The 72089-nt window shown below is 42.2% G+C and overlaps 1 protein-coding gene and 2 long non-coding RNA genes across 4 annotated transcripts; all 3 read left to right on the forward strand.

Moving 5' to 3' along the window:
- Positions 1-14749: 14749 nt before the first annotated feature.
- SNX12 (sorting nexin 12) lies at positions 14750-22088 on the forward strand. Of its 2 annotated transcripts, none has more exons than XM_036271585.1 (4): positions 14750-14998; positions 20637-20732; positions 21261-21385; positions 21770-22088. In XM_036271585.1, exons 1-4 carry the CDS (start codon positions 14834-14836, stop codon positions 21870-21872), a joined length of 489 nt encoding a protein of 162 aa, XP_036127478.1. In that variant the 5' UTR covers positions 14750-14833; the 3' UTR covers positions 21873-22088. The 2 variants fall into 2 exon arrangements, with proteins under 2 accessions (XP_036127478.1, XP_036127480.1); XM_036271587.1 differs by having other exon boundaries at positions 14808-14986.
- A 15197-nt stretch (positions 22089-37285) lies between these two features.
- On the forward strand, positions 37286-61513 carry LOC118636597. Its single transcript, XR_004960670.1, has 5 exons — positions 37286-37305; positions 50466-50591; positions 51226-51455; positions 52579-52693; positions 61470-61513. It is a non-coding gene; the product is annotated as an uncharacterized LOC118636597 (long non-coding RNA).
- Positions 61514-61541: 28 nt separating this feature from the next.
- LOC118636599 lies at positions 61542-64833 on the forward strand. The gene is made up of 3 exons (XR_004960671.1): positions 61542-61570; positions 63739-63811; positions 64812-64833. It is a non-coding gene; the product is annotated as an uncharacterized LOC118636599 (long non-coding RNA).
- The last annotated feature ends 7256 nt before the right edge of the window (positions 64834-72089 follow it).

A 72089-nucleotide genomic window follows, 5' to 3' on the forward strand; every position in this document is an offset into this window, starting at 1 on the left:
CTGTTGTTGACTGAGGCAGGATCCATATGTTTTGGAAGCCAGATGAACAGGTGGTTGGGTGACAGGGTTTGCATTCTGTCTTGAAAGTTGAGAAGGCTGTCCAGTGTGGTCGCCTGCATGGAAGTCTACCCACATTCCCATGAAGGTAGCTGCAGGTGAGGCCAGGTTTTCCTAGGCAGCCGCTCCCTAGGATGTTTGATCGGAACAGTTTTCAAAACCCATCACCAGTCAGGTGGCCTGAGCATCAGGAGGGAAGTCTCATACATATTCCGACGGAACCTCTGGTTTTAGGAACTGGAGGGTCCCAGTGTGCCTGCCAGTATGAATTAGCTGCAGAATGGGGTTTTATACTGAAAAACTGCATTTTGGAGACTGTCACCAAGGATAATTAAACATTTTTACAGAAATGAAGCTGAGCTGTTATTCCAGCACTCATTATATACCAGAACCAATTGCCCCGTAATAGGTACACCTCATATGCAGAAAGGCACATTCGGTTTTGTATTTAAACACTTATTATATTAACATTCTAGCCACAAAACAAAATCCTTTTAAAAACAGAACTAATTTTCCACAATCCAATGATCTTAACACAACTATCTTCAGGGTTTTGTGTACTTCCCTTATTTTTTGTTCACCACCATATATTTACATATTTATAGTCAGATTGTGTATATAAATTTGAGTCCTGTTTTAAAATCGTAATTACACAAGTAATATGTGAATATATTTTCCTTTAAAAATTTAGACTATGACAGAAAAAGCTGTAAGTCCTATTGGTCCCTCATTCCACTTACCTTTCCCCCCTCCCTGAGGTTACCATGGTCATGAGTTTGGTATGTATTCTTCTAGACCTTTTTAAAAACTAGTCTTGTGCCCTGGCCGGTTTGGCTCAGCGGTTAGAGCGTCGGCCTGCGGTCCGGAGAGACCCGGGTTCGGTTCCCGCTAAGGGCATGTACCTCGGTTGCAGTTTGTCCCCGGCCCTGGTTGGGTCATGTGGGTGGCAGCCACTCGATGTGTAGCTTTCGCGTCGATGTTTCTCTCTCTCTCTCTCCCTCTCACTCTATCTGAGCAAAATATCGAAAAATGTCCTCAGGTGAGGATAAAAAAAAAAAAAAATCAATAAAAAACTAGTCTTGCATAGGACAAATGTAGTATTGTTTTCTGTGCAATCAGTTATTGCATTCAGCAATTTTTTTCACGCAAAAATATTTTTGAGATCTATCCTTACGGATACATCTAGTTCATCCCTTTTGCTGCCGTACCGTATTCCATTGAATGAATGTACCACATTTGGCCATTCCTTAAAGGACAATTCTGGTGCGTGCGTGTGTGCGTGCGTGTGGCAAGAGGGCTAATAAGTCTGTTAAACTGCTCCAGCCTCCCGGGTGTCACTCTGAGCACATTAATGCAAAGAGACAACCTGAAGTAAGAAACAAAATAAGTCGCTTTAGATGCAGGTGCAGAAATGCCTGGTCCCAAAGAACCATTCTGTGAATCCTGATTTCCAGGGCTAGCCGACAGAACTTTCTGTGATGGTGGACTTGTTCTACATCGGCACTGTCATATATGGTAGCCACTAGCTACACGTGTCTATTGAGTATCTGACATGTGGCCAGGCAACTGAGGAGCTGAAGTTTTCGTTTTCTTTAATTTAAAGTTGGTCTGCGTGGCTAGTGGCTGCTGTATTGGGTGGTGCAAGACTCTAGCACAGGGTCGTGGAAGCCACAATCTTTTATGCTACAAATTACTTCATCAGGAGCTCTAAGACCATTGTGGACACCCTATAAAGGTCAATGGATGATGCCACGATCTTGTATCGGTCCCTTTACATGCCCTTCTTTTAGGGTTGTCTCCTTGTTCCTGGTTTCCAGGTGGGTAAAAAAATGGGTTAGCATACAGAAAAAAAAAACAAAAACAACCCTCACTTGACATTTAATAAACTAAAATCCCCTATCAGTCATCCCACTGGCCCAGCAAAAGCTGCAAGGATGACACCGAGTCAACCGAATTGTATAAACATCTTAGGAAAATGATGTTGGCTATTAGCCAGCATTGTTCAGTTAGTCAAGTCGTGTGTCATAAATGGGGTTTAGACCCAAAGAGAACTTATCTACTTTCTTGTTTACCAGAAATGCCTGTGGGGCTCCCTGAATCCCCATCCAGATCCCCTTTATCACTCAGAAGGTTCCTGACTGTCCCACATGGCCTGCTCAATCTATAACTCACACAGATAGGCACGTGGTTATGCAATTTGCTTCAAGAGCAGGCTCCAGAGTGTCCAGATCTAGCATTCAGTTGATCTTCCCTGGCAGCATCAGGCAGATATGACAGTACATGTGAGCTGAAGAAATAACAGCCGGCCCCTGGGAGAAATAGTGAGACATGAGGCGCAAATACACACTTAATACAGACAATAATAAAGTAACGTGAAAAATATGCTAGCTATGCCCGTTATAAAAATCCATGACTAGTCTTCTTTTTCATATGGGCGCCAATGTATGAAAGTATACATACCTATCCTCTCGTCTCTCCCTCCCCCTCCCATTTCCTGTTCTTTTATGTTTACTTTCTCTGATCTCTGCTTAGTCTCTCCTTCTGCCTCTGGCAGTCTCCACTGCTGATCCCTTCTTTCTCTGAGGTCATTCTTATAGCATCCTTCTACAAAGTCATGCGTTCAGTTAATCCACAGTGGTATCAGGCCATTAAGATATAAGTTAAAGAGAAAGGAGGCTCAAACACAGCCCTGTTTTACTTGTAACTGTGGTCTGGTATACCAGGTGACTTTTACCCACCCTGAGACTTTCTATTTTAAAACTTAACAAAAAGAAAGGACCCCTGCCCCAACTTATAGGAGTAGTGCGTATTTATTAAAGAAAATTGTAAAATACAGAAAAAATTGAAGTACCTATAGTTCCATCATCCAATGGAAACTACAGCTAATATTTCACTATATTTCTTTCCAGTATTAATTTTCCTTCTACATAGATTTAAAAAAAATACATTGTTGTAATCACACTATATTTATAATTTTGTATTTTTGTTTTTTTCCCTACTTAACATAGAAGGGTGTTTTCAAATGATTACACAGGTTCGTAAATATAATTTTAGTGTCTGCATAATATTCTATCAGTTGGATGTACCATAGTTTAATCATTTTCCAAAAAAAGCTAGCCATTTATCTTGAAGTAGTGTCAAAATGAGGATTTTTCACTAGCATTAATTGCTAAGGGTCTATGTTAATCACATATAGATTGTCCTAAAACAGTCATTGCCCATGTAATCACAGGAAAATGATAGTTCAATAAAAACTGTGTTTTTTTTCAGAGACAATAGATTTCTCCATAAAGTTTAAGAGAGTATAATAGCAGTGTCAGGAAGTCCCTCTCCGTGGTGACAGCCTGGTGTAGTAGAAAGAAAAAAAATACTTTGGAACAATAAACAACTCTTTCCTCTATTCAATAAATATTAATTGAATGCCTGTTATATGTCAAAGACCGCAAATACTTCGATCAGAAAAACAGAGTGTTTGCTCTCATACAGCATATTGTCTAGTGGAGTTCACAGACAATCAAATAAGCAATCACATATACCATGATAAATACTAAGGTCGGGGAAAAATGGAGGGCTATAGGTGAATAAAAGAGGAGCATTTCACTTAGACTTATGGGATCAGGAAGGCTTTCTGGAAGAAAAAAAAGTAGTATCTAAACTTAGATGTGAAGGATGAAGAGAAGTTAGCAAGCTGAAAACTGTGTGCTCCAGAGATTGTGTGTTCCAGACAGAGGGAACATCAAAAATAAAGTCTTATAGGCATGAGGCAGACTCTCTTTTATCTGAAGATGCCTGTATTTTGCCTTCATTATTAAAGAATATTGTTATTGAATATAGACTTCTGGGTTGACAGTGATTGTTTCCCCAGCAATTTAAAGATGTTTTTCAACTGTCTTCTAGCATTCATAGTTTCTGAGGAAAAATGTATTGCTATTTGAATCATTATCTGTAATGTGTTGTTTTGCTTTTGCTGCTTTCAAGATTTTCTCTTGATCTCTGGTTCTTAGCAGTTTGACTATGACAATATAAGTGCAGTTTTCTCCCATATTTATCCTGTTTGGGCTTTGCTGAGCTTGAAACTATAAAGGTATGCCTTTCACCAATTTGGGGAAGTGTTCAACCATTGTTTCCTCCAGTGATGTTTCTGACCCCATTCTCTCTTTCCTCTCCTCCAGGGACTCTAATTACACATATTGTATACCTGAATATTGTTGCACAGGTCTGTGAGACTCGATTCACTTTTTAAAATCCTTTCTCTTTTTTGGATTGCATACTTTTTTAAATCCTTACCCAAGGATATTTTTGCATTTATCTTCAGATAGAGTGAGAGGGAGAGAGAGAGGAAGAGAGAGAAACATCGATGTGAGAGAGACACGTTGAGTGGTCGCCACCCACACGACCCCAACCAGGGCCAGGGACAAACTGCAACCAAGGTACGTGCCCTTAGCGGTAACCGAACTCGGGACTCTCTGGTCTGTGGGCCGAAGCTGTAACTGCTGAGCCAAACCAGCCAGGGCTGGATTGGATACTTTTTATTGCTATATTTTAAAGTTCACTGACTCTTTCCCCTGTTATTTTGTTCCGCTGTTAAGTCCATCTAGTTAATTTAAAATTTTCTGAGATTGTGTTTTTCAGGTCTAGAATTTCCATTTAGTTCTTTTTTTATATTTTCTATTTCTCCGCTGAGGTTTCCTATCTTTTCATTCATTACTGGGGTATTTTTTTTTCCTCATTGAGTATTATCATCTCAGGGTTGGCCTCTATTAATTGTCTTTTCCCTTGAGAATGGGTTGAATTTTCCTAGTTCTTCATATACTGAGTAATTTTAGACGGTTTCCTGGTCATTGTGAATGCTATGTTATAGAAACTCTGGATTCTGTTATATTCCTCAAGAGGGTGGATATATTTGTTTCAGCAGGCAATTCACTTGGTTAGATTAAAACTGAAAAATCTGCCTTTCCTGTGATGGGTGACAGCTCAAATCTCACTTCCATTCTTTTTTGTTGTTGTTGTTCAGATAGAGTGGGAGGGAGAGAGAGGAAGAGAGAGAGAGAAACATTGACGTGAAAGGGACACATTGAGTGGCTGCCACCTGCACGACCCAACCAGGGCTGGGGACAAATTACAACTGAGGTACATGCCCTTAGCGGGAACCGAATCCGGGTCTCTCTGGACCACAGGCCGACACTCTAACCGCTGAGCCAAACCGGCCAGGGCTCACATCCATTCTTTTAGTCTTAGATGGAAGCTGCTTTGAGTCTGCCTTATGCATGTGTGATTCAGGAGAAGTCTTGGGGAGAGTCTATGCAAATAATTTAGAGCTCCTTTTCTCAGGGTCCTTTCCTGAGCTATCCCCTCACTTTCTAGAAACCTGGTTGCCCCAGGCACTGTCCTCTGGTTCTTCAGGCTAAAAAGATGACTGTCTCATAATAGAGTTTTAGTGACTGCAGCCTGTCCTAGGGCTAAAGCCATAAACATGAGAAACTTGCTCCAAGCTGTTCCCTTATTCCAGGTTCCAACCTCCCTCCAATATCTGCCTGCTTTTGATCACTCTCTGGAGCTTCCAGGGGTGTGTGTGTGTGTGTGTGTGTGTGTGTATTTTGTCCAGGGTTTATAGTTATTATCTATTGAGAGTTTACTCAGTAAAACTGAGAATAGAACCTGTGATAGATTCTCAGATGAGCTTACTTCATATTTTTTTGGGGGAAATCATAACCCTTAACATTTCTCTTTTTCACTTTAACATTTCTCTATATTATCACTGATATTTCCCTCTTGCCTCAGAGGGGGGAAAGGCTAATTTGTTTACTCTTTCCCCCTTTTCCCATCATCCCTTTTTGGGGACAGGAACTATTATTCATTCATCCATTCATTCAGTTATCCAACAAATATGTATGAGTGAGGAATTGTGCTAGTCATTAGGGGTAAGTAAAAATGAGACCCCACTTCACTGAGACTGCTCTCTCCAAGGTCATCACAGATCTGGCTTCTTATCCACCGGATCAAATAACTTTTTCTCATTGTCATGCTCTCTAACTTTATTGCTCCATCCTCCACTGACTCTGACCACCACTCCTTAAAAACTCTCTTCTTTGTCTTCCAGTTTTCTGACCTCATTGATTTCTCCTCTCATTTTCCAAGTGGAGGAATTTTAAGACGTTGTCCTTGGCTTCTGTCTTCTCTTGTCCTTGGCAGTATTACTCAATCTAAGTGTTTCAACTACCACTTCTATACCCAAGACTCCCAAATCTTTATCTTTGGCCCTGACCTCTCTACTGAGATCGAGACTTGAATTTCAGTTGTTTACACCTGATTGGCTAACAATCATGTTAAACTGCACGTAGTCAAAATTCAACTCACTATCTAGTCCCTGAACCTACTCTTCCCCCTGTGTTTCCTATTTTGGTTAATTCCTGATATTGGAAGCATAGAATTGAATAAGAGCTGAATCATGGGCTGTTGTAAAAGGGGTTTTTGCTTTGGGTGGGAAGTCTGACAATAGGGAAAGCTCAACAGTCCCTTCCAATTCTGTGATTCGATTATGTTCCCAGCACAGTGTTAGCCATTTCTTTCAAGGAGATCACAACCAGGGAGAAAACAATGGAGTGATAACTAGTCCTGACTTCAAATGCAGCAGGAACTCAGAGAAAAGAGTGTACATTGAATTATTAAGAGACTAAGCTAAGTTCTTCGAAGGTAAAAGCAGTGTCTTCTATTGCATGTCTATCCCCGCAGCACCATTCTCCACACACTGTAGAAACTCCATAGATTTTTAAAATGATTTTGTAATCATTATTAATGTTTATTGAGTACACATCGAGTGCATAGTTCTTCACGGATGTGGGGGTTAACCAAAATTTGATGCAGTTTCTGACCTTTTTCAATCAATCAGTCAACCAACAAATATTTACTGAGTGCCTGTTATTTGCAATACACCCTGCTAGGCATTATGGGGGATGCAAGATGCAAGAGCAATAGAAGTCTTATTCTCTTCCCATAGGGAATTTACAGTGTGGTTGGTAAGATGAGACATAAATGCACACAAAACTAATTAAGAATGTGCATCAGAGCCAAATGAACATTACAGACAATATATCTGTAAAAAAAAAAAAAAAGTGTTTAAGTACAGATACTGCAGGCTGGATAGATATGGAAGCATTGTGGTGGAGGTAGGACCTGTGCTGGGCTTTGAAGGATGGGCAGACATTAAATAGGCTTGAAGTTCTCATAGTTATTAAGAAAATAGAATTCACCCTGGCCAGTTTGGTTCAGTGGTTGGAGCGTCGGCCTGCGGTCCAGAGAGACCCAGGTTCGGTTCCCGCTAAGGGTGCATACCTTGGTTGCAGTTCATCCCCGGCCCTGGTTGGTCGTGAGGGTGGCAGCCACTCGATGTGTCCCTTTCACATCGATGTTTCTCTCTCTCTCTCTCTTTCTCTCTCTCTCTCTCTCTCTCCCACTCTATCTGAACAAAAAATGGAAAAATGTCCTTGGGTGAGGAAAAAATAAAGAAAGAAAGAAGATAGAATTCAACACAAACATTTGAGGCTAAAGATCAAACAGATGAAGAACATCTAAGGAGGAGTAGGAATCTTACACTAGCATGTTACTGAGTAGTTGTTAGTGACATTCTACCCATTCCCACCATATGCAATTTCCCCCTTTCTTTCCTTTCTTAATACTGTTTTTTTGTTTTTGTTTTTGTTTTTTAAAACACATCTTACTTCCTTTATGGTGGTATACAGGGCTAAAAGAATCTTCTGTGAGAGGCAGAGGAAAAACCTGAGCTCCAAAACCAGACTGTCTGGGTTCAAACCCTGACTTTACCACTTATTAGCTGTGTGACTTGGGGCAAGTTGCTTAATGTGCCTGTGCCTGAGCAATAAAATGCAGACATAAAAATAGCACCAATGGCCTAGGATTGTCTGAGGGTTAACTGAGTTAAAATATAGGATGTCGCAAAAAACGGATACACAACTTTGAATAATTATAAAGCCAATGTTTATTAGAATACATTTTATTTTCAAAATGTGATAGAATCTACAGACACCCTGTATACATCTTGGGGGGACACCCTGTATAGAGCGCTTAAAAGAGTGCCTGGCACAGCCCTGGCTTGTGTGGCTCGGTCGTTTGGGCGCCACACTGAAAGGTTGCCAGTTTGATTCCTGGTCAGGGCACATGCCCAGGTTTCAGGCTCAATCTCTGGTGGCGCATGCAGGAGGCAGCCTATCAATGTTTCTCTCTCAACCCTGTTTCTATCTCTCGCTTCCTCTTCCCTCCTCTCTCTCTAAAACATCAATAAACTATTTTTTTAAAAAACAATGCCTGGAACATACTAAGTATTCAATAAATGTTAGCCTTTATTAAGGGAGGAAGACTGCTAATTGCAGCATTATTATCTTTCCAGGTCTTATTGTTGCCAGATAATTCAGTGTATAATTAACCTGCATGGAAGCTGGAGGCCAGTCTCTTGTCAGCTAAAGACTTAGGTCGTTAGCTGCCCCTGATAAACAGGCACAGACACTGACACACTTAGAGCACCACTTTCTTCCCAGACTGCCCTCACCCCTGGGCAATCCGGAGACACTTTAGTAAAATAAATACAGTCACTCACTTAAGCAGGTAGACCCGTTGTTGAGTATGTAAAAGACGCTTCATCGACAGAGGGAGGGAACTGACAACTTTTAGAAGGGATTTAGTTTCCAGTAAAGACTATCCCGAGGGAGGTGCCAGGTGAATTTCGGGTTGAAATGAGCTTTAAGAAGGGAGCAGTCGCTGATGGAGAGAGCGTGTGCTCCACAGAGAGGCTGTGCTGCTCAGAGTCCACATTCCCTGGAGGACAGACTGTACATCATGAGTGCTGCTCTCTGGTTTTTCTCACTGCATTACCTCTTGTACACTCAGACCCTCCCCCTCCTTCCAGGCCTCTGCTCCCAGGAACACAAAACACCCTAGATTATAGGGGCTTTTGACTTGCTGTTTCCTCAGGACAGTCTGAATAGAGACTAAAAGTTCTTGTCAGTATGGTTGCATAACATTAAGTCGGAGGTTGTGAAATGCCCTTTGGAAAAAAATGTAACGGCAGGAAGATGGATAGGTGTCTGTTTGACTAAGGTATCGTTTTGCCTGTGGGCAGGAGGATAGACTAATGAGATTTCTTCCATTTTAAAGATCCTGAATCTCCATCTCATTTTTTTTTTTTCTTCAGTCTGGGCTCCTTTAGGCAAAGAATGAACCTGGTCAGGGAAACCCGAGAGAGGAAAATGGGCATTGCTCACATCAAGTTCTGAGGTTACCTGTTTGCCAAGAGATTTGACTCAGCTAATTTTTTTTGGTGTGATAATTGAGGTACAGAGGATAACTGTGCCTTGTCCAACATCACTTGGCAACTCTGAAGCCCTGTGCCTCTCTGTGAAAAGCAAAAGGTGGCGTCTGTGTGCGTGTGTGCAAGCCAGCTGGTAACAGCTGTTATTTTGTTATTACTGCGAAGGATTTAATTAGCCCAGTACCCTCTACTCTCCTCTCTCCACCCTATGAAATCTTTCTCTTAAAAAAAAAAAAAGCCATATATTTACACCTCACTGTGAATTTAACTTGCACAATTCTCCCAGGGCTGTTTGATTTTAAGGCCTTTACTTACCTGTATATTCAACTTCTCACTTTCTGTGCAATCCCCTCCCCCCTGCTATGAAACACAGTAAAGTCTCTTCCCTCACTAACAAACAAACCCTTTGACAATGCTTTGTCCTCCAGCATTCCTTCCTGAGGCAAGTTTCTTAAAGGAGTGGTCTCTACTGGATGTTTCCACTTTCTCCCCCCTGATTTAGTACTTTTTTTTTTTTTTTTTTTATCCTCACCCAAGGACATTTTTTCATTTTTTGTTCAGATAGAGTGGGAGGGACAGAGAGGAAGAGAGAGAGAGAGAGAGAGAAACATCGACGTGAAAGGGACACATCGAATGGTTGCCACCCACACGACCAACCAGGGCCGGGGACAAACTGCAACTGAGGTACGTGCTCTTAGCGGGAACCGAACCCGGGTCTCTCTGGACCGCAGGCCGACGCTGTAACCACTGAGCCAAACAGGCCAGGGCTGATTTAGTTCTTAATTCACTACCATCTGGGTTCTACCTCCAGCACTCTGCTGAGATGACTCTCATTTAGGTACAGTCAAACCTCAGTGCTCCAACGCCTCCCATCTCCAATAATTTGGTTCTTGATCAAGCTGTTCACGGAAACATTGTCTGGTTGTTGAACCAAACTTCAGTTCTCCACCTCACAACCCTTTCGCGCTGATACATCAGCAAGACAAAATCCATCTCTGGGGCCACACACAAAAGAGAGAATGCCAGTCAGTTTACTGTTAAGCCTCGCTTGTTAAAATCTCAAGAAACTGTGCTGTGAATTTCTTTCTTTCTTTCTTTCTGCTTTTGTTGCTGGCAAAATGGACGATTAGGACAATTTTAAAACCGAAAGAGGCCATCGAGAGCGCTAATGTTGCTAAGGGTGTGGAAGAAACAATGGTCACAGGCAACCGAAGAGGTAGAAAAACTGTTGCTGATGTGGATTAAGGAAAAGCAGTTAGCAGGTGACAGCAATTTGGAGGCAGTGACATGTGAAAAAGCGAAGGTGCCGCTTGCTGACCTGAAAGACGCCCCTGGACGCAGTGCTGACGGATTCGGTGAAGGCTCGTGGGGGGGGGGTCCCTAAATTAAGAAGCGTTGGTTTATATATTAAATAGTATATTAGACGTGTTGTATGTAAGAAATGTGAAAACGAACTCATTTGGGGGCCTGGAACAGATTAGTTCAATTTACGTGATTTCTAATGGGAAAAAATGATTTGTTTTTTTACTATATCGCTTCTCCAACAGGCTTCCGGAAGGAATTACGTTCAAGAACCGAGGTTCTACTGTAATTATTCAATCTATGGAGTCGCTCAGGCCTTCTCTTATGTGACTGTTCTACTGTATTAAACGCTGTTAATCACCAACTTGCTCCTCTTGGAAACACTTAAAAATTGATTTATTGATTGGAGAGACAGACAGACAGACAGACAGACAGACACTGATTTGTTGTTCAACCCATTCATGCATTTATTGGTTGAGTCTTGTATGTGCCTTGACCAAGGATCGAACCTGCAACCTTGGTGCATGGGGGCAACACTTTAACCATCTGAACTCCCAGCCAGAAACATTTCCCATACCTCCCCTTCAGCTCATTCACTCGACTCCTTGCCTTCTCTTTCTACCTCTCTGACCACTCCTTCCTGGCCTCCTTCACAAGTTTGTCTTCCTGGGCCTGCCTGCCCTTCAATTTTTTTCTCAAAGGGAAATAGTTTCATTTTTTCTGATTAAAAAATAATATATGTTCATTGTTTAAAAAATTATAAATAGAATCCAACAGAAACACCACCACACAGAGATGGCGACTGCTAACATTTTGACTTTTACCTTTCTAGTCTTGAAAAATTATATGTATTATATTCAGTAATATAAATGCTATCGTATTACAATGTTTTTACCAGCTTTTTTCACGCACATCATTTCATTTCATTGAGCACAGAATATTATTTGAAATAGATACATAGGAGAACACCAAATTTGGCCCTTTACAAAAGAGACTGTTTTATGCTAGAAGTGACTGAGATACACAGTCAGTAAAACGTAGAACTCCCTACTCCTCTGCAAGGCTTGTCCTATAAACAAATTCACAGATCAGAAAAAAGAAATGGCTACAAAAATATTACATTGTATAAAATGAACAATCATCTACTTGTGAAGACAAGATCCGTAGTCTGGTGTCTTTATGTGATTCTCTGATTATTTTGTCAGGATAAATTCTTGAAAGTGAAATGTTTGACTCAAAAGTTTTCATAAATATCCTGGTCAGTGTGGCTCAGTGGACTGAGCATGGTCCCATCCACCAAGAAGTCAGTGGTAGGATTCCTGGTCAGGCCACATGCCCAGGTTTAAGGCTCATCCATTGATGTTTCTCTCTCATCGATGTTTTTATCTCTCTCTCCCCCCTCTCTCTAAAATCAATAATCATATTATTTTAAAAAGATTATCTTTAATTTTCCATAAATAAAATTAAAATATTTTTAAAATACAAAAGTACTTCAATATAAATGAGGAAAAAAATGATAAACAAGTCTCCCTGTTGTCTCTGACTCCAGTTTTGCTCTCCAGAGACAACCAGTATTACAAGTTTCTTGAGGTCAAAGGATTTGAAAAGTACATCCTGCCAATTTGCCCCCCAGAAAGATTGTACAGATGTACACTCTTATCAACTCTGCATGCCTTCACCAATTTTTAAATCTCTTTTGCTTGCCTCTTCACATTTTTCTTGCAATACCTTATGCTGACTCCAAAATCTCTATCTAACCCTAATCACCCTCTTGAGCTCCAGGCCAGTATTTCCAGCTGCCTGCTGGACAATCTCCACCTGGATGTCCTACAGACACCCCAGATTATCTAAACTGAGCTGTCTCCCCTCCCAAACTTACTTTTCTTTCTGGAATTAACAATGTTCGTTGATGGTGCCAGCATCCACATAGTTATAAATCAGAAACCGAGGAGTCATTTTCAATTTCCTCCCTCTCCCCTCAAATAGTAGTAATAGCTAACAGTTCTCGAACCCTTACTGTTTGCAAATATTTTATTTTATTGAATTCTCATAAAAGCTTCAGAGGTTGCTTTTATTCTTATCACTTCCACTTTTACAGAGGAGGAAAACTGCTTGGATTAAGTTGCTCAATGCTACACAGCTGAGCTTTAAACCCACGCACGTAGCCTAAGTCCACAGCTCACATGCTTAAGCCCTATAGTATATCTAATCAGATACAAGTCCTATCTATTTAATTTCTCCCATCTCAGTGCTATCTCTTCCTTTTTCTCCATCCCCACCGTCACCACCTAATCCAAGTGTTAGTGGTGATACTCTCATAATTAGTCATATTTGATTCAAATATATCTCCCATGTTGCCTGCGAAATAACCCTTGTGAAACACAAATCTGATCGTGTCTTTCCTGTGAAGACACTTCCGTGGATCCCCATTGCGTACATCATAAAGCCAGAGATACTTTGCTTAATGCAGAAGGCTTACCCTCATCTGCCATCTCAGCCAGCCTACCTGTCTGAGAATTTCCATTACACCCTCTAAATTGACCATAATTGCTTAAAAATATCATTCTGCAGCGTATCGGATGATTTTACATGTCACTCCCTCTGCAGAAAATTACCTTTCCCCATTCCCACTCCTATTTGTCCTTTATGTGTTTTCATGTGTGTCAAACTCACATGTTTCCTCCTCCTGGAAGCCTTCCCTAATTCCTCCAATTATTCGTGTCCTATGTGCTGCTGTGAGCATTCACTTATTTTATATCTGTCATATTATGTTAGATTAGATTTATTTAGTGTCTCCCTTTCTAGAATGTTAACCCTTTGAGGGCAGTGATGCTCTTATTCAGCTGTTAGTGTTTAGCGCGGTGACTCACGCATAGTAGCTGCTTAGATTATCGATTAAATCAAATTAACTACCTTAATTGTGAAATCATAGGGCCTTGTGCTCTGTTGAAAAAATTTCAGCCATCAGTGCAGGGAGGGAAAAAGGATGACCTGAAATCACCACCCTGAATGTGGGGCACTACTCCTTCCTGTGGGCCCTGTGTAAATTAGTCATAGAAATATTCATGTTTCGCCCGGCCAGTGTGGCTCAGTGTTTGACCCATGCACCAAGAGGTCGCCAGTTCCATTCCCAGTCAGGGCACATGCCCAGGTTGTGGGCCAAATCCCCAGTGGGGGCATGCAGGAGGTGACCAATCGATGTTCTCTCTCATCGAAGTTTTTATCTTTCTCTCCCTTCCTCTCTCTTTAAAGATCAATAAAGAAAATATAAATAAATAAAACATAAAAAAAGAAATATTCATGTTTCTATAGACATTCTATGCACACATATCTTCCGTCTCCATTACGGGCTGCACGTGACCTCAGAGTAGTGCCGAGTAAGGGAGTCCTGAAGAACAGAGATAGAGCATGAACCGAAGGCCCTCCATTTGCTCAGTAACGTATCTGAACACACCCTGGATTCGCTTTTATGTGGCCCCAGGGGAGGATGAAGCTATGCCCACATTTTCCTGAAAAGTGAGAATGAGAGATCGTTGCTGTCGACCCCATCCTCGCTGCTGCCCTGGTCCCATAGACAGTGCTCACTGCGTGCTTAGCGCGCGGCAGGAAGCGAAACCGTCCACGGCACGAGTGGCGGGCTGCGTTCTGGGCTGCCACTACTGGGGTTGGGACCCCACCCTCTGGAGACCACCCTTCTATTTTCGCGCAGAAGCCGGACTTAATCAGGTCACGGGGCTTCGCCGACTGAGGCAGGATCCCAGCACGCGGGGCAGTGCCCGCCGCTGCCGGCTGCCCGCCAGGTCTCAGACCGTCTTTCAGGTCGAGGAGCAGCGATCGGCGGGTCCCAGGCCACAGAGTGGCGCGTTCTGGGGCTGCAGGCGCAGGGCGGCCACCACCGCCGCCCCGAAGCCTGCATGAGGCCTGTGGGCTCGGGCCTCCTAGCTGCCCACGAAGCCTGCATTCAGAGCGCCGGGCCCGGGCCGGCCGACGTGCGCGCGCCTACGTGCGGACGTCGTGCGTGGGCGCGCGTGCGCGGCGCCGCAGCCTGTGGGTTGGCTGGTTATTTTGCGAGCGGGAGGGGCCGCGCGCGCTCCTGCCTCCGGTCTGTGTCCCCCGCCCCCCCTTCCCTGGCCCGGCCTCTCCTTCGGAAAGATGTCGGACACTGCCGTCGCCGACACTCGGCGCCTCAACTCGAAGCCCCAGGACCTGACCGACGCGTACGGGCCGCCGAGTAACTTCCTGGAGATCGACATCTTTAACCCGCAGACGGTGGGCGTGGGCCGCGCGCGCTTCACCACCTATGAGGTTCGCATGCGGGTGAGTCACGGGGTGAGGGCGACAGCTGAGGGGAGGACCGGGCAGCTGGGCGGGGAGGGCGGGGGCGGCTGCGCCAGCGCCTAACGGCGGGGAAGACGCTCGCAGGGGTCATCTGGGGGCTCGGGGCTGCATAGGTTTGGAGAGACGTCTGCACACTCGGTGGGGGTCCGAGGTTACAGGAAACTCCTGAGGGGCCATCAGATCGGGGTGACGGATAACCGAGTACCCAGGAGCCAGCAGTGGAGGCTGGTCAGCCAGGGTGGGGAGGATGGAGAAGCTGGACTGAGCAGTTCAAGGAACCAGGAATCGTGACTGTGGCAACGGAGGAAAGGAAGTGTTGAAGGGCTGGGGGATGGCAAGCCAAGGCAAGGTGTCACTGGGACCCCTCACTACACTAGGTTGTGGGAAGTTAGTCTGAAGTGGGGGCAGGAAGGCCCGTCTTCTCCCTCACGAGGTCTTCCTGGGGCGATGAAGTTAAAGCCTGGGTTAAAGGGGAGATGTGATCCCAGGAAAGGGAGACAGTGGGCTTGGTGGAGCAGGAATAATAAAGAGAGTCTACCTGGAGGAGGAGTGCTTCCCAGACTTGTGCAGAATTAGGATCTGAAAGAGAGAAGTCTTTGGGGCTGAAGTTTGCTCAGGTACCACATGCTGTGTTTCAGTGTGAACCGGGCCTTGCACTGGGATTGGTGGATTGTCAGTCGCTGCTCTCCTGCTGTGCTGATCCTTTACATTTGAAGTACACAGAAGGTTCATTTCAACACGTATTGACTTTGAGATGGGTGTTTGGTGTATAAATGGCCATCTGCCCTTTCTGTCCTAGATTAACCTTTGGATTCAGACCCTGGTCTGTAGTTCCTTTAATTTATGACATTTCAGAACTGCCCCAGGATTGGGTTCTTCCAGTGTACTTTATTCTCTAGCTCTTAGTCCACAATGCAAGGATGGAATGTGCAGGTAGAGCACGTGGTTCGCAGGCTCTTTGCCCGCAAAGTGGTTACAGGCAAAAAAGTTTGAGAACCGTCTTCTAATTCTCCTTATGTTTTCTTCTCAGACTAGAGGGCCAGAATATTCTCTGTGGACAGCATGCTGCCCAAACAGCATTTGAAGACCTAAAAGAGTGTATGTGCTTTCATTTTTGAATGAGTGAATTGAATGAGAGTACGCGCTCTCCTGCCTGGGCATTGAAATCTCGTTGAAAAATGATGATCTCCAAATTCCAAGTTTGGCCAAGTCCAAACTGAAGAAAGAAAAGCGAATAGCAAAAAATGAGAACACTCGTCCATATGAGAACTCTTTGAAATCACCTTTTTGGGGAAGAATGGAAGTTAGAGCCCTCAAAGTATGATAAAAGCTAGGAAGCCTGCGAATAACTTGTTTACTATAAGGACTCCCGGCTGTGCAGTTTTGGAGACATTGTCTTGATACGTTACCCAAGAAGCTTAGGGAGTATGAATGAAACAGCTCTCTACTTCAGGCATTCTAGTGCCTACTGTGTGCCAGGCACTGAATTAGGTTTTAGCTTCCAAACCTTTGCAAAAACATCATTTTACACATAAGAAACCGAGGAGGAATGCAGCTTAAGTGACTTACCCAAGTACACGTAGCTAATAAGTCGCAGGGCTGGGATAGAACCCAGGTCTGTCTCACTCCAAAGCCCATCATACTCTTTCCACTACATTGTAGTCTCTTTGGCAGTGCTTAGTTGCAAAACTTTAATGTGCAGAGTTTTTCTTCCCACTAGGCTCTTCATCAGCCCTTTCTACAATTTCTAATTGTATGGCGATAATAGGGTTGGTGGCAATTCATAGCTCTGTGGGTTTGAGTTAATTTGCATTGTTTATGTTAACATGTATAGCTATAAAGGCTTTTAATACTTTTGTTGAATTCTGTTTTGGGGAAAAATTGGTAAAAATCATTTGGTTTTAAATTGCTATTTTAAATGATTGATTGTGGCAGGCGTTATAGGGAGCATGAGATTCAGAGAGTGGGCTTTGGGAGTTAGGCATGGTGAGTGGTAGAAGCAGATACCACTGACTTCTTTTCTTTGTATAATAGCTGAATCTTTCTGAAGCTGTTCTCTTTCATTTTGCTCAGGAAAGAATTCTCTCCCTCCCTCCCATCCCCCAAAGAAATTAGGAGTCTGGAGAGATGACCTGGTGACTTGACATGATGTGTATGGAAATTTGTCCTGTGGACCTGAACTTTGCTTCTTCTCTCCTTTCCGTTGACTTTGTGTTGATCAGAGTCAAAGGACACTCCCTACCCTGTACTACACTACCCTGTACTACACAGTCCTGTCTTCCTCATATGATTTGTAGGTTAGAGCTGGGAGACAATCCTAGAACCTAGTAGCCCCTTCCTTAAATGGCTAGGTACTAAGATGAAAGGCCATTATTGTCACCACCCTGTGGGGTAGGGAAAGAAGAGCATTTTTGTGAGTCAAAGGAGGAAGTTTACAAAATGGCAATGGGTGGATTCGTTATCTGGGAAGAATCTACTCGGCCTTTTTTCCTTTTCTTTGGTCCTTCTGTTGACTTCTGTAAAAGCCTACTAGTAAAGGTTGCCCTGTTGAGGGAGCACAGTATTTGTAATGAACTGTGGCACAAACCTAGAATCACATGATACTGAAGGGCTTTTTTCTTGCAGGATTATCCCCCTCTCCAGTTTCATTGAGATATAATTGACATATAACATTGTATAAGTGTAAGGTTTATAATGTGATGATTCAATACACATAGATATTTCTTGCAGGATTCTGAGAATGTGCTCTTTAATGCTTTATCTTGAATAGTTAATACATGCACATGGTACAAAAATCAAAAGATATAAAAAAGATGTCCTGTAAAAACTAAGCCTCCCTCCCTCTGCCCTCCAGAGGTTCCTCTTTCTGAAGAAACCACTGTTTTCAGTTTCTTATTTATTCTTCTAAAGAACAGTTTAGATAATAAAATATTACTTTACATGTATCTCACTTCATTTCAACTCATTGACATTCACGCCTTAGACCTCAATCCTGGGTAGACTGGTAACTTATGTAAACCAGCTAGTTATTTGGCTTTTGATGACTTATCCCTAATCCTGGATTCTGCGAAGATAATTTCCAGACCTGAGGATTACAACACGTGATGTTGTGAGGACTGTGAAGCTCTAGCATAGCTCCAGGATGCTCTACTTCTGACCTTGGGAAGTTGTGCAGAAAGAGAAACTAGTTCCTTTTATTTCCATCTGCTGATGTGAATTGACTGGTAGGAAATACAGTCAGCATTAATGCATATGGTCAGCCATTTCTATTTGGAACTTGTAGACAAGAGTGAGGATCAAGACTTTTTGTTTGTTGGGGATTCATGTTGCCATTAGAGTCTTAGGAAAATTCTCAATGATTACAATGTGAAAATACACTGATTTCTATCAGGGAGCAAGCTTCACTTAGCCAACTTAATGTGGTTGCTATTTCTGTTGCACTTCCTAGATGAGGAGAAGGTAAATAGATAAATAGGGCCTCTAGTAATTGAATATTTATCGAGTAACTTGCATAGTGTGCATTTAAGAGGATGCAGAAATAGTCATGGCTCATGATTTCAGTGAAATAGGTGGCAAGACAAACACAATACATGAAACAGTAGTGTGTCAGGCAACACTAAAGTATAATTGTCATAGGGGTTCAGAGGAAAAGGGAGACCAATAAATTAGGCTGGTATTGACAGGGAAGATTTCCCAAATGAAGTGGGACTTGAGCTGGGATTTGTAGAATGGAGAGGATTTGGACAGGAAAAGCAGAGGAAGGCATACCTTGGAGGTGTTTATCTCATGATCCTTACAGGGAATTTAAGTTCACTTTTCAATTGAAAATGTATTACCTGTACTTAATAAATTCAAAATGTACAATGAAAAATGTGAGCCACCCATTCCAGTTGTCTAATCTTGTTCTCCAAAGTCACTCACTATTAGCAGTATCTATTCATAAATATTTTATTCATAAAGATGAATATATACACAAATATATTCACTTTTTCTTATTTTTTAATTAAATTTATTGAGGTGACATTGGTTAATAAGATCATATGGATTTCTTTGATATAGGATCTGTATATTGCATTCTGTACCCACCACCCAAAAAGTGAAATCATCTTCCGTCACCATATATTTGGCTTCCCTAACCCCTTACTCTGCCCCTGACCCCCTTCCCTCTGGTGATCACCATACTGTTATCTGTCTGTGTCTCTGAGTTTCAGTTTTATATCCCACATATGAGTGAAATTATATGGTTCTTAGCTTTTTCTGCCCGACTTACTTTGCTTAGTGTAATGTTCTCAAGGTTCATCCATGTTGTTGCAAATGGCAGTATTTCATCTTTTCTTATGGCTGAGTAGTATTCCATTGTGTACATGTACCACGTCCTCTTCATCCAGTCCTCTGTTGCAGGGCACTTTGGTTGTCTCCATGTCTGGGCCACTGTGAATAATGCTGCAGTGAACATAGGCATGTGTATATCTTGTCAAGTTTTTTTGGGTAGATACCCAGAAGACGGATTGCTGGGTGATATGGTAACTCTATTCTTAATTTTATGAGGAACCTCCATACTGTTTTCCATAGTGGCTGTACCAGTCTACATTCCCACCAGCAGGGAATGAAGATTCCTATTTCTCCACAACCTCTGCAACACTGTAATTACTAGTCATGTTGATAACAGGTGTGAGGGGCTATCTCATTGTAGTTTTGATTTGCATTTCCATAATAGCTAGTGAAGTTGAACATCTTTTCATATATCTGATGGCTACTTGTATGTTTTCTTGGGAGAAGTGTCTGTTCAGGTCCTCTGCCCGTTTTTAATTGGATTATTTGTTTGGTGTTGAGTTGTATGAGTTCTTTATATATTTTGGATATTAGCCCTTTGTCAGATCTGTTGTTTTCAAATATCTTCTCTCATTTTGTTGGTTGTCTTTTTGTTTTGTTGGCAGTTTCTTTTGCTGTGCAGAAGCTTTTTAGTTTGATATAGTCCCATTCATTTAGTTTTACCTTTACTTCCCTTGCCTTTGGGGTCAAATTCATAAAATCTTTTCTACGACTAAGGTCCATAAGATTAGTACCTATGTTTCCATCTATGTAATTTATTGTTTCAGATCTTATATTTTAGGTCTTTGATTCATTTTGAATTAATTTTTATACAAATCCCTTCTAAAACATAGATAGAAGTAAGTTCTTATTACTGTTCTGTACCTTGGTTTTAATGTTTAAGATCTTTCCATACTGGGACAGTCTTTCACATTCTTTTCATAGTTATATAGTACTTCACTGTATAGGCACAGTATTTTATTTAACCAGTGACCTATTGATGAACATTTATTATTATCACAAATAATAAAATGCAGTGCAACCCTTGTACATGCATATTTACATGTTACTTCAAGTCTATTGTAGGAAAAATTCTAAGCACCAAGGGACTTCTAATCACAAAACGTGACAAGGCTGGATGTGGTAAGGATTGGTATTTGTCAGGTGGTGTTTTGCAAGGGTTATAGGAGCATGGTCCATAGGAGCTATTTCCTCATTGGGACCTGTCCATGTGGTTCTGACAGGTGGACACCACAGGCTGAACATTACTTACCATCTCTCTTGTCTCATTCTTCCTTCCCTTTAGACAAACCTCCCTATCTTCAAGCTGAAGGAGTCCTGTGTACGGCGGCGCTACAGTGACTTTGAGTGGCTAAAAAATGAGCTGGAGCGAGATAGTAAGGTATGGCTCCATTCCCCGTGTGGCACCCTTGGAGAACAAGATCTACGTAGGCTGCTAGGGCGTAAGATCAGAGTCCATACAATCTTGAAGGCAATGGAGAGGGTGAGCATGCTCTGTCTACCAATCCCAATATATTGGATCTGGGTGATAACCTTTGAAACTTGGAAGTGGCGAAGTTCAGGACTAATCTTAAAGAGAAAGTATGACTTCACTTAGTGACTAGTAAAGTCATACACCTTAACTCCTATGGGTGCTAAAAATGGAAAGTCTATGGGCAGGAAGGGCCTTGCTCGGTTCTTAGATGACAGTGGATTGTTATCTGGAGTTTATTCCCTTTCTTTTGAGACGGTAACCCTGTCCTCCCACCAAAACAGTTGGATTAATTTTGGACCTGAGCCATCGGTCAGCTCTTGCAAGTTGCTGGCTGTGGGATAGGGCGGACCTAGGCTTTAGGAAGTGAGGTACAAGTGCCTTAGCACCCCGCTCCTGTGTGAGTTCTCCCTGAGGCGCTGTCTTGTATCCCTGCAGATCGTAGTACCACCACTGCCGGGGAAAGCCCTGAAGCGGCAGCTCCCCTTTCGAGGAGATGAAGGCATCTTCGAGGAGTCCTTCATCGAAGAAAGGAGGCAGGGCCTCGAACAGTTTATTAACAAGTAAGTCCCGTTCCTGGGGGCTCCTCTTGCTACTTTCCCGTCTTGGTCTTTCTGTGTGGTTAGTCTGTCTCCTCTTTTGTAATGGTCATGTGATGTGGTGCCCGTTGTGCGGTGGGGTGACTGGGCAGTAAAACTCCATTCCCTTGAGCAGATTTCTGATCCCGTACCTCAAGGCCTGAGAAAGCACTGCGTGTTGGCTGTGTCCAGGGATTCCCCCACCGTCCCCCTCTCCCCCTCCCCATATTAGGGTGGAAGTGGCGCCCCACCGCTTGCTGGAACCTCAGGGCTAGCTGACCTTGTCCTTCCTCCCCTGTCCACCCCCCTTCCTCTGCAAATCCTCTCGGATCGCAAACACCGCTGATAACTCTGTTCATCTCTTTGTAGAATCGCAGGGCACCCGCTGGCTCAGAATGAACGCTGCCTCCACATGTTCCTGCAGGAGGAGGCCATCGACAGGAACTACGTCCCCGGGAAGGTGCGCCAGTAGGCACCCTCTCGCCACTTCCCTCTCCTTTCCTGCTGAGATGACATTGATTTTACACTAAAGCCTCTCTCTCTTTCTTTGATCTGAAGTTGGCTGCCCATCCCCTGGCCTGGTAGACTGTCTGGCATTGTGTCCCTTGGTACCTGACTACACCGTGGGCACTCTGCTAGGGACCTCTTCTCTGAGGAGAGGTGGGAAATCACAGGCGGATGCCCTTTGCTTGGGGGTGGGGGGTGGGGGTTGGACTAGAAGGCAGTTTCTCGGGCATTTACCCAGAAGGCTATCTGGGGGGCGGGGGTCTCCTGCTGGTGAGGCACTTGGCGACATCCCGATGCTGCAAGTCCAGGGGATATTTCTTACTCGTAGGTTTAACCAGAAATGCTGAGCAGGGAAAGCCTGCCTTCCTACCTGCATGAATCTTTTCCTTTTCGGGAAGGCGGGAGAGACCCGAAAGCTGTCCTTGTTTCCTGCAGGCCTGCTCCCAGTTCCCCCGTTTCTTCTGTTCCCTTCTCCCCCCTTGTTGCTTTCCATGGCCGTCATCCTCCTAGAATCCAAGCAGTTTGCTGTGTGGAGCAAGGTGTGGGTTTTCTGGGCCCATCATCCTGGCTGCTTCAGAGGCCGAAGAAAGCCATAGAGCAGTAGGGGAGCTCCTGTCGCCTAGCCCCTCTCTTTCGTGGCTCCCCACTCTGGCTGCCTGCTCTTGCCCACCAGCAGGCGAGTCAGTATGGGCCAGCAGCTCTCCCTTCCCGGCTCTGCTCCTTTCTGGGTCAGCTTTGCAGGCTTGGTGGCGGGGGGTGGGGGCGACTCACCACTGTCAGGTAACTCCCTGAAGTGGGGGTGATCATTTTCTAGGTGACTCCCGGTGGTAAGGAGGAGTATCACCACTCTCTTCCTTCTGTTCTCTTCCCCATCCCATTTCGTGCTGCCACAGGGCAGAAGCACATGAACAAACCACACCCTCTCTGACGTCTCCTAGGCACTTTGAGCTGCTGAACAGGGCTCAGGGGAAGAGTTGTTGCTGCCCTTCGCAGCTTGGTCACAGGGTTGTTGAACTGCCTGCACTCCCCAGAAGCTGAGCTAGGGACAGCAGCTGGGTAGGGATTTCCCAAATCTTAAAGGCCAAAACACCTTCTCCAGACCAGCAACTTTCTGGGCGTCTGTCCAGGACGTAGCGGTTTGTTGGCTGGGGCCCGATATCTATCCCAAGCGATGGGATGAGAGCAGGTTAACTCAGGTGTCAGGTCGAAACTGGAGGCTCTCTGCTGAGACTCCCTATCGTGGAAGGATTGCAGTTCTCTGTCCAGAATCTTGGGGAAAAGGAGTACTGATTCTGACATGACAAGATTCGGATCAGAGAGAGTAGGATTGGATGTTGACATAGGAGTTGGAATTCATCTAAATGTCGAAATTGCCTGTGACGGATCAGCTCTCAGCTGCCGAGCCTGTGCCAGGGGCTGTGCAGCCCCTACAGAGAGGCTCTGCTCCTTCCCCACCCTCCACTGTTGGTGTTGTTGCTGCCTTTTGATTTGTACGCTCCGATATTGATTTTTTAAAAGATTCCTTCTTTCATTGTGCACAAGTGCTGAGAGCCTGGGGCCTCATTTCTGCTGTGTATATATCCTGACTCGGGGCTTTTATTCAGCAGACTGTTCATTCTTCTGGCAGACAGTGTCATATTCAACTCTGTTCATATTAAACCACTGTGAAGCAAGCCTCTGTTGTCCAGTTGTTGTTTTTAATTGTCTAGGCTATTCTGGGTATTGGGCAGAAATCATACAACATGATTAATTTCCTGAGGCAAGAAGTTTTGCATTTACATAAAAAAACAGAATTCTAGCTGCCTATAGTGATATTTACCTATCCTTGCAGTTGACTGTCACAGAGGTAATGAGGGCATCTGTAGGGAGTAGCCATAGGGCTCAGCACCTATGGTTTGTGTCAGATTTAGCAGATTTGCTTCTTAAGCTTGTGGGCTTGTGTTAATTTGGACAGAATATATTTAGTGTTTGTGTATGTATATATATGCATACATGTTCATGTGCTATATGTGATATAAACACACGTGCATTTGTTTTATCCTCCAAGACACCCACAAACACCACCTACAAATCGTTTTTCTTTAATAGGCCTTTTACCTCAATCTGACTTTTTTCTTTGAAACAGATTTGATGCAGGCAGAAAGGTGTGAACTGTTGATGGGTAGATATTTTCATCTGACCAGTGTGTTCTGAAATGGCTTTCTACACAAAGTGGGTTTGGGGGAAAGGTTTCGCAGTGCTAGGAGGTGGGAGTCTTGTCATTTGGGAAGTCAAAGATAGTTTTAATCCTAGTTGAAAATGGAAAGAAGGTATAGAAAGTGGTGTGGTGGCCCTGGCCAGTTTGGCTCAGCAGTTAGAGCATCGGCCTGCAGACCAAAGAGTCATAGGTTCAATTCCAGTCAAGGGCACATACCTTGGTTGCAGTTCAGTCCCCAATCTTGGGCCCATGCGAGAGGCAACCAGTCTATGTGTCCCTCTCACATCGATCTCTCTGTCTCCCCCCTTCCCACTCTGAAGATAAATGGAAAAATATCCTTGGATGAGGATTTAAAAAACAAAACAAAAGAAAGTGGTGTGGTCAAAACATTATGAATGGAGGTGACAGTGGTACTTAGGTGAAGTTGAGGAGTGGGGTCGATGGAGGGAGGGGTTTTGGTAGTCCAGGAATTAGGTAACTAAAGAGGTGTGAGGGGATAGGAAGAACAGATGTTTCTGTGACAAGAGAAAGGAGCGATGGAGAGAGGCACCCTTCATAGTTGGCAGAGAATGAATTAGAATAACTAGAAAAGGCAGGTATAAATGAAATATTAACAAAATGTTGAGCAGGTGGGATTCATTTAACAGGTACCAATTAATAGTCCCTCCGTGTCCAGCTTTATGCTAAAAGCTGGGCTGGAGGTGGAGTAAGTTGGTCACAGTACAACTAAAACATGACTACATTCTCTTTCTTCACAGACCTTATTACTTATACTTTAGTTCAGGAGATGTCTATACAAGACCAGAAAATGCTAGAGACAAAATAAGAGGTCCAGACTGGATGGATAGGTCATTTGGTTAGAGCTTTGTCCCGACACACCAAGGTTGCGGGTTCCATCACTGGTTGGGGCATGTACAAGAATCAACCAATGAATGCATAAATAAGTGGAACAACAAATTGATGTTTCTTTCTCTCTCTCAAATCAATGAATTTAAAAAAAAAAAGAGGTCTAGGCACATCTAGTTAGTTCTCCAGTCTTTTTTTTTTTTTAATATCAAGTCAGATAAATTCCCTTTCTTTAGAGTCAAATTGGCCATTTTAGCACTAATGGGATTCTGAAACAATCCCACATCAAAGTCTTATTACCCAGCAACACTGAAAAGCATACTTTTTTTGTTTGTTTTGTTTTGTGTTTTTGTTCTTAACCCTTGCCTGAGGACATTTTCCACTGATTTTTAGATAGAGTGGAAGGGAGGGAGGGAGAGAGGGAGAAACATCAATGTGAGAGAGACACACTGATTGGTTGCCTCCTGCACAACCCCGACCCGGACCAGGAATTGAACCCGTGACGCTTCAGTCGGTGGGCCCATGCTCTAACCCCTGAGCCAAACTGGCTAGAGCAAAAGCATACTTTTATAAGGAATTCAAGTTTATGCAGGCATCTAGGTGTCTATACTAATTAATTCCCTTTACCCATAGCACAGAAGCACCCAACCTTACAATGGGACCTGGGAGACAGGCTAACAAAGTTGCCTTCTCTACACTTTGACCCATTCTTTTTAAATTTTTATCAATATGTTTTTTATTTCAGAGGGAGGAAGGGAGAGGGAAAGATAGAAACATTGGTTGCCTCCTGCACACACCCCCACCAGGGATTGAGCCCATAGCCTGGGCATGTGCCCTGACCGGGAACCGAACCGGTGATCTCCTGGTGCATGGGATGATGCTCATCCGACTGAGCCACATTGGCCAGACTTGACCCTTTCTTTGAGATGAGGACTTGGGCTAGTAAAGGGTGGGACAGGTGGACACCATTTGGGCTTCTGTGGAGTTTTTGTTTGGTGAGATCTCCTGGGTGAAACACTTCTACAAAGTTGTATGGTAATTACGTAAAATGACTTTCTGCTGTGGAAATGTAGCCTTCTCACCGAAATGGAGAGTGCTTTGTACCCTTTGGGACTGTTGAGCCACCTCTGGTCTCTTCTCAGACACAGTAACGGTCCTCATTTATCCTCACTTGGCTCATTTTTAACCCATTAATCTTTATTCTGACGTCTCTCCAAGGACCTCATACTTCATGTTTATACACCTTTTTATGAAATGTATTGGGGTGACACTGGTTAATAAGATTATAGAGGTTTCAAGTGTACATTTCTATGATACATGCTGTGTATATTGCATTGTGTGCCCATCACCCACAAAGTCAAGTCATCTTCCGTCACCATATATTTGGCCTCCATAACTCTTAACTACTCCCCTGACCCCTTCCCTCTGGTCACCACTATATGGTTGTCTGTGTGTGAGTTTCAGTTTCATATCCAACATATGAATGAAATCATATGGTTCTCAGCTTTTTATGCCTGACTTATGTCACTTAGCACACTATTCTCGATGCCTATCCATGTTGTCGCAAATGGCAGTATTTCATCTTTTCTTATTCCATTGTATATGTGCACCACATCTTCCTTATCCAATCATCTGTTGAAGGACACTTCAGTTGTCTCCATGTCTTGGCCACCGTGAATAATGCTGCAATGAACATAGGGGAGCATATATCTTTGCAAAGAAATGTTTTCAAATTTTTTGGTTGGAAACCCAGAGGAGGGATTATAGGATCATATGGTGACTCTATTCTTAATTTTCTAAGTCATAGAGTCTAAAACTGGACCCCACTATAATTATAGCCTGAAGATTAGGTGGTTTTTAGTCAATTTACACATTGCAGTATTCAGGTTTACTTTTAAAATGTAAACACTTGGTGACTAATTTAGCTTGTGGTTCTCTGCCACTCCCTTTCCCAACACCTACCACCCCTCATTCTTATCTCTATTTTTGCCTTGTTTGTACAAAAAAAATTATTCCCTATTTTAATTTTATTTTTTCTCCCTGTTCTATCTATTATCTATCTATCTATCTATCTATCTATCTATCTATCTATCTATCTATGCTTTTGAGAGCAGAAAATTCATTCCTTACAAAACAGACCAAAGCAGGATCGTTATTAACAATACAAAAGGATTCTTTAAATCACAGCAGGCTTCCTTTATTTATTTATTTTAAATATGTTTTTATTGTTTTGGTTTTTTTTTTGGTATGTGCCCCTAGCGGGAACCGAACCAGGGACTCTCTGGTCCACAGGCCAATGCTCCAACTGCTGAGCCAAACCGGCCAGGGCGTTTTTATTGATTTTTAATTTTTTTTTAAAAAAGAGGTCTTTGGCCCTGGCCGGTTTGGCTCAGCGGTTAGAGCGTCGGCCTGCGGTCCGGAGAGACCCGGGTTCAGTTCCCACTAAGGGCATGTACTTCGGTTGCAGTTTGTCCCCGGCTCTGGTCGGTTGTGCGGGTGGCAGCCACTCGATGTGTCCCTTCACGTCGATGTTTCTCTCTCTCTCTCCCTCCCACTCTATCTGTACAAAAAATGGAAAAATATCCTCGGGTGAGGATTTAAAAAAAAAAAAAAAAGAAGTCTTTGGCCCTGGTCAGTTTGGCTCAGCAGTTGAGTGTCGGCTTGTGGACCAGAGAGTCCTTGGTTCGGTTCCCGCTAGGGGCACGTACCAAAAAAAAAAAAAGAGGTCTTTGCAGCTGTATACCATAGAGATTTTGTTCAAATTCCAGCTTTACTACTTTTTTTAAAAAAATTATTTTTCTTTATTGATTTTAGAGAGAGAGGAAGGGAGAGGGAGAGAGAGATAGAAACATCGATGAGAGAGAACATCGACTGGCCACCTCCTGCATGCCCCCCACTGAGAATCGGGCCCACAACCTGGGCATGTGCACTGACCAGGAATCGAAGTGGCGACCTCTTGATGCATGGGAGGACACTCAATCCACTGAGCCACACTGGCTGGGCGCAGCAAGCTTCCTTTAAATGGGTACTTCCTATGGTGATTTTAAGTGTTTGTATATAGATCATCAACTACTTGATACAGAGAAACTGAAGGTAGCCCTGGCCGGTTTGGCTCAGCGGTTAGAGCGTCGACCTGCGGTCCTGAGAGATCCGGGTTCAGTTCCCGCTAAGGGCACGTACCTCGGTTGCAGTTTGTCACCGGCCCTGGTCGGTCGTGCGGGTGGCAGCCACTCGATTTGTTCCTTTCACATCGATGTTTCTCTCTCTCTGTTCCTCTCTCTCCCTCCCACTCTACCTGAACAAAAAAATGGGAAAATGTCCTCCAGTGAGGATTAAAAAAAAAAGAGAGAAACTGAAGGTAAAGGATTAAGAGAGGCATTAGTGGGGTTGGCGGGATGAGATTAACCAAAGAATTTACATGCATGTGTGCATTGCCCACGGACACAGACAATAGGGTGGTGAAGGTATGAGTCTGGGTGGGAAGTGGGTGGAGGGGGCAATAGGGGAAAATAGGGGGGACATCTATAATATTCTCAACAATAAAGATAAAAAAGAGAGGCATTGCCAATGGAAGATCCATCAGAAATTGAATAAAACAGTTGTTCTTAAGTGAAAAATCAAATACAGTTAGATTCATAGAAATTTATGTATTACTTTTCAAGAAAATAGTATATTATTATACTAGTATTTTTTTTTGTCCGACTACAGTCAACTTTTGATAATCTGTGCTAATGGGTTGATATACATTTTTATTTTATTAGGCATTTTTCTACAATTTAAATATAGGGGTGTCTAATTCTCATAAGACATATCCTAATATGTCATCAGAATGAAGACTCGGGAAGATCTGAAAAGAAATAGAGAGTAATAGGCCTGGAACAGTCCCCTGAGTTCTGGAGCTGGCTGTGCTATTAGCTGGCCAGAGCACCTTAGGCAAATTGCTTCACCACTCTGGGCCTGTTCTCGTAACTATAAAATGAGGGGATTTCGCTAAATGATATGTGCAGTATCTTACATCTCTCTGATCCTTGCCCAGGGATAAACTCTGGAGGTGATGCCACCAAAAAGGTGAAAGTGCAATTTTTCCCATATGATGGAGTTTGCTACAGAGTAGTTTTCTCTCCCAGAAATGAATGACTCTTCACTTGCCCTGATTAGATTTTGTTTGCCCACATCCTGTTTGTCAAGTCATGAGTAACCCATTGAAAGTCTGTGTCGATTTGATTTACAGTTGTCCTAATTTTATTCTAGATCTTTTAGTTGAATTTTTAAAATAAAATAGTCACCTCATGCAGATAAGGAATTATTCTTATTTATAATATATGAAATATAACTTTGTTGATTATTCTGGTTACAAAAGTGCCTATTTAGTTAAAATATTTTTTGTGATTAAAATTCAAACAATTAATGCCAATTGGCAAAATTCAAACAAAACATGAATGTGTAAATGGTGAAAGATGTCTCCTTATTCCCATTCTCCAAGAATAACTTAATTTGGTATGTGTCTTCCCAGACCTCTTTCTATGCACAAAATATATATATATGGCTATGTATATATGAATATACATATATTCACACAGTGTCCATGTTTGCATATGCACACACTTGTACATCGTTTTTTAAAAAACAAAGTAAGCCATTATATGTACTATTTTGCAACTTATTTTTTTTCACTTTGCAGTGTATTGTGGACTTCCTCTCACATTAGTGTATGGAAACTTACCTCATTTTTTAAAATGGCAGCATAATATTTCATAGTATGGTTGTACCACAGTTTTTTTTATTAATATTTTTTAAAGAGAGGGGAGAGAGAGAGACCGATGTGAGAGAGATATATAGATTGGTTGCCTCCCTGATGCACCCCAAGAAGGATGAACCTGCAACCTAAGTTTGTGCTCTGACTAGGAATGGAACCCGCGACTTTCTGGTGCACAGGAAGACATTCCAACCAACTGAGGTACACCAGCCAGGGCTCACAATTTTTTTTTTCTTTTTCTTTTGTGTTTTGGTTGTATCACAATTTAATGATTCATTTATTGATGGAAATTTGTCTCAAATCATTCACTATTACAAGTAATACTACTATATATATCCTTGCTCATGTTTTTAGTATTATGTATGATAGATTTTTAAAAGAAGGAATTACTGGCTCAATTACATTTTGATAAGTTGCCTTCCTAAAGAGTACAGTTGAGGCTCCCACTTGACTGCAAATGAGAATTTCTGTTTTCTTATCCAAAGAGGAGAGATTCCTGTTTCCTCACAAAGTTTCTTTGTCAAAAATGGCAAAATATTAAACAATTGATATTATCCGAACTATTTGGTGAAAATGGTATTTCTTAGTTTTAATTTGCATTTTTCTGGTACATTTAGTGGTAATAATACCACTATCGGGTTTTTAAAAAATTCCCCGCACATTTTGGTTGTTCTAGAAGCAGTGTTTATTGCTGCTAATCGAGAATCCCTACCACTCCTCACTGTAGATAAACCAACACTCTTAATTAAAGGCCCTGAATGTTCCTAGACTTCTTCCCACCTGACTTTGGGAGGAAAGGAAGCAATTAGCCTGGAGGCAAAGCAACATGGTCTGAAGCCCTCTCAGGACCAGTACTTTGCTCAGGTTGGCACTACTTGAGGCCAAGCCCAAATCAGCGCTAACAGCTTAACTCTAGATGCATTTGACTCCAAGGCCAACCTCCTTGGAAACTCGGGGAAATATTACTTTGCCTCTTGGGCCACCATCCCTCCAGCTTGGACCTCTTTTTGGGGTTATTTCTCCCAGATCCCAACCTTACATTAGCACCGATGGGAAAAGTCCAAGATACCTAGATCGAGATGGTAACTGAAAGAGGCGGCTGAATCAGCAGGCCTCAGCTCTTCTGGTTGGCTGTCCACACGTCAATCAGAAATGAGCAAGCCTTTAATTGGTTCTACGCAATGGGAAGCACATAGCCTCTTCTGATTGGCCTCTTAGTCGAGGGGTGGGCCACAGGGAGACCTGCTGATTGGCTGGAATGAAAGACCAATGGGAATGCTGTGGCGCTGCTTTTGAAAGTGCAGCCTGCGCGGCGGCGCCTGGCAGTCTGCGGGTTGCCTCGGAGTTCTCGGGGCTTAGTGGGTAACGGCGCCCCCTCCCCCGCACTCTAGCAGCCCTCTACCCGCCCCCACCCGGTCTCAGCGTGTCTTCGTGTGCCGCAGTCACTCAGTCTGTCCCAGCCTGGCGCTTGGTGAGGCCCCGCCTTAGCCTGCAGGGCTTCCACCGCCGCCAGCCCAGCGCTCTGCCTCTGATGTGGCGGCTGAGGTCCCGGGTCGGGCGTGGGGGTGGGGACCGGGGACCAGGAATGCGGAAGGCAGGCGTCACGAGTTTCCGGACGGTGGACGTGGGAGAGTCAGCTCTGTGGCACTGAGGCCTTCCTGATATTAAGTCCCCGGAAGGGAGCAGGAGGTGTCTGACCCAGGTAGTTCTGCCATCCTAGTGGCACCATTTCAGCCAGGCATCCCCTCTGTCGCCTGGTTTCCCCCTTAGCGGCTCCTATCTGGACTCGGCAGCTCCTGACCACTGCAGCAAATACACTGGCCCTCTCAGCCTGGACTCAGAATTCCCTTTCTCATATCAGCGGGCCTGACCCGGTTGCTGTAATCCTTCCTAATTATTTTTAGTTTCACTAGTGCATTCTCCTTGTAGGAAAAAAAAAAAAAATCAAAACATAAGGTACACTTTGGCCAATACCCACAATCCTAGTCCTCTTTTCCCCCTTCCCAGAGGTAGCCACTGTTAACAGTTTGGTAGGTAACCTGGTAGCCTTTCAGGTGCTTTTAAAAATCATTTTTCAATTACAGTTGATATACAGTATGATATTATTTAGGCATGCAACATAGTGAGTAGACATCATATAACTTACAAAGTGAGCATCCCGATAAGTCTAGTACCCATCTGACACTATGCATAGTTATTACAGTATTAGTGACTACATCCTCCATGCTGTACCTTATATCCCTGTGACTGTTTTTTTTTTTTCCTTACCAGAGGACATTTTTCCATTTTAGTTCAGATAGAGTGGGAGGGAGAGGGAAGAAGAGAGAGTGAGTGAGAGAGAGAGAGAAACATTGACATGAAAGGGACACATTAAGTAGCTGCCTCCCGCACGACCCCAACCAGGGCTGGGGATGAACCACAGTTGAGGTATGTGCCCTTGACTGGAATCGAACCTGAGACTCATTGGTCCGTGGGCCTACGCTCTAACCTCTGAGCCAAGCTGGCCAGGGCCCTATGACTGTTTTTATAACTGGCAATTTGCACATCTTAAACCCTTCCCATTTTTCACCCATCACCCCCAACCACCTCCCATCTGGTAATCATCAAAATGTTCTCCGTATCTATGAGTTTGTTCCTGTTTTGTTTTTTAGATTCCACACATAGTGAAATTTCATGACATTTGTCTTTCTCTGTTTGACCCATTTCACTTAGCATAATACCCTCTAGGTCCATCCATGTTGCTGTAGATGGCAAGATTTCATTATTTTTTATGGTTGAGTAATATTCCATTATAAATGTACCACATCTTCTTTATTAATTAGTCCGTAGATGGACACTTTGGTTGCGCCCATAGCTTGACCACTGTAAACAATGCTGGAATGAACATAGGGATGGATGTATATGTCTTTTCAAATTAGTGTTCGGGTTTCTTTGGATAAATACCCAGAACTGGAATTGCTGGGTCCTTCTTTGACTCTTGTTACAGCCTTTGTTTTAAAATCTATTTTGTCTGATCCTGACTGGAGTGGCTCAGTTGGTTTTGCATCATTCTGTGATTCCTGATCAGGTCACGTGCCCAGGTTTCAGACGATCCCCAGTGGGGGGTGGGGTGTGTGTGCAGGAGGCAGCAGATTGATGTTGCTCTCTCACATCGATGTTTCTCCCTTTCTGTGTCCATTGACATGTCCCCACCATTCTTTAGCACTTTCTTATTTTCTAGAACAACAAGAACATTTTTGGATTATCTTGTATTTTCCCTGTCCTAGCCCTGGAATCAACTATTTCTCCAAGGAATCTGGCTCTCTTAAGTGAGGCATGATATTTAGAAACCAGGATTTGGGTGCTAGATATACTTATTGCTACTGGAGTGTCATAGCTTTTGGACTTTTTAAGCAGAGAGACCTAAGAGTTATCCCAGGCTTTTGAATCTCTCTCAATATCCCCAAGTGACTAGGTCTATGCTAGAACAGTTTATTATTTGAGGAAATTTCTTCAAAGTCAGTTTCTTCCATTGTCGGGCAGCTCTGATACCTGACAATCATTTATATTTGCAAACAGTGGTTTCCTCTCCTAAGTTTTGTCTTCTCTGTGCTAAACATCTACAATTCCTTTTATTGCCATTATTCCCATGGCAGTTTTAAGATCTCATCATTCTGGTTATTGTGTTCTGTTCATACTTCAGTTCGTTAATATCTCTTTTGAAAAATTGGCATCTAGAATGAAATGCATTATTCCAGGTACATGTTCTGATCAATACAGAGGAGTGGGTCAATGACTTTCTTTGTTCTAGACCCCATGCTACTATTCATGCAGGTCAAGATTAATTTAGCTTTTTTTCTTTTTTCTTTTTTTGACAGCTTCATCAATCACTCTGTTGACTTATGTTGAGCCTGTAGGGAGTTAAAATCTGTAGATCTTTAACTCTGCTGCTGTATTCATCCATTTGGTATTTGCACGGTTGTGTCTTAGGACCTAGTACAAGTCTTTAAGCTGATCTCTTTCTTTTCAGCTTCTTAAATTTAGCCTATTTTTCCTGCTTGTCAAGCTTATTGTGGATTTTGAATGTCATCCAGTTGTACTAGCTATCTTTTCCAGCTTAGCATCTGCAAACTTGATCAATATGCCATTAGTTTAGTCAGACAAGTAACTATTTGAAAATATCAAGAAGGGCAGGGTGGAGCTTAAATCTTTTCAACATAACTAGAAAATTTGTCTTACGTTGAAATCAGTCCATCAAATAAGGACTGCTGCTGTTCATCTACCTTTAGCTGCTGTTGTATATAGGATCTGAGCCAACAGACGTGCTACAATACACGAAATCGGTTCAATTTCTAGTTTTTGCATAGGGTCAGTGCTTTGACGTCATAAGGAAGCTTGTTTATCTTAAAGTGAGAACTTTTCACATAGTCCAAACGTATTCTTAAGTGGAAGTTGGCTTGATCTGGATCAGCCTTTGTCCTCCATGTTACCAGAGGGCAAAGAGAAATGTTTCAGGGAGCCAAGGCATTCCTACCTAAAACATCAAATCTAAGGAACTTTAGGGGACATTAGTTCAAGCTTCAAAAACCTGAAAGCATACATCTGTAGAATTAACCTACCTTAAGTGAGGGCATCTACTTTTTTTTTTTTTTTTCATGAAACTAGGGTATTTTTCAAATTTCAGTGAAAGACCAGAGTGTAGTCCCAGGAAGAAAAGAAAGAAATCCTCACTTAACTGCTTTAGAATTTGGCCTTCTGAAATAGTGATCTGTGAATAAAAGGATGAAGAGTCGTTATCTGCAAGGAGCCTGGAAAGGGGAAGAATGGTATTTTGTTTCTTTCGTCTTTTCTGGGAGTTCTTTGTATTGCTTATTTTTAATTATTTAGGTAATATGTGAAGACTTCTTCTTGTAAAAAATATTGAAACATTATAGGTAGTAGTAAGTTTCTTTTCACCAGTTCTCTTGCCCCCAGTTCTGGTTAAGTAGACTTAAAAATATTTTATTAAATTCACTGGGGTGCCCTGGCCAGTTTGGCTTGGCGGTAGAGCGTCGGCCCACAGACCAGTGAGTCGCAGGTTCGATTCCATCCAAGGGCACGTGCCTCGGTTGCAGTTCGGTCCCTGGCCCTGGTCGGGGTCGTGCGGGAGGCAACCAGTCAATGTGTCCCTCTCATGTTGATGTTTTTCTCTTCCTCTCTCTTTCTTTCCCTCTCTCTGCCTCCCACTCTATCTGAAATAAATGGAAAAAATATCCTCAGGTGAAGATAAAAAAAATTCATTGGGGTGACTACCTGGCTGGTGTGGCTCCATTGGTTGAGTGTTGTCCCAAGCACTGAAAGGTTGTTGGCTAGATTCCCGGTCAGGGCACATACCTGGGTTGTGGGTTTGGTCCCTGGTTGGGGCACACATGGAAGGCATCCAATCAATGTTTTTTCTCACATCACTGTTTCTCTCTCCCTCTCCCTTCCTCTCTCTCTAAAATCAATGAAACATATATATATTTTTTATTTTATCCTCACCCAAGGACACTTTTCCATTTTTTATTCAGACAGACTGGGAGGGAGAGAGAGGAAGAGAGAGAGAGAAACATCGACGTGAAAGGGACACATCGGGTGGCCTCCACCTGCACGACCCAACCAAGGCTGGGGACAAACTGCAGCTGAGGTACATGCCCTTAGCGGGAACCGAACCTGGGTCTCTGTGGACCGCAGGCCGATGCTCTAACTGCTGAGCCAAACCGGCCAGGGCAAAATATATATTTTTAAAAACTGTTGGCCTTCAAAAAATTTCTACTTGCCATTTAAAAAATTGCTTGGGATGACAATGGTTAATAAAATTATGTGTTTCACATGTGCAATGTTATAATACATCATCTGTATATTGCTTTGTGTGTTCACCATCCAAAGTCAAATCTCCTTCCATCACCATATATGTGGCCCCCTTTACCTTTCACTGTCCCCCCACCCCCTTCCCTCTGGGAACCACCATACTGTTTTCTGTGTCTATGAGTTTTTGTTTGTCTTGTTTGTTCATTTGTTACTTTCAGTTTTGTTGTTGTTGTTAATCCTCACCTGAGGATATTTTTCCATTGATTTTTAGATAGAGTGGAAGGGAGGGACGGAGAGAGAGAAAAAAACATCAATGTGAGAGAGACACATTGATTGGTTGCCTCCTGCTCGACCCCAACTGGGTGATTGAACCTAGTTGCATGCAACCCCAGGTACATGACCTTGACCGAGAATTAAACTCGTGACCCTTTGGTCCAGTGGGCCAGCACTCTAACCACTGAGCCAGACCGGCCAGGGCTGCTTTCAGTTTTATGTCCCACATATAAGTGAAATCATATGGCTCTTAACTATTTCTGACTTATTTTGATTAGCATGACATTCTCAGGATCCATCTATGTTGTTGAAATGGCAGTATTTCATCTTTTTTTTTTTCTTTTTCTTTTTTCTATTTATCTTCAGATAGAGTGGGAGAGGGAGAGAGAGGGCGAGAGAGTGAAACATCGAGTGAGAGAGACACATCTACTGGTTGTCTCCCGCACAACCCCGACCAGGGCCAGGGGTGAACCACAACAGAGGTACATGCCCTTGCCCAGAATCAAACCTGCGAGTCATTGATCCGCAGACGGACGCTCCAATCACTGAGCCAAACCGGCCAGGGTGAGTATTTCATCTTTTCTTGTGGCTGAGTAGTAGTCCGTAGTGTATATGTACCACATCTTCTTTATCCACTCCTCTATCGAAGGACACTTCGGTTGCGTCCATGTCTTGGCCACCATGAATAATGCTGCAATGAACATAGAGGTGCATATATCTTTACAAATAAATGTTTTCAATTTTTTGGGGGGAGTGGGGAGTGATTAGATAGGCTTTTTATAGAAACATCTTGAGTGGAGAAAGATAGTTTATCAGGTCATAATTTGATGGGTATATATTCTTTGTGGATGTAAACTCCTTTTGTTTTTTGTTTTTGTTTTGTTTTTCTTTTTTGATGTCTTCATTGATTGTTTAGAGAGAGAGAAATATCAATGTGAGAGAGATACATCTATCGGCTGCCTCCAGTATGCCCCCTACTGGGGATCGAGCCTGCAACCCAGGCATGTGCCCCAACCAGGAATTGAACTGGAACCTATGAATCCAAGGGACAATGCTCAATCCACCGAGCCACACCAGCCAGGCAAAACTCCTTTTATTTTAATTTTTTTTTATCCTCACCCGAAGACATTTTTTTTTTTTTTTTTTTATCCTTACCTGAGGACATTTTTCTATTTTTTGTTCAGGTAGAGTGGGAGGGGGAGAGAGGAAGAGAGAGAGAAACATCGATGTGAAAGGGACACATCGAGTGGCTGCCACCCACACGACCAACCAGGGCCGGGGACAAACTGCAACCGAGGTACATGCCCTTAGAGGGAACCGAACCCAGGTCTCTCGGGACCGCAGGCTGATGCTCTAACCGCTGAACCAAACCGGCCAGGGCCCGAGGACATTTTTTGATATTTTGTTCAGATAGAGTGGGAGGGAGAGAGAGAGAGAGAAACATCGACGTAAAAGGGATACATCGAGTAGTTGCCATCCGCACAACCCAACCTGGGCCGGGGACAAACTGCAACTGAGGTACGTGCCCTTAGTGGGAACTGAACCCGGGTCTCTCGGGACCACAGGCTGACGCTCAAACCGCTGAGCCAAACCGGTCAGGGCAAAACTCCTTTTATTTTAAAAATGTGTGCACAAATCCACCTTTTAATGTATAGTGTGAGTATGCTTGTTCCCCCCCACCCCCCGCCAGAGGGACTGCCTTATACCAGGTCCTGGTTCTTGAGATAAATCTATTTCCCTTTGTGAACCAACATTGGCATATAACCCAGCTAGTTGTGGGATTGGCTAGTTTGGCTTGCTAAGCACCATATCCTTGACCATTGTGATGCCACAAAGGTATTGCCTACTTAGGAGGTCATTCTTCTTCTTCTTTTTGGTTAATCCTCAGGGGGGGGGGAGAGAGAGAGAGAGAGAGAGAGAGAGAGAGAGAGAGAGAGAGAAACATTGATGTGAGAGAGACACATCTATCAGCTGCCTCCTGACTCCTGATCTTAAACAGCTCTTTGACTCTGTGTGTATGGTGAGGGATACAAAGGAAAAAAAGCTCCATAAGAAACTTAGAGTTTTACTGGGTAGACTAGACATGCTTGTGAGGCACTTCTTGAAGAAGGGAATCCTACGTATATGTTATAACATAGGACAAGAATAAGTAAAGGGTTCATTGGACAGCAGGCATAAGTGCTACACAAATTCACATTCTTCAGTTCCTCTCATCTCTCCTGCCTCCTCATTCACCTTTTATTTCCTCACCTCCTACGCTTCAGTTCACTGATCTGTCTTCTCTTCTGCCATCGGCCTGGAATTGTGAGTAGGCTAAATTACGGGGCTGGGGGGACATGTGCTATCCTTTGCTGTTTGTTTTTCAGGGCCATCTTATCCATTCTCATAGCTTCAAATGCTTCCTGTACTCTCACTTCCCACAAATGTATGTCCAAAGCAGACCTCGTCTCTGAGCTTCGGAGCCGTGTGTCCACCTGCCTGTGTGCATAGGCATCTGCAGTTCCTCATTTCCCATCCTCTGCCTAAACTAGTTTCTCCTTGTTCGTTTCTTATCTCAGGGAATGGCACCACCATCAACTCCAGTGCCCAAGCCTGAAACCTTCATACCACGCTCCGTCTAGTTATTCTACCGCGAAACCCTCTCAGGTCGATTTGTTAAGTACCCACCGTATCCATATACTTCTGTTCCTACTGCCACTACCCTGGTCCGGGCCACCATCACCTCTCACCTGAACTGTTGCACCTCTTTCCTAGTTATGCACCTGCCCCCACTTTCTTACCCCCAAATCATTCTCCACTTTACAGCCAAAGGACTCTTTCTAAAATACAACCCTTTGTTGACTTCCAAGTCCCCTGAAGAGAAAGTGCAAAGTTCTTTGAGTAGCTTACAAGGCCCTATATCTTGCTCCTGCATCAGCTTCATTTATCAAAACTCTCCATCTCAAACTCTGTAGCTCAGTCATTCTGAGTTCCCAATTTCCATTCTTGGAGAATCGTGCTCTCTTCCTCTAGAATCCAAACCTTTGCACATGCTATTCCAGCGTCTGGTCGTTCCAGTTTCGGTGCTGCTGCGATTGAGCAGTGAGTGCAGACTGCTGACCACTGGATCTTTGCATTGTAAAGCTCCTCATTTGTCTTTCTTCTATTGCTTTCAGCATCCGTGGATGGTCATTATGTGAAGCGATGACTTCATAAGAGTTTAAAACTGGTGATTTTTTCTAGTTTGTCATTTCTTCTACATGTATTCGCTGGAATTGTTTTGTAAAGAATTTTCCCTTACCCACTAGGTCTATCTGGTATGCTAAAATACAGTTTGTACATGATTGGCAAGGTAACTTTAATTCTTTTATGATTTCTTTTTTTATCCTCACCCGAGGACATTCTTCCATTCTTTGTTCAGATAGAGTGGGAGGGAGAGAGAGAGAGAGAAACATTGACGTGAAAGGGACACATCGAGTGGCTGCCACCCACACAACCCAACCAGGGCCGGGGACAAACTGCAACCAAGATACATGCCCTTAGCGGGAACCGAACCCAGGTCTTTCTGGACCGCAGGCCGACGCTCTAACTGCTGAGCCAAACCGGCCAGGGCTGATTTTTTTTTTTTTTATTGTCACCCGAGGACATTTTTGCATTTATCTTCAGATAGAGCAGGAGGGAGAGAGGGAGGAAGAGAGAGAGAGAGAGAAACATCGATGTGAGAGAGACACATCAACTGGTTAGCACCCACACGACCCCAACAGGGACCAGGGACGAACTGCAACCGAGGTACGTGCCCTTAGTGGGAACCAAACCCGGCCTTAGTGGAACCGAACCCAGGTGTCTCTGGCCCATGGGCTGACACTCTAACCGCTGAGCAAACCGGCCAGGGCTATGATTGTATTTTTTAAAACTGTATTTAAATGAATGATTTGGAGTTTTGGACGATTTTATCAGAGAAAGCATTTATGTGCAGTGGATATCTTTCCAGAACAGCAGATAAAATCCTACTTAATCCACAGCGTAGATGAAACATTACACATAAGCAATGAAAAATAGAAAATATTTTTGTAATGTTAGTTTTAAACAAAAGGAAATTGAATGAATTTCTAAAATTTAACTTGAGTGCTAGTACTTGAGAGAAAGGCAGTCTTTTTTTTTATCCTCATCTGAGGACATTTTTCCTTTTTTTTCAGATAGAGTGGGAGGGAGAGAGAGGAAGAGAGAGAGAGAGAGGAAGAGAGAGAGAGAGAGAGAGAGAAACATCGATGTGAAGGGACACATCGAGTGGCTGCCACCCGCATGACCAACCAGGGCCGGGGACAAACTGCAACCAAAGTACGTGCCCTTAGCGGGAACCGAACCCCGGTCTCTCTGGTCCACAAGCCGACGCTCCAACCACTGAGCCAAACTGGCCAGGGCCAGGCAGTCTTAATTAGAGGAAGAAGAGGTAGATGGACACTTACGGCAATTTGAAAGAATCTCCTGAATACTTTCAAGAGCTTTTCCAATTTGTTGGCACTGGATCTTATGTTTAATCGTACTAAGGAGCTAAGCTATTTCCGTTTCTGGGACTGGTATTACACCAACACTGCTCTTGTACTCAGCAGCCAGGCCCTACGATCAGGAGAAATTTTCAGCTCACAAATGGAGAGAGGCACATCTTTCAATAGGCCGAGCATTAGAGGGGAATTAAAGAATTTGATGTGAGTGAGTGAAACTGAGTTGAGAATGGTAAAAGATAATAGGAAGGGCTTCAATGTTAGGACCTTAAATGCTGTGTCCTGGGACAGTGACTCTGAGATCAGTGGGAAGCAGAGCAGCGAGAGCCGTGGAAGGGCGAGATATTAAGGCTTTAGAAATCCTAGTGTCAGAGGTCTTGGGTACAGGAGTTTGAACCTAAGCAAAGACTCTAAGGCTGTAGACAAGAACCCAAGATATGTCCGGTTGGTGTGGCTCAGTGGTTGAGCATCGACCCATGCACCAAGAGATCACTGGTTTAATTCCTGGTCAGGGCACATGCCCAGGTTGTGGGCCCGATCCCCAGTGCAGGGCATGCAGGAGGCGGCCAGTCGATGTTCTCTCTCATTGATATTTCTCTCTCTCTCACTTCCTCTCTCTCTAAAAAAATCAATAAAGGGAAAAAAAATCCCAAGATATTATATGATAGGACAATAAGGTTCCAAACCAAAGTAGACTAAATATGAGAAGTCAAGAAAGGCTTCACAGAGACCTGTGTTGTGATCAGAAAACTCTTCTCAGGCCAGAAAGGTGCAGGGTGAAGTGTGATAACAAAGGCAGAGGAAGCAGCAGATGCAGAAGCGTAGAGGTGTGATAGCTTCAGTGGCTGGAATTTGATGAGACTGGGGACCATGTTATGGAGGGCTTTATAGACCATGCTGCAGATTTGAACTTTCGCTCTGTGGACCTTGGGGAACCACTGAAGGTATCTTATACTTGGAAGTTACATGGTCAGATTTGTGAATTTAAAAATTAGTAAATATTTTCAAATGTACTCATAAGTAAAGAGAATCATATACCCATGAACCACATTTAATAATTATCAAGATTTTGCCAGTCTTGTTTCAGTTATCTTTTTTTGTCTTTCTGTTTTCATTCTTTTAAAAAATTCGCTGAAGTATTTGAAAGCCAGTTGCAGATGTCACGTTATTTCACCCCTGTATGTTCATTGGCGTGTCTAAAAAGTACAGATACTTTCTTACATAGCCCTGCTGTCATTATGTTATCTTACAACTTTATTTTACTTTTATCCTCACCTGAGGACATCTTCAAATAGAGCGGGAGGGAGAGAGGGAGGAAGAGAGAGAATGAGAGACATCAATGTGAGAGAGACCATTGAGTGGTTGCCACCCACACGACCCCAACCGGGGCTGGGGACGAACTGCAACCGAGCTGTGTGCCCTTAACGGGAACTGAATCCCGGGCTCTCTGGTCCGCAGGCCGACGCTCTAACTGCTGAGCCAAACTGGCCAGGGCAGTTGTCTTACAACTTTAATAATTCCTTAATAGCATCTAATACCTAGCCCATTATAAAATTTCTCAGATGATCTCAAAAGATGATCAATTGGTTTGTTCATATAAGGATCCAAACAAGGTCTATATATTACATTTGATTATCTCTTTTTTCCAGCTTGATTGAGGTTGCTATAGACTAACTGTGCCCCCCTCAGATTAATATGTTGAAACCTAACCCCCAATGTGATAGTATTTGGAGGTGGGACCTTCGGGAGGGAACTAGTTCATGAGGACAGAGACCTCATGAATGGGATTAGTGCCCGTATGTATGTATGTATGTATTTATTTATTTATTCATTTAGTTGTTGTTGTTAATCTTCACCCAAGGCTATTTTTTCAATTGATTTTTAGAGAGAGTAGAAGGGAGACGGAGAGAGAGAAAAGGAGAGAGAGAGAGAGAGAGAGAGAGAGAGAGAGAGAGAGAGAGAGAGAGAAACATCAGTGTGAGAGAGACACATCGATTGGTTGCCTTTTGCATGCCCATGACTGGGGCCAGGGATTGAACCTGTAACACAGGGATTGAACCTGTGCCCTTGACTGGGAATTCGGTGCGTGGGCCAACACTGTAACCACTGAGCCACACCCGCCAGGGGTGGGATTAGTGCCCATATGAAAGAGCCCCCAGAGAGATCCCTGCCCGTTCCACAATGTGAGGACGCGGTGAAAAGAGGGGAGGTCATGAACTAGCAAGCAGGCTTTCATCAGACACTGGATCTGCCACTGGCTGATCTTGGACATTCCTGTCTCTGCAAGTGTGAGAAATAAGTTTCCGTTGTTTATAAGCCATGTAGTGTACAGTATTTTCTAAAGCAGCCCACACAGACCAAGACAAGGTATAATTGACATGGAAAATTGTTTACAATTGGATGATTTGATATAAGTGTACTTTCTGAAATATTCCCTGCAATCAAGGGGGACAAGGGTAATGAGGGAAATGCTGGTCAAGGGGTACAAAGTTTCAGTTATACAAAATAGTTATTGTGCCCTGGCCGGTTTGGCTCAGCGGTTAGAGTGTTGCCCTGCAGTCCAGAGAGACCCGGGTTCGGTTCTCGCTGAGGGCATGTACCTCGGTTGCGGTTTGTCCCCGGCTCTGGTTGGGTCGTGAGGGTGGCAACTGCTCGATGTGTCCCTTTCACGTCGATGTTTCTCTCTCTCTCTCTCCCTCCTACTCTATCTGAACAACAACAACAACAACAAAAAAGGAAAAATGTCCTCGGGTGAGGATAAAAAAAAAAAGTTATTGTTTCTAAATTTCTCTTAATCTAGAATAGTCTGTGCTTGCCTTTTTCTTTTTCAACTCATTGACTTCTTGTAACAAGTGGGTCAGTTGTCCTATGGAAAATCCCACATTTTGGATTTGTCTATTTTCTGTTTTGTGCTGTCATTTACTTTGTTCCTCTATACCCCAACCCCGTATTTTTCTATAATGGAAAGTAGCTTTAGAGTCTTGATGATATTCAAGTTCAACATTAAAATTTTATTTTTTTTATCCTCACCCGAGGACATTTTTCAATTTTTTGTTCAGATAGATAGAGTGGGAGGGAAATAGAGGAAGAGACAGAGAGAGAGAAACATCTACATGAAAGGGACACATCGAGTGGCTGCCTCCTGCACGACCCAACCAGGGCTGAGGACAAACTGCAACCGAGGTACATGCCCTTAGCGGGAACCAAACCCGGGTTTCTCTGGACCGCAGGCTGATGCTCTAACTGCTGAGCCAAACTGGTCAGGGCAATTTTTTTTTCTTTATTGATTTTAGAGAGAGAGAGGAAATGAGAGGGAGAGAGAAATAGAAACATCGATGAGAGAGAACATCAATTGGCCACCTCCTGCATGTACCCCACTAGGGATTTGATCCACAACCTGGGCATGTGCCCTAACCAGGAATCCAACCAGTGACCTCTTGGTGCATGGGTCAATGCTCAACCACTGAGCCACACCGGCCAGACAAGTTCAGTATTTTTTTTTGGTCAAGAATACTTCACATTTGGAGGCTCATGTCTAGTCCGCCTTAATGAATAGGTGACAGCCTTATTCCACTTTTCATCTGATGGTATAATACTTTGATAATCATTGGTAGAATTATTTTATTAGGAGTTTCAAAATGGTGACTTCCTGATTTTATCTTTTACATTAATTAGCTGGAATTCTTCTGAAAGTAAACTTTCCCTCATCAATGAGGGCTATTGCATTACCTGTACAGGGAAGGCAGGAGAGATGCTTAATTCTTGACCTTGGACTTGATCACCAATTTCCAGGATGAAGAGTTGGTGCCCTAGTTACTCACTTTTAGTGAGATCCAATAAGTTATATGTTTGTTCTCTCTCTATCATGAAATCATGTTTTTTTAAATGTATTCAATGAGTTTCAGTTGATTGCATTCATTATTCTTATTAATGCTAAAATTGTCCCATCTTTTACCAAAGTGTTGCCTCCCATATCCCTCTGACAGTACTCATTAGGGCTCCATAGCTTGTTTAATTTCCTACATAAAGCGTATCATGTATATTTCCTGCCCAGACCTGCCATTTCTCGAAGGTGCCCTAGTTTATTTATATTTTTTCTTTTTTTAACAATAGCTTTATTGAGGTATAATTTACACAGTATAAAACTCACCTATTTAAAGTATACAATTTAATGATTTTTAGTAAATTTATATAGGTATGCAACCATGACCACAATCTGATTTTAGAACATTTCCATGAGACTACAAGATTGCTTGTATACCCTTTTCCAGTCAACCCCCTTTCCTGCCCCTAGCCTCAGGCAACCACTAATCTGCTTTCAATTTCTATAGATTTCCCTTTGCTAGAGATTCATATAAATGGAATCATATATTATATAACCTTTGCATCTGGCTTTCACTTAGCATTGGTTTTTAATTTTAATTGAGATGTAATCTACCTACCATGAAATTCACCATTTTAAAGTATATAACTCAGTGGTTTTTAATATATTCACAAAGTTGCTTAACCACCACGACTATCTGATTCCAGAATATTTTATTTATTTTTATTTTAGAGAAAGGAAGAGAGAGAGACATAGATGTGAGAGAGAAATATCGATCAGTTGCCTCCTGTACGCTCCCCCACCAGGCATTGAACCTGCAACCTGGGTATGTGCCCTGACCCAGAGTCAAACCCACCACCTTTTGGTGTATGAGATGATGCTCCAACCAACTGAGCCACACCAGCCAAGGCCAGAATATTTTCATCAAACCCAAAAGAAGTTCTGTACTGGTTAGCAGTCACTTCTCATTTCTCCCCTCCCCCGAGCCCTTGGCAACCAATAATCTACCTTCTTTCTCTATGGATTTGCCCACTCTGGACATTTCATATGAATAGAATCATACAGCATGTGGCCTTTTGGTCTGGCTTCTTTCACTTAGCATACATAGTGTTTTCAAGGTTCATCCATGTTATAGAATGTGTCAGTATTTAGTTCATTCCTTTTTTTAAAACATGGTTTTACTGATTTTTTAGAGAGAGGGAGAGAGAAACATCAATGTGGGAGAGAAGCATCCATCAGCTGCCTCCTGCACACCCCCTACTGGAGATCAAGCCTACAACCTGGGCATGTGCCCTGACCGGGAATTAAATGGGGACCTCTCAGTTCATGGGACGACGCTCAATCCACTGAGCCACACCGGCCAGGCTAGTTTATTCTCTTTTTAAAATATTTTAAATTGGGACTTCCGGTCAAGATGGCACCGTAGGTAAATGCGGTATCGCGTCCTCCCACAACCACATCAAAGTTACAACTAAACTACAGAACAACCATCATTCAAAGCCGCCTGAAATCAAGCTGAATGGAAGTCCTACAACTACGGAATTAAAGCAGCTACATCCAGACTGGTAGGAGGGGCGGAGGCGGACGGGCTGGTCCCATACCCACGTGTGGCGGATAAAAATCAGGAGGACACCTCGGCTGGGAAGGTCCTCCCTGAGGACGGAGGGGTCCCCGTCCCACACCAGGTGCCCCGCTCAGGGTTCCAGTGCCAGGAAGAGAAGTCCCCATAACTTCTGGCTGGAAAAACCAGCGGGAACTGAGGCTCAGGAAGGCTGAAGCGGCTGGAGCCCCAGGCAGCTCCCTAAAGGGCCCGCGCATGAACTTATCGGACTTGCTCCCTCTAAGCCTGGAGGGGAGGCAGCTCCAGGGGCGCCAGAGACATACAGGGAAGAACTGAGCTGTTTGGCACTGGAGCGAGGGCTGGAGACGGGGCTTTCTCCAGGACAAACGTGCTGTCAGAGGCCTTTGTTCCTTTGGTGAGCCCTTCCCTGGGGCAGCAGACAGAAGCCTTATCTGGGACTCCAGCAACCTGGCTCACACTGGTAGCCCCGCCCTGGTGACTCTGTGAGGCCCCGCCCCACCCCACCCAACTTTCAGGCCCACCTAAGCTGTTGCCACTTGCTTAACCATAGGATTGGCCTGTCTTGGATCCTGTTTCAGGTTTTTCCTAAATTCTTTCAAAAGAGCAGCATCTGGTCTCAGCGAGCCCCATACCGCTCGTTAAGTAATACACAGAAACAAACACAAGGAGGCAGCCAAAATGAGGAGACAAAGAAACAGGTCCCAAATGAAAGAACAGAACAAACCTCAGGAAAAGAACTAAGCGAAATGGAGATAAGCAACCTAACAGATGCTGAGTTCAAAATACTGCTTATAAGGATGCTCAGTGAACTTAGTGAGAACCTCAGTGAACTTAGGGAGGGCCTCAAGAGCATAAAAATGGACCAGTCAGAAATCATGGATGCACAGTTAGAATTGAAGGAGGCATTAACTGAAATAAAGAATAATTTACACAGCTTCAATAATAGAGTACGTAAATCCAAGGGGCAAACCATCGATTTGGAATATAAGGAAGCAAAAAATGCCCAATCAGAACAGCAAAAAGAAAAAAGAATCCCCCAAAAAGAGGATAGTGTAAGGAGCCTCTGGGACAACGTCAAGCGTGCCAACATTCACATCTTGGGGGTGCCAGAAGGAGAAGAGAGAGAACAAGAAATCGAAAACCTGTTTGAAACAATAATGGCAGAAAACTTCCCTAACTTGGTGAAGGAAACAGACATACAAGTCCAGGAAGCACAGAGAGTCCCAAACAAGATGAACCCCAAGAGGTCCACACCAAGACACATCATCATCAAAATGCAAAAGGTTCAAGACAAAGAGAGAATCTTAAAAGCAGCAAAAGAAAGGCAGCTAGTTACCTACCAGGGAGTTCCCATTAGGCTGTCAGCTGATTTCTCAAAAGAAACTTTGCAGGCCAGAAGGGAGTGGCAAGAAATATTCAGAGTGATGAAAAGCAAGAACCTACAACCAAGATTATTCTATTCTGCAAAGCTGTCATTTAGAATCGATGGCCATATAAAGACTTTCCCAGACAAGAAAAAGTTAAAGGAGTTCATCGCTACCAAACCGTTATTATATGAAATGATGAAGGGTCTTTTTGAAGAAAAAGATAAAATATATGAACAAACAAAATGGCAATGAATACATATCTATCAGCAATGGAATCTACAAACAAAATGGACACCTAGAACAGAAACATTCTCATAGATACAGAGAACATTTTGTTGGTTGCCAGTTGGGAGGGGGGTTGGGGGAATGGGTGAAAAAGGTGAAGGGATTTAGAAGTACAAATTCATTGCTAGACTGACAAACCTCAAAGGGAAAGGGGTTGGGGGGGTGGGAAGAAATAAACCAAAGAACTTATATGCATAACCAATGGACACAGACAATAGTGTGGGAAAAGGTGGGAGGGGGGTGGGAGTGGGGAGGAGGGGGGTCAATGGGGGAAAAATGTGGAACATCTGTAATTTTACATTCAACAATATTTAAAAAAATAAATAAACAAAATGACTACTCTTTGCCAAAAAATAAAAATAAATAAAATAAAATATTTTAAATTGATTTTTAGAGAGAGAGGAAGGGAGAGAAACATCAATGTGAGAGTGACACATCAATCGACTGCCTCCTGCATGTCCTCTAACAGGGATTGAGCCAGAAACTCAGGCATGTGCCCTGACCAGGAATCGAACCAGCAACCTTTCCATGCATGAGACAATGCCCAACCAACTGAGCCACACTGGCCTGAGCTAGTTTATTTCTTTTTAGTCTGAGTAATATTTCATTGTATGAATATACCACATTTTGTTTATCCATTCATCAGCTGATGGACATTTTGGGTTGTTTCCACTTTTTGGGTGTCAATATAAGAAATGTCCAAACTTGTAGAGAATTTTTATGAGTTTATTTGAGTTAAACCAATGACATGCTGGGAAGCAAGATGTCAAATGCTCCAAGGAATGACACTTTTGCAGTTCCTTTTATACCTATGGAATTAAGGAGGGACCTCAAGAAAGATTCCATGAACATGGGAGAACCGAGGCAGGGAAATCTCTATTATGAGATTACAGGATAGTTAACAAGATTAGATGCTCTCTTTAGGGTGGTTACACTTCCAAGGGGTCTGAAAAAGAGGCATTTCAAAGATGTGTTAAGCTAGTGCACAAAAACAATGGATAGGGCTTGCTTAAGTTAAATATAAAACTTTTATATGCCTGGGGCATGACTACCCACCATTCCTAACCTGCCCAGTTAGGAATTTATGATCAGGTCATCCTGTGAGGTTACTTTTGGTTAGATTTATTACAGAATCCCTTTTTTGTTTACAGCAGTATGGTAGTTAACTTTACGTTTAACCTTTTGTGAAACTGTCACACTGTCTTCCAAAGCAGCCATAGCATTTTACATTCCCACCTGCAGTAGATGAGGGTTCCTGTTTTCTCCACATTGTTGCCGACACGTGTTTACTGTCCATCTATTTTTAAAACTTTTTTTCATCTATTTTTTTTTTTTTTAATCATAGCCATCCTAGTGGGTGTAGCCACTTTGAAAAACAGTCAGTAGTTCCTCAAAAGGTTAAGCTCAGGTTCTGAACCCTACCACCACCGAGATTGTTGTGGTTTTATTTCTGTTTTAAATTTGTTTAGCGAGCCCTGGTGTGGCTCAGTGGAATGAGCGTCATCCCATGGACTGAGAGGTCCCAGTTGGATCCTCAGTCAGGACACATGCCCAGATTGTGGGCTCCATCCCCAGTAGGGGATGTGTGAGAGGCAGCCAATCAATGTTTCTATCTCTCTCTCTCTCCCTCACTCCCTCTCTTTCTAAAAAAAATCAATAAAAACATATTAAAAAATACATTTGTTTAATGACTTGTCTGGACTAATTCTGTAGACTCTGTCTCCTCTTCAGTGTGTAGCCCACTGATGTTTCTGCTCTGTTTTTTTTTTTTTTTAATTCTTTTTATTTATAAGCATGGCTTCCTCTGTGTCATACCTGGATCAGGATAGCTTAGTGAACAATCATTTGTTAGAGGTTGTCTTTAAACACCTTGGGCCAGTATTGTCTTCCATCCTTTGTTGATGGAACTGTGTGTGTGTTGGGAAGCATATTCAAAGTTCAGGATGTTTACAAGTCTCCCCTGATTTTTACTGTCTGTATCTGTGTAAGTCTTTATGTTCAGCCATCATGTAGATGGCTAGGGCCCTCTCCAGTACCCTGAGCTTGAGGGCAGCTTGCATGTATGCATAGCCTTCTAGATCACCAAGGATACAGAGGGAGCTTATCAAGCCCCATTAGGGCTGTCATGTTTTCTGAATCTCTCTGCTAAACAGGCCTGCTGTTCTGTTGCTTGCCCCCACCATTATTATGACCTCAGGTAACTGATGTTGGTTTTCCCTGATCTAAGGAGTTTGCTATTGTTTTCAACACCCCTGGGCATAGGACTTTTTGTACTCATTTCTAAACAAGTAATTCCAGTCCAGCAGCCAAGTTGTTGGTTTTTAGGGCTTTGCCCTGCCCTGCCCTTGTAAACTCAGCTCCAGTGAAACTGGGAAGGGGGACATGAATAGCCTCAAGGTAAAACACCATAGATTCCCACTGTTCTAACCCAAGGTTCAGTAGGTTTTCTTAAAGACATCTTAATTTATGGTTTAATTTTGGTCTATTTTCATAGTCCCAAAATGGTTGTTTTTGTCACTGTTATATAGTTATCTCCCTGTTTTTTGGGGAGAGGATTTGCTGAACCCCTCACTCTGCCATTCCTGAAGTTCTGCTTAATTTATGTTTTGAAAGATCATTGTGGTACAGTCGAAGATCAGTTGGTGGAGGGGAAACTGGTGGTCAGCAGTATAAGTTTTTACTCAGTAGTCCTTTGTAATTTATAAAGAGGAGTGGAAAAATAGAAATAGTTGGGTTGATTTTTGGACAGGGGTTGGCAGAAGAGGTATGATGGAAAATCAAGGGGATAGGAGAATTCAGAGTGCTGGTTACTATCTATGAAGTCCCACTGTCTATGGACTCTTTTCTAGGTAGAGAAGGAAGTGAAGTCCACAGGGACATGGTGCCCTTGAAAAATAGGTAACAGGCTTGATAAATTAAAGGCCTAAGGAAGTTGGGGGTAAATTCAAGGAGAGTGAGGTAATGGAGAGGTAGAAAAACTAGTAGTTCAGAGAATGGATTCTGTGTTTGGTTTTGGAGGTACAGCCAGTACAGTTGTCACTACAGAAATAGACAATTGAAATTGTTGAGAGGAAATTCGAATAAGATTTGTCATACTACTCAATTTTATCACCCTCTCAATGTGAAATGTCAACTTCCAGGTTTCTCCCCTACCTTCACTGAAGACTTTGGGAACAGCTGTTGTCCTTTCCCCTTTCATCCTGAAAGCCTTCATCATCACCCTTGATGATCTAGGACTCAAACCTGATCTTGGTACATGGAGAGAGGTGAGTAAAGGAAATGAGCAACCTCCAATTAAAAGCTCTGCAAAGTTACGCAGAGTTAAGGAGAGATGGAGGCTGAATGGATGAGCAAGACCAAAAGCAAGACAGTTTTAGGAAATAGTAGATCCTTCCTTCCTTCCTTCCTTCCTTCCTTCCTTCCTTCCTTCCTTCCTTCCTTCCTTCCTTTCTTCCTTCCTTCCTTCTTTCCTTCCTTCCTTCTTTTTTGCTTAAGCAAAGGGTACAATTAGGGGTATAATAGAACATTGGAATCTATGTTAGTTTGAAGCCAAAATATAACTAGAACCATTATTGTTAAAAATATTATTAGTTAGGTGATATGCTAAGGAAACTGAACTTATTTATTTTGTTTAGATATTAGGGACATTTTGTAACTGGTGTTGGTAGCTGGGAAGCAGTTTGACAGTTTTGGAATACTTGGACTATGGCAGGTGTGAAATTGGTGTATAATTAGTAAGTTTTTAATAATACCATTGGAATTGAAGTTGACTATAGATCATAATTTTTATAGGAATGTGTTCAGCAGACTGTGATGAATTCTGGTCTTTCTGTAATTAGAAAATCAGAGCTTTACAAATGTATTGACTTTTTGAAATAATCTTTTTCTATTCTCTTCCAGAACCATCTGCAACCCACAATATATAGAGGACTGTATAGGATCTGCTTCAGCGTGAGGGTTTGGATCTCAATTGCCCTGACTCTATTTCATATGACTGTGTCTCAGTATAAGGAAGATATGTGTTTAAGCTAGAAGGAAAGGAAAAGAGAAAATCTAAAGCCAAAATGAGACTGAATTGGAGGTGTAAACCTCCAGTTTTGAAAACCTTAAGAAGATTAACTGCTGTGATGGTAATTAGGCACATTTTCAGTTCTAGCTATCGTTTGTTATGAACTGAAAGAACATTGAAATAATGAGATCCAGAGGTGCATAATCGCTGGCAGTGGGATGGAGGTAGGGAGTCGGTTAGCTGGCAAGGAGCCTTAGAGCTAGCTGTTTTTCTATTAATACTGTATATTTGGTATTGGTTGATAACAGTAGAAAATGATTTATGATCACTCTGGGGACTTAGTATACTGATTTCTACTGTTAGAGTATGAATGTGCTTAATGGTTATTCTTATAAATGTAATATTTCTTTTATGTCACTGTAGCAGCCATCAGAAAAGAGATCACAGAAAAGCTATTACCTGTACAGTCCTCTTAATCATTTGTGACGTGGGGTATTAGCTCCTAGGCTGTCAGAATTCCAGTTCACGAGGCAACCCTTATCCTCCTGGTCGAGGCAGGTGAGCAGTCCCCAGGACGAGCTGCATGTTCTCTAGAAAAGAACAAGAGCAAAAAGCAAAGAAGGTATGTATAGGGAAATCTAGACAGGATGCTTAGATGCTAGAGGAGAAGTTAACGACTGGGCCTTAAGCAGCAAAGCGGAGGGGAGAACCGCAGGGGTCACATACAGCCTCAGAAGAGTGGTATCTATGAAACATAAACACTGGAAGAACTAAGTCTCTTTTGTGACCTGGCTTTACTTCAAGAATGAAGACACTTAGATTGAACTGCATTAAAAATATCTCCGGAGGCAAGGTTAAATAGGAGGAAAGTGTGCTTTGAAGTTAAAATAGATGGAAATGTGATTGTACTGAAGTATTGTTTTCAAATGAAATAGTAGCTATATAGAGGTGATATTTTAAGTATTTCTTTAATATTTAATAGTTAAAAGAATGAATCCTAGCTCTTTCGTTTACTGTGTGACCATGTGAAAATTATTTACCTTCCCCAAACCTAAAGGATAGGTAGTCCCTTTACCTATAAAATAAATTAATGAAACTTATGTGGATATTGTAAGAATTAAAGGAAGAAATATATGTAGTATGTAGCATGATGCCTGGCTGAGTAGATAATAACCGTTGTCAGGTGGTGGAAGGGAGAGTTAATGAAATGGATGTTCAATAACGGAATGCCTCGTTCTTCACAGCTAGGTATGCAGTTCGTTATTTCTTGTCAGAGAAGCTGACAGCAGGATGCTTCAGGATCAGAACCTCTTGGAGATCAGGCCACCGTGCGTGCTAATTAGGCCATTTTGAAGGAAGGTAATTGCCATTGTTTCCTGAGTTTATAACAAATTTGGTCTTCTGTAAACTTTCCTCCCAGAATAATGCTTTTAACATTAGTATTTTTAGTTAGATGTACCATGAGTATTTGTAACCTTTTTATTTTTTTGACTTGGATCTTGAATTTTGCAGAAGATAGCAAAATGATGGACAGGTCAGGTAGACAGGCCGTGCTAGTTGAAAACAGAAGATGGGAAGAGTATAAAAGGTCGAGATTTCCCCATAGTTAGTGTGGCTAACCTGCATCTAATTCATTGTCTGGGTAGGTGAAGCAAAACACCTGGGATCCTAAGCGGTCCTAATGAGGACCCTGGCCCGCCCACTTAAGGTAAGGAGGAAGAGAAAGGCTTCTCAGTCTAGATAGCTTTTTGTGGACCTAGTTCTGTTAGGCCTAAAAAGGAGCCATGGAAGAGAAAAATTTAAAGGTACAGGATTTTTGTTGTTGTTATTTCACATTCTGTTTGAAGAGTCTCTGATTCAAACATTTATGTTTCATTTTAAATACTTCATTTTCTTTTAGAGTAGTTTCTGATTCACAGCAAACTTGAACGGATTTGCTCCTAATTCCATCGATAATTTGGACTAGACTTAGCTGGGTATTTCTTCTGCTGGTCTTGGCGGCTTGGTGGCTGGATGATTTAAAATGCCCTCACCCCCTCTGGCAGCTGGCAAGCTATCAGCCCAGGCGCCTAGATTTGCTTTGACCTCTCTAGAAGGTTTGAACTGGTTCGTATGGTGGCAAGCACCCAGGTACAAGTGCTTTGCGAGCTCCTGCTTACATCGCGTTTGTAGATATCATACTGGCAAGTCACATGGCCCAGTCCAGAGTCAGCGTGAAGGAAGACTACCCAAGGGTGTGGATTCAAGGACGCATGATTCATCGGGAGCGATTGATCCCGCATTTCCCATGTCTGTGCTTTTTAGGGATACATATATGTAGTATATATATTAAAACGTATGGAAATCAGAGATATGAGAGTCTGAATAGTGGTTACCTCTGGGGAAGTAGGAAGATGAATGGAGAAGTGATAGGTGCACATGATACTTAAATTGCAGCAGTAATGTTTTATTTCTCTAAAAAATAGGAAGAAAATTTGGCAAAAAATTAATATTTAACAAACTGGGTCGTGGGTACATGGGTGTCTATTATTCTCTATCCTTTTTTTTTTTTTTTTTTTTTTGCTTAAAGTATTTTCCAATTTAAAAAAAGTGAATGGGAGGTGTGGAAATGCAAACTAATTTTTGAAGACATTTTGCAAAGGGGAAGGGTAATAGAGAAAGCAGGCAATAGCTAGACAAAAAAGCATAGTTGAAGGAGCACTGTTTTTTTAAAACAGGGAAAAACGAGAACAGTAATGAGTTGAAGAGAAGGTATCAGTAGGTTAGGCTGCTGAAAGAGGAAGTTAATTCAGTAAGTACTCCTGACTTTTATCAAAGAGCAAGAGATAAGTATAGGCAAGGATGTGAAGAAAAGGGAATACGTGTACACTATTGATGGAAATGTAAACCACTATGGAAAAAAATATGGAATTTCCTCAGAAAAATTAGAAATAGAGCTACAATATGATCCAGCAATCCCACCTGTGTGATAGAAATGAAATCAGTATCTCAAAGAGATATCTGTGCTCCCATGTTCATTGCAGCATTATTCACAGTAGCCAAGATATGGCGATAACCGAAATGTCCATCAACAGATGAATGGGTAAAGGAGATGTGATACACACACACACACACACACACACTGACATATTCAGCTATGAGAAAGGAAATCCTGCCATTTGTAACATTATGCTAAGTATAGTCCAGACAGAGAAAATAAAATACTGTATGATCTCACTTACATGTGGTATCTTTTAAAAAACTTTTCATTGATTTTTTTAGATAGAGAGGAAGAGATGGGGGGTGGGGAGGGGAGAGAGAGAGAGGGAGAGAGAGAGAGAGAGAGAAACATCTATATAAGAGTGAATCATTGCCCGGCCAGTATGACTCAGTGATTGAGCATCGACACATGCACCAAGAGGTCACCGGTTTGATTCCCGGTTAGATCACATGCCCAGGTTGTGGGCCCGATCCCCTATGAGGGGCATGCAGGAGGTGGCCAATTGATGTTCTCTCTCATCGGTGTTTCTATCTCTCTCCCCCTCTCCCTTCCTCTCTCTCTAAAATCAATAAAGAAAAAAAATTTTTTTTTAAAAAGAGTGAATCATCGATCAGCTGCCTCCCTCATGACCCCTACTGGGGATCAAGCCTGAAACCTGGGCACGCGCCCTGACCAATTGAACCGGCTTGTTTTGTAAAGATCATTTGGGAAGCAGTATAGAAACTACCACTCTGGAGCGGGGAGAGAATGGTGGCAGGACTAGTCAGCAGGCATTGCAGTAAATAACCCACCTGATATTATAAAAGTCTGAACCCAGATTATGGCAATGCAAGGGAAAGGCCAGATTTGGCCAAATGATGTTTATGAGGTAGAACCAATATAATTCATGCTGATTCATTAAATGTCCAGTGTTAGGGAGGAGAGATGGAGCAAAAGCAAGATTTTCTAGTTTGGGAACCTGCCTTGCGATGGAGAATGAGAATATAACCCAAGAATCCGGTAAATTGCAGGGGCCTGGGGCAGTGGAAAAGACGTCTGATTTTAGAACAGTGGAGCTTACGGTACCTTCGTAGCCTGCAGGTAGAGAGGCTTCAAGTACTTTGGAAATAGAGGTCTTGAGCTTAAGCAGGAGTTTGGAGTTAGTATTAAAATGTTTGGGCCCTGGCCAGTGTGCCTTAGTTGGTTGGAGGATAGTCCCATACACTGAAAGGTGGCGGGTTCGATTCCAGGTCAGGGTACATACCCAGGTTGCAGGTTTGATCCCTGGTTGAAGTGTGTATGGGAGGTAACTGATTGATGTTTCTCTCTCATCTCTCTCTCTCTCTCTCTCTCTCTCTCTCTCTCTCTCTCTGGTTTGATCCCTGGTTGAAGTGTGTATGGGAGGTAACTGATTGATGTTTCTCTCTCATCTCTCTCTCTCTCTCTCTCAAATCAACAAGTCCCTCCAATGTGGCTCAGTGGTTGAGCATTGACCTATGCACCAAGAGGTCACCGGTTGGATTCCTGGTCAGGGCACATGCCCAGGTTGTGGGCCCCATCTCCAGTGGGGGGCATGCAGGAGGCGGCCAATTGATGTTCTCTCTCATCGATGTTCTCTCTCATTGATGTTTCTCTCTCTCTCTTACTTCCTCTCTCTCTCAAATCAATAAAAAGCGTATCCTCGAGTGAAGAAAAAAAAATTGGGATTTATCAGCTATAGGTGACAGCTGAAGATATGTAAGTAGACATACTTTTCCCAGTGAATAGACGTTGGATAGACGAGGAGCATCTGACAGGTGAAGGTAAGAAGGATTTAAAAAATGAGGAGACAGTATTGTCCCAGAGGCCAAGAAGCGGAACTCTATAAAAAATAAGAGCAATTAATAGACATAGGCTATGTGAATATAGGCCAGTGAATCCAGCAACTGGGAAGCTTTCCTTTATAGTTTCATAAAGTCATGGCAGAAGCCAGACTACTGTGGACTGAATGCAAGAACAAAATACAGACAGTGTGTGTGGGCTAATCCTTCCAGAAATCGGGCTGTGGAAGGAAGGAGGGAAAAGGGATGGAAGTTTGTAATAAGATAGGGTGAACAGAAGTGGTTTTAGAGTGGGAAAAGTTAATAAATAAAGTTAACAAATAAATAAAGAAAATGTTGAAAATTGAGGAGAAGGGATAACTCATAGAGCCAGAGTCTGAGACAATCTTCCTTATGAATTCTCTGGTGATTACGGCACATAATTTGCCTTGGGATGCTCAGAGTGTGGGGGAAAAAAAAAAAAAAAAAACAACAGACAAAAGGCAAGAGGAAGAGAGATACAAGAAAATAAAAGCTTGGACTTTCTGTTCATTACTTCCTTTTATATTTTAGAGAATACTTATCATAAAGTACAATGAGCCTCTCTCTGGGTCTGATGATCTGCGCTGTTCCTTTGTTGTAGAAGATTCTGTTCACTTCTCTGGCTGAAAAAGCTACTAGGAAATGCAACTCAGCTCAATTACCATTAAAATGAACCATCTCTTTGGTAACTTTTTTCTTTCAGCTTTATTGAGATATCCTTGACATATAATGTTGTGTAAATTTAAGCTGTACAACGTATTCATTTCATACATTTGTATATTGCGAAATGATCACCGCTACAGTGATAGCTAGCACTTCTATCACGTCACATAATTACCATTCTTTTTTTTGTAGTGATAATATTGTTTTTTTCTTTATTGATTTTAGGGAGAGAGGAAGGGAGTGGAAGAGAGAGATAGAAACATCGATGAGAGAGAACATCAATTGGCCGCCTCCTGCATGCCCCCCACTGGGGATGGGGACCACAACCTGGGCATGTGCTCTGACCGGGAATCGAACCAGTGACCTCTTGGTGCATGAGGTGACCCTCAACCACTGAGCCACACCAGCCGGGTTGTGATAATATTTAAGATCTACTGTCTTAGCAACTTTCAAGGATGTAATACAATATTATTAACTACAATCACAATGCTGTGCAGGTACTTCTGTTACTCTGATCATTTTTTAAATAAATTGCTTGTTTTACTGTTGAGTTGTACGAGTTCTTTATGTTTTTCCGATTTTATCTCCTTATCAGATATATGATTTGCAAATATTTTCTCCCATTTGGTAGGTTGCCTTTTCATTTTGTCGATTATCTCTTTTGCTCTGCAGAGCTTTTCAGATGTACTTAGTCCCACTTTTGTTGCTTGGGCTTTTGGTGTTGTATCCAAAATATCATTGCTAAGACCAAGTCAGGGAGCGTTTTCCCTATGTTTTCTTCTAGGAGTTTTATGGTTTCAGGTCTTATGTTTAAGTCTATAATTGACTCTGAGTTACTTTTTGTGACTGGAATAAGATAGGGATCCGATTTCATTCTTCTGTATGTGGGTATCCAGTTTTTCCAGCACCATTTGTTGAAGCAACTATGCTTTCCCCATTCAGTATTCGTGACTCCCTTGTCACATATTATTCGACTATATGCAAGGGTTTATTTCTGGATTCGCAGTTCTGTTTCATCAGTCTATGTGTTTATTTTTCATGCCAGGACTACATTGTTTTGATTACTGTAGCTTTTAGTGTAGTTTGAAATGAGAACGTGTGATGCTTCCATTTCTTCTTTCTCAAGGTTGCTTTAACTATTCAGGGTCTTTTCTGGTCCATATTAATTTTCGGATTTTTTCTATTTCTGTAAAAAATGTCATTGGAATTTTGATAGGGACTGCATTGATTCTATAGATGGCTTTGGTAGTACAGACATTTTAAAAATATTAATTATTCTGATCCTTGAATATGGGATATCTTTCCATTTGTTTGTTTCTTTGATTTCTTTCTTTAAAATCATGCAGTTTCCAACCTCTCCAAACAGGACATACAAATGGCCAAGAGACATGTGAAGAAATGCTCAACATCACTAATCATCAGAGAGATGCAAATTAAAACAACCATGAGGTATCACCTCACACCTGGCAGATGGCCGCCATCAACAAATCATCAAACAACAAGTGTTGGCGAGGGTGTGGAGAAAAGGGGACTCTAGTACACTGCTGGTGGGAATGCAGACTGGTGCAGCCACTATGGAAAACACTATGGTGTTACCTCAAAAAATTAAAAATTGAACTGCCATTTGACCCAGTGATCCCACTTCTAGGAATATACCCTAAGAAGCCCGATACACCAATCAGAAAGAATATATGCATCCCATGTTCATAGCAGCACTATTTACAATAGCTAAGATCTGGAAACAGCCCAAGTGTCCATCAGTAGACAAATGGATAAAAAGCTGTGGTACATATACACAATGGAGTACTATGCAGCTGTAAGAAAGAAAGATCTCTTATTCTTTGAGACAACCTGGAGGGACCTGGAAAGTATTATCCTAAGCAAAACAAGCCAAGCAGAGAAAGACAAATACCACATGATCTCACTTATTTGTGGAATATAATGAACATAACAGTCTGAGGAACAGGGTAGACCCAGAAACTTGGAAGTAGGGTGCAGACTGACAGCCCTCAGATGAGGGGATGGTGGGGGGAGGGAAGAGATAAACCACAGAACTTATATGCATGTACGTGTAACCAATGGACATAGACAACAAAGCCGGGGACGGGGTGGGGGGAATGGGGAGGAGGGTGTCAATGGGGTAAAAAAGGAGAAACATCTGTAACAAAAATAAAATTTAAAATAAAAAAAAATCATGCAGTTTTCAATGTAAAGATCTTTTCACCTCTTTGGTTAGATTTAGTTGTCAGGTAAAATGATGGGTGCTATAATGAGTAATGTTGTAAACTAAGAACTTGAAGAAAGAATTACTCATAGAAACTGAAATAAGAATTGTCATCTAGCCCTGGCCAGTGTAGCTCAGTGGGTTGGCGCATCATCTCATACACTGAAAGGTCATGGGTTCGATTCCAGCCAAGGCATACACCCAGGTTGCAGGTTTGAGCTCCAGTTGGGGCACGTGAGGGCAACTGATCAATGTTTCACTCTCATCGATGTTTCTCTATCTCTCTCTCTCTCCCGCCCCCCCCCCCCTTACTCTCTCGAAAATCAATTTAAAAAGCATGTCCTGGGGTGAGGATTTAAAAAAAATTTTTTTAAAAGAATGATCATCTAAAACATGAGATTAGCCAGCTGTAGAAGTGGTTTATAAGTGTGATTCTTACAGAAACATAGAAAACAATGAAATTAATCAAGGTACAACTTTAGAGCTGGGAGGTAACTAAAGAAAGCATTTCCGCAAACATTTTATAGACTTTTAAGATTACTCCAGTTTTTCTACATGTCTTTTAGTTTTTTACAACAGAAAAGTATGTACAAATATTTCCATGTCCACATATACAGATCTGTCTCCACCCCCCCCCCCAAGTTTCATATTGTGGTAAATGTATATAGCCTAAAGTTTATCATTTTAACTATCTTTTCAGCAAAGTTCAGCAGCATTAATTACATTTATGTTGATGTACAACCATCATCTACCTCCAGAACATTTTTATCAACCCGAACTAATTTCTCCACATCCCCACTGACACTTGTTATCATCTTTTGTTTTTGTAAAATAATAGTCATCCTACTATTCTAGTGGGTGTAAAGTGATATTTCACTGAGGTATTGGTTTGCTTTCAATCATGATTGGTGATGTGGAACATCTTTTCACATGTTTGTTGGCCATTTGTATATCTTTGGAGAAATGTCCGTTCAAGTCTTTGCCTATTTGTTTTTTTAAAGGAAGAGTTCTTTCTCTCTCTCTCTCTCTCTCTCTCTCTCTCCTCACCTGAGGATATTTTTACATTTATCTTCAAACAGAGTGGGAGAGAGAGAGAGAGAGAGAGAGAGAGAGAGAGAGAGAGAGAGAGAAACATTGATGTGAGAGAGACGCATTGATTGGTTGGTTGCCACCCACATGACCCCAACTGGGGCCAGGGACTAACTGCAACTAAGGTACTTGCCCTTAGCCGGAATTAAACCCGGGACTCTTTGGTCCACGGGCCAATGCACCAACGGCTGAGCTAAACCCGCCAGGGCTCTTTTGCCTATTTTTAAATTGGGTTGTTTTTGTTGTTGATCTCCTTCACTTTTCAAGAATAAATTTGCTGGATACAGAATTCTAGTTTTGGTGTTTTGTTCTTTCACACTACATATTTCACCACACTCTCTTCTTGCTTGCATAGTTTCTCATGTAATTCTTATCTTTGTTCCTCAGTAGGTAAGGTGTTTTTTAACTCTGACTTCTTTAAAGATCTTGACTTTGTCTTTGATTTTTTTGTAATTTGAATATGATATACATAGGTGTAAATTTTTAAAATATTTATCCTGATTGGAGTTCACTGTGTTTCCTGGCTCTGTAGTTTGTTATCTGTCATTAATTTTGGGAAATCCTCAGCCCTTATTAATTCAATATTTCTTCTGTTTCTTTCTTTCTTCTCTTTCTGGTATTCTCATTATGCATATATTATACCATTTTAATTGTTCTACAATTATTGCATATTATGTTTCATCTTTTTCATTCTTTGCATTCCAGTTTTGGAGGTTTATATTTACATATATTCAAACTTACTAATTCTTTCCTCATTTATGTACAATCTATTAATGAACCCATAAAAGACATTCTTTATTCCTTGTATAATGTTTTTTATTTTTAGCATTTCCTTTTGATTCTTCCTTAGAGTTTCAATCTCTCTGCTTACATGACCCATCTATTCTTTTTTAAAAAAATATTTTTTCTTTATTGATTTTAGAGAGAGAGGAAGGGAGAGGGAGAGAGAGATAGAAACATCGATGAGAGAGGACATTGATTGGTCACCTCCTGCATGCTCCCCAACTGGGGACCTGGCCCACAACCTGGGCATGTGTCCTGACCAGGTATTGAACCAGCGACCCTTTGGTGCATGGGTTGATGCTCAACCACTGAGCCACACCGGCAGGGTGACCCATCTATTCTTGTATGTTGTCCATTTTTTCCAATAGAGGCCTTGGCATATAGTTATTTAAAATTCCTGTTCTGATCTGATCATTCCAAAATCTCTGCCATATCTGAGTTTAGTTCTGATGCTTTCTCTGTTTCTTTCTACTATGTTTTTATCATTTAATATGCTTTGCAGTGTTTTGTTGAAAGCTGGACATAATGTATAGATATGCTTCACTTTATTGGACTTTGTTTTATTGGGTTTCACAGATGTCATATTTACAAATTGAAGGCAAGATGCTCCACCAGCAAAAAAAGGTATGACTCACTTTATTGCTGTGGTCGGGAACTGAACCTGCAATATCTCCAAGGTATGGCTGCACTGTATACAGAGAACTTGGGTAAACTGGCATTTAGTGTGAGATTTTGTTTATCTGGCTACAAGTTAGTCTGGGTTTACTGTTTACTCTAACTGTGTCAGAGGTAATATTTCCTCTGGTCTTGCTTTTATCTTCTCTGTTTGCCTCAGATTTCCTTAGAGAGTTCTTTTTATTTTATTTATTTTTAATTCTTATTTTTTATTGAATTTATTGGGGTGACATTGGTTAACAAAATTATATGGATTTCAGGTATACAATTCTATAATACATCTTGTGTATATTGTATTATGTATTTACCACCCCAAGTCAAGTCTCCTTCTGTCACCATTGATCTCCCCTTTACCGTCTTCTACTTCCCCTAACCCCCTTTCCCTCTGGCACTCACCATACTGTTTGTCCTACAGAGATGTTTTTATTTATTGTTTAAAATGTGTTTTTATTGATTTTTTTTTTTTAGAGAGAAAGGGAGCGAGAGATCGAAACATCGATGTGAGAAACATCAATCGGCTGCCTCCTGCACGCCCCCTACTGGGGATTGAGCCCGCAACCCAGCTATGTGTCCTGACCGGGATCAAACCAGGACCTCTCAGTCCATGGGACGAAGCTCAGTCCACTGAGCCACACCGGCCGGACTAGAGACTTCTTTTTAAATAAGGTCTGAGACGCCCTGGCCGGTTTGGCTCAGCGGTTGGAGCGTCGGCCTGCGGTACAGAGAGACCGGGGTTCGGTTCCCGCTGAGGGCACGTACCTCGGTTGCAGTTTGTCCCCGGCCCTGGTTGGTCATGCGGGTGGCAGCCACTCGATGTGTCCCTTTCACGTCGATGTTTCTCTCTCTCTCTCTCTCCCGCTCTGTCTGAACAAAAAATGCAAAAATGTCCTCGGGTGAGGATTAAAAAAATAAAATAAATAAATAAATAAGGTCTGAGACATGCAGTTCTTTCCATCGTAATCTCCTATTATACAGGAGCCTTACTGGTGTGGTGTCAGAGGTGAGGAAGGGTTCTCCTATGGTTAGGTGTCAAACCTTTAGTGAGCCTGTCTTCCTTGGCAGTGATCTTTACAAGTGTTTTCGTTATACACACACACACACACACACACACACACCAACTGACACACACCAACTTAGGTGAGACAGGAAGGCTAAAAGGGGACTGGAGTTGGGTATTTCCAGTCCAACAAATTGACTAGGCTCTGGTAGAACCCAAGGTGGTTAGGATCTGGTAAAGTAGATTAGCTTTAGTGTAGTTTTTTGCTAAGGAGACCAGAATACTCTGGGCATATTTCAAACTGGTGACCCCCTCTTCCCCATCAAAATCATGAGGGAATTTTTCTCCAGTTTTTACTCTGAGAACATCATGGAAGTATGGGGGCATCTCTGAGATTGGTCCCCTATTCTGGATTTTTTGTTTGTTTATTTGTTTAATCTTCACCTGAGGATATTTTTCCATTTATCTTCAGATAGAATGGAAGGGGGAGAGAGGGAGGGAGAGAGAGAGAGGCAGACAGAGAAACATCGATATGAGAGAGACACATCGACTGGCTGCCTCCCACACAACCCCGACCAGGGCCGGGGACCAAACCACAACCGAGGTACATGCCCTTGACCACAATTGAACCCATGACTCTTTGGTCCACAGGCCGGCACTCTAACCACTGAGCAAAACTGGCCAGGGCACTCTGGATTTTTTAACTCTCACAATTGTCCACATAGAGCTTCCAGCAATTGGTCAATTATAATTATTTCATTTTTATTATTATTTTTATCCTCACCTGAGGACATTTTTCCATTTTTTGTTCAGATACAGTGGGAGGGAGAGAGAGGAAGAGAGAGAGAGAGAGACATCTATGTGAAAGGGACATATCAAGTGGTTGCCACCCACATGACCCAACCAGGGCCGGGGACAAACTGCAACCGAGGTACGTGCCCTTAGCAGGAACTGAACCTGGTCTCTCTGGACCGCAGGCCAACGCTCTAATCGCTGAGCCAAACCGGCCAGGGCCATCAATTATAATTGATGTTTTCCTATGGTAGATTCTGCTCTTGAAAGCTGTGATTCTCCATATTCAGCCGTCTCTCCACTTTGGGGAGAAGTGTTTTGCCCTGTGACCTCAATCCTCTGATGAACTTAAGAATAGTTGTTGACTTTCAATTTGTTCAGCTTTTTTCTTGTGAGGATAAGAGTGATGACGTCTGAGCTGTTTACATGTTGGACCTGGCATTTCTTTTCAGGCGTAAGTTTGTTTATGTTTTTTCTTTGTGTTCCTCAGATTTTTTACTGTAGGGAAGATTAGGATGATATCTAAGGTTCATCAATTCTAAGATTGTTTTTATGTGATAAAAGATTTCAATCATCAGTTAGTTGTACAGTTTCACCTTTGCATTCCTGTATCTTACTGGTTAGATCTACTTTACTTTTTTTTCCAAGCTGTAATATAATGAAGCCTAAATCTCATTTATAGGGTATTATTTCTAATGCTTTCCTACACCCTCTTACATATCTGAATTTTTCTTTTCTTTTTTTAGTGGTGAAATACACATATCGTGAAATTTACTATTTTAACTGTATTTATTTATTTATTTATTTATTTATTTATTTATCTATTTATTTATTTATTTTTGTGGTACGTGCCCCTAGCAGGAACCGAACCTGGGACTCTCTGGTCTGCAGGCCGACACTCAACCGCTGAGCCAAACTGGCCAGGGCTATTTTAACTGTTTTTAAATGTACAATTCAGTGATATTAGTATATTCATGATATTGTACAATCATCTCTTTTTTATCACTAGAAATGGAAACCCTATATCCATTGATCAGTTACGCCCCACTTCTCCCTGTCCTCAGCCCCTGGCAACCACTCATCTGCTTTCTTTTTTTTTAAACCTCACCCAAGGATATTTTTTTCTATTTATATTCAGACAGAGTGGGAGGGAGAGGGAGAGAGAGGGAGAAAAATGGAGAGAGAAACATCAATGTGAGAGGGACACATCTATTGGTTGTCTCCCGCACTACCCTGACCAGGGCCGGGGACAAACTGTAACCAAGGCACGTGCCCTTGGCCGGAATCGAACCCACAACTCATTGGTCCACGGGCCGACACTCTACCACTGAGCCGAACAGACCAGGGCACCACTCATCTGCTTTCTATCTCTATGGATTTACCTATTCTGGATATTTCATGTGAATGGAATCATACAATATGTGATCTTTTTGTGTCTGGCTTCTTTCACTTAGCACTGGGTCCCGTGCCACCCCCCCCCCTCAGCTTTATTAAGGTATGCTGGACAAACATTGTCTATATTTAAGGTATATAATGTGATATTTTGATATATGTGTATATGATATTGTATACTTATAGAAATGATTAGCATGATGTTTTTAAGGCTCATCCACACAATAACATGTATCAATACTTCATTCCTTTTTATGTCGGAATACTATTCCGTTGTATGGATAGACCACATTTTGGTTTAGCCATTCATCCATTGAGGGATTCTTGGGTTGTTTTTCAACTTTTGGCTACTGTGAATAGTGCTGCTAACAACATATATGCTCAAGGTTTTATTTGAACACCCGTTTTTAATTCTTTTGGGCATATACATCAGAGTGGACTTGTTTGGTCATATAGTAATTCTATGTTTAACTTATTGAGGAATTATCAAATTATTTTCCACAGCAGCTGTAGCATTTTACCTTCTCACTGGAAATATATGGGGGTTCCAAATTCTCCACATCCTCAGTAACACTTGTTATTATCTATTGTTTTGATCATAGTCATCCTTGTGGCTATAAAGTGGTTTTCATTTGCATTTCCCTAATGATTAGTGATGTTGAACATCTTTTCATGTGCCTGTTGGCCATCTGTATATGTTTTTTGGAGAAATGTCTGTTGAAAGTTCTGCCTTTTTAAAAATTGGGTTGTCTTTTTATATTTGAGTTGTCAGAGTTCTTTATATATTCTGGAGATATAGATACATACAACAGATATATGATTTGCAAATATTTTCTCCCTTTCCGAGGGTTATGTTTTTATTCTCTTGATATATATATATATATATATATATATATATATATATATAATCCCACCTGAGGATATTTTTTCCATTTATCTTTGGATAGAGTGGAAGGGAGAGGGGGGGGGGAGAGAGAGAAAAACATCGATGTGAGAGAGACACATCGATTGGTTGCCTCCTGCCATTCTCTTGACATTTTTATTATTTATTTTGTTGATCCTCACCCAAGTATATTTTTCCATTGATTTTTAGATAGAGTGGAAAGAAGGGTGGAAGGAAGGGAAGGAGAGAGGGAGACAGAGAGAGGGGGGTGGAGAGCGAGAGCGAGAGCGAGAGCGAGAGAGAGAGAGAGAGAGAGAGAGAGAGAAATGTCGATGTGACAGAAACACATTGATTAGTTGCCTCCCGCAGGACCCCAACTGGGGCCAGGGATTGAATGTGCAACCCAGGTATGTGTCCCTGACTGGGAATAGAATCCATGACCCTTCAGTCTGCAAGCCAACACTCTAACCACTGAGACAAGCCGACCAGGGCTCTTGATATCTTTTTAAAATAACAGCTCTATTGAGACATAATCACATATATACAATTCACTCAATTTAAGGTAGACAATTTTAGTATACTTAGAGTTGTACAACTATCAACACAATCAATTTTCAAACATTTTTATCTCTCCAAATATAAACTCCATACCCATTTGTAATTACTACCCCACTGTATTTTTCCTCCCAGAAAATTTTACATGATGTCTATGTACTTGACCTTAAGAGCTGCTAAGCTCTATAGTCATCCTGAGATGCAGGCTTATGGTAAGGTTTCCTACCCTATAATACAGAGAAGATAATTTCCTGGTATAAATAGGTTTAGAGTGTTTGGAAATTATCCCCTGAAATATTACTCTATAAAGACAACCACTACGTTGTAAGTAAATTTCTTAAGGGACCCATAGCCTGATGTTGGAGGCCAAATATCTACACACTAAAATCACTTTCAGAAGCCTTCTTCATTTCAGGTGGGTTGTGTTATAAAAGGATTATACTTATGGACTTCTACTGCTTCGTCTAACTCTGAAATTAATTCAGGAAAGTCATGAAGAGAAAGGAGAATTCCTTATCTCTAGATTTTGTATTCCCTGTTCCTAAAGTTGGAGTCACCAACATTGCCCCTTAGAGAGAGCTCAGAAAGGAATCAGCCGGCTGCTTTAGACTGAGCCTTAAGGCCGCTGGTATGTTCATGGCATTTCCAGGACCGAGGTCTGATCTGTTGTTTTGTGGGTCCAGAAATACTGCTGTATTAATTTTTCTTAAATGTGTAACATGTTTATTTCTCCTTTTAATAACTTCTTTTTCTAATTAAAAGGAACACATTTGAAAAAAAAAGTTGAGACACAAAATATAAAATATGGTTAAAAATTTAAAAAACACAAATGCCTGGCTATTGTGGCTCAGTGGATTCCCATGGACTGAGAGGTCCTGGTTCGATTCCTGGTCAGGATACGTGCCCAGGTTGCAAATTCGATCCCCAGTAGGGGGCGTGCAAGAGGCAGCCAACCGATATTTCTCTCTCACATCGATGTTTCTATTTCTCTCTCACTTCCTCTTTCTCTAAAAAATCAATTAAAACGTATATTTTTTATTTTATTTTTTATCCTCACCCAAGGACATTCTTGCATTTATCCTCAGAGAGAGCGGGAGGGAGAGAAGAAGGAAAAGAGAGAAACATCGATGTGAGAGAGACACATCGACTGGCTGCCACCCACATGACCCCAACAGGGGCTGGGGACATGCTCTTAGCAGGAACCAAACCCGAGACTCTTTGGTCCACGGCCTGATGCTCTAACCACTGAGCAAAACCGGCCAGGGCAATTAAAACATATTTTTTAAAAAATTAAAAAAAACAACAATTCCACTTCTGTGTGTACACCCAAAAGCATTAAAATAGGGTCTTGAAGACATATTTACACACTCATGCTCATAGCAGCACTATTCACAATAGCCAAAGGTGGAAGTAACCCAAGTGCCTAGCAAGGAATAAATGGATAAAGAAAATGTGGTTTATACATAAAATGGAATATAATTCAGCCTTAAAATGAAGGAAATTCTGATACATACTACAGCATGGTAAACTTGGAAGACATACTAAGCGAGGTAAGCCAGCCACATAAGGACAAATACTGTGTGATGCCACTTACCTGAGGTCCCTAGGGTCGTCAACTGCAGAGACAGAAAGTAGAACAGTGGTTGCCGGGCCTGGGAGAGTGGGAATGGGAGTTATTGTTCAGTTGGTATCAAGTTTCAATTGAAGAAACTGAAAAAGCACAAATGTACTCAATGCCACTGAAATGTCTACTTAGAAATGTTTAAAATGGCAAATTTTATGTTATGTATATTTTGCTACAATAAAAAAACACTCACCTGTATAAACATGATTAAGTTCTAGTATCATACCACTGAAATAAATAGCAGTGGCTTAGAAACAAAACAAAACACGAAACACGATGTGCCTAGCTCCACTAAAGGGATATGGATGCCGCATGGTCACCGTACAGGTGGTTAGTAGTACTATCTACATCTTAAGTTATGTGAATTTAACTACATCAAATACAGGGTGTCCCCCCCAAATGCATACACACTTTAGCAGCTGGTAACTCGCTTAATTTTTACTCCTTTTCAGGTTTAACTGATTTGAAATAATGGGTGAAGCCAGATTAAGCTTTGAACAAAGAAATTTTATCCTAAAGTGCCACTAGACTTTTTTTTAATCCTCACCTGAGGACATTTTTTTTTTTTCATTTATCTTCAGACAGAGTGGGAGGGAGAGGGGGAAGGAGAGAGAGAGAGAACGAGAAACATCGACGTGAAAGGGACACATTGAGTGGTTGCCACCCACACGACCCCAACCGGGGCTGGGGACAAACCGCAACTGAGGTATGTGCCCTTAGCGGGAAGCAAACCCGGGACTCCCTGGTCTGTGGGCCAACGCTCCAACTGCTGAGCCAAACCGGCCAGGGCACCACTAGACTTTTTTTTATGGGGATACATAAACGATAAAGTTTATGGTACAAAACCGGCAACAGTCGATGAACTGAGGGCAGCTACTGAAAGAGAGAATGTGCACAAATACTGAACAAAATGATTCTTTTTTTTTTGGTATGTGTCCCTAGCGGGAACCGAACCCGGGACTCTCTGGTCCACAGGCTGACGCTCCAACCGCTGAGCCAAACCGGCCAGGGCACGAAAGGATCCTTGATATTTGTGATTCCATTGCTTTGTGTTATCAACAGTGCCTGGACCAGAATGGACATCAAACATCAGTTTGAAAATAGGTGTTAACAACAACAAAAAATTATTCATTTCTGTAGGTTTTAAACTTTGAAAATAAATGGTATATTAATAAACACTGCCTTTATAATCATTCAAAGTGTGTATACATTTCTGGGGGACCCTCCTATATATAGTTTAATCTTTAGAACATAAGCAGCATTTAGTAAATATTAGCTATCAGTACTTGTATCAACCGGGTTCCCCACTCTGCACTGGACACCCACTGACATAGTCTTTTCCTGCTCCATTTTTACCTAGATGGTAAGTAGACCACTTTCTTTCTAGTAAGACATCATTTCCCCCCAGATAAATTATATTATGCTCCATTAGGTAATAGCATCCTTCAGTTATAAGATACTAACTCATTCTAAATGTAGTACAAAATTGACATAAAACTATTAAGTCCCGACTAGTTGAATGGTCAAAGGATATATTTTATGAATGTATTGTCTACTTTCTCTAACCATCAGGGAATCCAGGCAAGTGTTCTCTACAATATCTTCCCCTAGAGTAGACCCTTGCCACCCTGCCCTCTACCTCCTGGGCAGAACTATTGGCTCTGGCATTTGTATCCCTATAATACTGTACACATACTTCTAGTATAGCATGTATTCTTTTTACTACAGTACCTAGTGTGGGAGCATCTCAAAGACAAGGACTGTATTTTTCATCTTTATTGTTGAGAGTATTAGAGATGTCCCCCCTTTTTCCCTCATTGCCCCCTCCACCTGTTTCCCACCCTGCCCCAGGCCTTCACCACCCTGTTGTCTGTGTCCACGGGCTATGCATATATGCATAGAATTCTTTGGTTAATCCCTTCCCACCCCCCTCCACCCTTCCCTCTGAGATTCATCAGTCTGTTCCATGTTTCCATGCTTCGGGACCTATTTTATTCATCACTTCGTTTTGGTCATTAGATTGCACATATAAGTGAAATCATATGGTATTTGTCTTTCTCTGGCTGGCTTATTTCGCTTACCAGAATACTGTCCAGGTCCCTCCATGCTATGGCAAAGGGTAGAGATCGGACTGTATTTCAATTCATCTTTCTTTCCCAGGTCTTTAGCATACTTCCAAGTACATAGTAAGAAGTTCCTATTCACTGAATGACTAATAACTTCAGTTTTAAACATGTTGAGTTTGAGGTGCTGGCAAAGCACATAGTATCTTGCAAGTAGTTATAAACTTGGTTCTGCAACTCAGGTTGTTCATGTGAGTGAGACTGTGATTGTGTCAATGGGTAAGATTGCTAAAGGAAGGCAAGATGGAATAAGAATCATTGGTCCATATCCTGAGGATGAGGCTCTACCCTTAGGGTCACGTTCTCCAAGTGTGGACCTTCTTCATTACCTGGTATGCTTAAAATACAGATTCCCATTCTGGCAGGTGTGAGGTGATATCTCATAGTCACTTTAATTTGCGTCTCTCTGATGATTAGTGACATTGAGCATTTCTTCATATGTCTCTTGCCATTTGTATGTCCTCTTAGAAGAGGTGTCTATTTTAGGTCCTTTGCCCATTTAATTGGATTATTTCTCTTCCTTTTGTTGAGTTGTGTAAGTGCTCTATATATTTTGGAAATTAACCCCTTATCCAATGTATCATTGGTGAATATGCTTTCCCATATAGTGGGTTCCCTTTTCATTTTGATGCTTGTTTCTTTTGCTGTGCAGAAGCTTTTTAGTTTGATGTAGTCCCATTTCTTTATTTTTCCTTTGTTTCTGTTGCCCTAGGTGATGTATCGGTGAAAATTCTGCTACATAAGATATCTGAGATTTTGCTGCCTATGGTTTCTTCTCCAATGGCTACCATCAGTCAACAAATCAACAAATAACGAGTCTGGCAAGGATGCTGAGAAAAGGCACTTATTGTTTTGCCAAGGTGCGTAAATGAAGACCACACATATGTAGTAAACTACAGGGTGCGAAGGGAAGAATGGGCACATGGAGGAATCACTCCAAGTCTCACGTAGGAACTGACAACCTTTGTCCAGTTCTCCATGCCTGCCCAGGCAGCCTTCCTAAAGAAAGTGGAACTATCATCAGAGTTGACCTTAAGCCAAAGTGTTTACATGTTTTTCGTGTAATATTTGTGTGGTGATAGTCCATCTCATTCTCCCTCTCTCCCCTCACCTACATCTCTTCCCCCCACCACCACAAACAACCTTTCACAGCTACTGTGCCTTATCTATAAGTGAAATACCAATAGAGAGAGCCCCAAACCCCAACACAGAAATGAACACTCATCACAGCAATGTCTGTTCTGTTACCTCATGTCCAGGATACTTCTTGCTGATCCCAGAAGTAGGCTGAATCCATAGTTCTTGGGTTTTCTCACCCCAGAAAGTCAGAAGCCAGATCCACAGGAAAGATGGGGAGACTTGGTCCCCAGATTGATGTGGTTGGGCAGAACAGTCAACTTAGGTGGGTGAACAGTGACCTCGCCTTAAACTCTTCTAATCTGTCCTGTCCTTATCCCTGAAAACCTTCAGGACTCTGACCTTTTGTGCTCTTTTCCAGGTGACTAGGGCAGTGTCTGAAAGGACACAGGAAACTGCAGTAACATGCAAAGCAGCCTTGCCTCTAGGGAACATGCTCCTTAACTGGAGATTCCAGTCTTTAGTCTTTTCATTGAACTTACGTTTTAGGAGCACTTACTTAAGCCAGGTATTTGGTGAGACTTGGAGATAAGAAGTTGGGTAAGATTTACTCCTTTTCCAGGAAGAGGTCATGATTTGGTGGGAAACACGAAAATGTGAACAATAGTCACCTGGTATGAAGTGCAAGTACGACAGAGGTGCTCTGGCAGCACTTTCCGAAAACAATGATATTTTGGAGACGACACCAAAAGCACAAGCAACAAAAGTGGCTCAGTGGTTGAGCATCGACCCATGCACTGGGAGGTCGCCGGTTCGATTCCTGTTCAGGGCACATGCCCAGGTTGTGGGCCCGATCCCCAGTGCGGGGGCATGCAGGAGGCAGCCAATCCATGTTCTCTCTCATCAATGTTTCTCTCTCTCTCTCTCTTTCTCTCTCTAAAAAAACCCAGAAAAACAAAAAAACTGTTCCAATCTGGCAGCTGGCAGACTTGTATTTATTTAATGTTCACTGCCAGTCCTTATGTCAATGTCTTCCTGGTTTTTTTGGTTTTCTGAAGTTTATTCTCTAGTAGATTCT

This window comes from Molossus molossus, unplaced genomic scaffold (assembly GCF_014108415.1).
Source record: "Molossus molossus isolate mMolMol1 unplaced genomic scaffold, mMolMol1.p scaffold_m16_p_2, whole genome shotgun sequence".
NCBI lineage: Eukaryota > Metazoa > Chordata > Mammalia > Chiroptera > Molossidae > Molossus > Molossus molossus.

What these genes read in the sequence shown, in the direction of transcription:
- SNX12 (XM_036271585.1), top strand. Translation starts at nt 14,834, where the DNA reads ATGTCGGACACTGCCGTCGCCGACACTCGGCGCCTCAACTCGAAGCCC. An exon ending in AGCTGGAGCGAGATAGTAAG is followed by an intron (nt 20,733 to 21,260) that starts GTATGGCTCCAT and finishes GTATCCCTGCAG; the next exon opens with ATCGTAGTACCACCACTGCC. An exon ending in CTCGAACAGTTTATTAACAA is followed by an intron (nt 21,386 to 21,769) that starts GTAAGTCCCGTT and finishes ATCTCTTTGTAG; the next exon opens with AATCGCAGGGCACCCGCTGG.